Source organism: Chelonoidis abingdonii, chromosome 1 (assembly GCF_003597395.2).
Source record: "Chelonoidis abingdonii isolate Lonesome George chromosome 1, CheloAbing_2.0, whole genome shotgun sequence".
In the NCBI taxonomy this organism is placed as follows: domain Eukaryota; kingdom Metazoa; phylum Chordata; order Testudines; family Testudinidae; genus Chelonoidis; species Chelonoidis abingdonii.
In genome coordinates, this window is record NC_133769.1 from 367,428,932 (window position 1) to 367,497,289 (window position 68,358).

Here is a 68,358-nt window from a genome sequence, read left to right on the forward strand (position 1 = left end):
ATACAGCTCAGAGAGGCTTGCTGTGAGGAGTGTTTAGCATAGTGTGACTCGCACACTGTCACCTGCCAGAGCTGGGATGTGAACCCAGGACTTCTGCAGCCCAGGCCAGGCCAATCCCCTGTGCACTAGGCCATGCTGCAGCTCTCCAAGCAACTCTGTGGTAGGGTGACCAGCAAGTGTGAAAAAATCAGGATGGGGGGGGGGGGGCCTATATAAGAAAAAGACCCCAAATCAGGACTGTCCCTATAAAATTGGGTCACCCTACTCTGTGGACACCACTTTGAAACCCCTTGGATGCACTGTAGTCATATAATGGGAATATGTGAGGCATGGTGGGGTAGTGATTAGAGCCCCAGAATGACTGACAGGCAAGCTGGCCTGCTCACCTTTTAGCTCTGGGTGAGAAAAAACGCCATCAAAGCACAAGTGGTTCTGGTAATCTTCACTCCAGAGATGTTACTGCACAAGCAAAAGTACCTGATAAAGTGACAGGAGCAATTCACTTGGGTGAACTTCAGGTAATCTCTATGGGATCTGGATCACTGCGGCTGATTACAAAGACAAGGGATTTTCCAAAAGCCACGTGTCCATATATAGAGATAAATCAGAGGACAAGCTGCCCCCGGCTAAGCAGGTTATGTGGTCTCTAGGGAATGCAGCGAGTGCCAATTCAGGACAAATTGCTTAAAACAGGGCAGTTACAGCCCAAGGCTGGAGTTTTCCACCTCTAAGGCAAACCAAACCAGCCAGACTAAGAGGACTTTGGTCTCACTCCACTGGCTAACCACAAGTCACACAAGCAATTCCCTTAGACACTCCAGTTTCCCAGTATCACCACCAGTGCCACTCGTCCTGGGGACAAATTGTTATGAAAACCAATACCCAGTAAAAAGAAAAAAAGGTTCTTCTGATCCCAAAGAACCAAGCCCCAGACCCAGGTCAATATACAATCAGATCTTACCCACAAATCATGCTGTTGCCAATCCTTTAGAATCTAAAATCTAAAGGTTTATTCATAAAAGGAAAAAGATATAGATGAGAGCTAGAATTGGTTAAATGGAATCAATTACATACAGTAATGGCCAAGTTCTTGGTTCAGGCTTTGTAGCAGTGATTGAATAAACTGCAGGTTCAAATCAAGTCTCTGGAACATCCCCAGCTGGGATGGGTCATTCAGTCCTTTGTTCAGAGCTTCAGTTTGTAGACAAGTCCCTCCAGAGGTAAGAAGCAGGATTGAAGACAAGATGGAGATGAGGCATCAGCCTTTTATAGTCTCTTCCAGGTGTAACAACACCTCTTTGTCTTTACTGTGGAAAATTACAGCAAAATGGAGTCTGGAGTCACAAGGGCAAGTCCTGCATACTTTGCTGAGTTAGAAGACGTATCTGCCTTCTCTCAATGAGTCAATTGTGTAGCTGATGGTTCTTAATGGGCCATCAAGCAGGCTAGGCAAAGCTCACACCAGCTTGTCTGGGGTATCACAGAAGCACAGCATCATTTTGAAATACAGACAGTATAGAGCCACTATTCATAACTTCAACTACAAAGTTGATACGCACGTATAGACAGTGTAATCATAACCAGCAAACCAGAACTTTGTCTAAGACACCTCATTGGACCCCCTTTGTACAAGATTTGATGCTACTACAGGACCTTGGTTGCAACCATGTTCTTTACGGTCCCAGTTCAAATCCGTAAGGGGACCATCGTTCCTTTTTATTTTTCTTAATGTTCCCTAGCCGCTGGGCTTTGTGCTCCTGGCCAGCTAGCAGTATTGCTGATCTTCTCAAGGGCAGCTCCCCGGACGTCTGGCAAGGGCAGCTCATCAGACCCAGCAAGTGAGGTGCAGTCCACCCAAGAGTTCCCAAACTCCACAACATCCATTTTGCATGTTTGTTTTTATTGACTTGATAAATATCTACAGATTTAAGGGTAAATTGGGGGTGGAGTTAAATGTCACAGCTCACTCTCTGCAGTAGCCAAACGCCAACCCCCAAAATTCAAAGCATGCAGGGCTGCGTGAGGCTCAAATCTCGGTATAGCGGAGAGTGCCTCATGTAGTTGCCTTGTTACCATGGCAGTTCACCACGCCCAAGAGTCACTTTATCAGGGCATTGCTGTATTAACCACAGCTTGGTGAGGCCACAGCAGGATTGCAGCAGTTAAGCCTGGGCTGCATGGAGTCTGCAGCAGGCAGGGATGGGGCTTACAGCTCCTCAAAAGGCCCCATGCATGGGCACAAGGAGTCAATGCCAACAGCAGGGCCACCTCATGCTCTGCCACTCATGCCAACTTGGGTAGCAGTGGCAGCTCCTGCTTCCAGGTCTGCCTGCTGCTTCTTCCTTCTAAGTAGCTATTACATTATACACTGGGGAAGGCGGGTCAGTATTTTGTGATTTGTGCCTCACCTTTCAAAAAAGTCAGGCACCACCACAGCTGGCACAGCAAGGACTCACATGGGTGCTAGAAAAGAATGGAAGAGGCATAAGCCACCCCTCAGGGGCACAGCTGGTGATGATTTGGGGGCTCTGGCTGTGTCACTTCTGAACTGGGGGTGACTGTGAAATTGTGTCATGAAATGACTGGGTCGTGGGAAACCTCTATGCCCGGGCTGTAGTCAGTCATTGGCGATGTGTATGTGCGGTGTTTCAGTGTGCTGCCCCAGCTCTGCGCAGACAGCCGACATGGCACACCTCGACCAAACAGCCCAGTAAAACCACAGGTCCGTTTCAGTAGCAAAGGCACCCGGCCAGGTTTATTATCGATGACGCATGGTCCTAGAATCCCATTGATTCTACAGAACCCCTGAGCCATGTATGCCCATTAGAATAGACCAGCCCAGTGAATGGTGGGATTTTCCGTTCCCCCCAGGCCAAAGACACCCCCTCCGAGACCTCTTTATACCTCAATACAAACAAGTTATGTGTTGCCTCGCTGATGTGGTTAGTTACCACCCATCACCATGCACATGTTAGTTCAATAAAAACATTTCTATCCATCTCCCTGTCATCTTGACCTTATCTTTAAGAGGGGTCAGCATGTTCCTGTTATCTTTGGGGAGTGTGTTTGCACCATACTTGGTATCAGGGTGTTCTGGTACCACACTTCTGGAATGTGTTTGTGTAAGTGGTGTGACATTCCCCTGGTGTTATTGGGATGGGTGATCTGCTAGGTCACTCCAATCATCGACTCTGGGATCCAGCCTTACCCTGCTTTGCTGTGAGAATCCCACTCCCGGGCTGTTCACGCACAGCCTCTGCCATGTAAACTGCTCCCAGCTACATGAGTGAGCACTTTTGGCCAGCCGCTGCTTGGATTGTGCAGCCAAATGACACTAGCCAGTATCTCCGTCCCAGACACAAACCTAGGAACCTCCATCTTGCAGTGTCCAGTTATGCCCGCTGGACACTGCAAGCATATATGTTTGTCAATTTAACAAACAAATTGATATACCAGGCTTGTTATCCCAAGGGGAGTCCCTGACATGCTTCAAACCAAACACACTGCTTCAGGTAGAATAAACAAACAGATTTATTAACTACAAAAGATAGATTTTAAGGGATTATAAGTCAAAGCACAAGTCAGATTTGGTCAAATGAAATAAAAGCAAAACACATTCTAAGCTGATCTTAACACTTTCAGTGCCCTTACAAACACAGGCTGGCTGGTGCTCTTCAACCAGGCCTTCCCTTTGATCAGCCGTTCAGTGCTTGGTTGGTGTCTGTAGATGGAGGTGCAGAAGAGAGTGACTGGCAAACGTCTCTCCCTTTTATCATTTTCTTCTTCCCTCTTGGCTTTGCCCCTCTCTCCCCTTCCAGAGTCAGGTGAGCGATTACTTCATCGCAGTTCCAAACTGACCAAAGGAAGGGGGGTGACTCACTCGAGAGTCCAACAGATCCTTTGTTGGCTGCCTAGGCCAGTGTCATTTGTTCCTGAGAGGCTGGGCTGCATTTATCCCATACATGTGTAAGCAGAGTCAGGATGAGCTCTACCCTGACATCTGGTGGTGAATTATGGCGAGTGTGGAAAGAATTTCAGGCTGATCTTGTTTGCATGAGCACACCCACTCCACCCTAGCATAGCCCACGGCAGCCTTGAACGGTCACTTTGACAGCTGTGGATCCTCAATTTCTCGTTTATTTGGGCAAGAGGAATAAAGTGTTGTACCCTGATTATGTGAATGAGGGACTATGAACCTAGCTTTTAGGACAGAGGATCTCACATCAACAAAGTAGCACTCGCTAGACAAGGACATGAGTTCCATAAACCTAGTGAATTGAGAGAGGTTGGGATATGTATGTGTATTTGATGGCAATGGGCTTAGTACACAATTGTACCTCTTCTTCTCTCCACTGATGAATAGCTAGAGCTATTTTGATTCATTAGGATCTAGCTAGAGCTCCTTGCTGAATTCACATTGGGCTAATGGTGTACACAGGACTGGACTCCCTTACTACAAGCTGAAATCACTAAAAGAATTAAATTTACTGAGCTGAGTGCCGTGTTAACTAGTGGGGGACCTGAAGATCTATTGCTAAGCAGCTAGCAGAGTGGAGCAGTTTGTAGGATGGTTGGAGTGGCCCATGGAAAGTGAGTCAGTGGAGTGGAGCAAAGTTTGCAGTATAGTTGGAGTGACCCCTGGAACAGCAAGTGAGCAGAGTGGTTGTGGATGGCTGGAGTGGCTCACGGAACAGTGAGGAGCAGACCAGTTTGTGGGCTGGCTGTGGAGTGGAGCTGTTAGTGTGAGGCTGCAGCAGAATCCCACGGAGAGGCGGGGCAGTTGGTTTTGGACCATGTAAGGTGCCCCTTAATACCTTGTGTGCCCCCCCCATTTCCACCCAGGCTGGGGGGGTAAAACTCTGCAAATAAACTTTTAACTTGGTGGCACTGACCAGGACAGAGACTTTTGGGTTGTTGGACTTCGGGGGTGATTGGACTTAAGACTCTCAGGGGAAAAGGACACTGCCAAAATTACTTGATGGGTCTTTTGATCCACGGTTTATGTTATGAATCCTGTTTGTGGTGTTTCCCAGTATGAGCCACATTGCTTCTTCCTTTATAAAAGATTTTTCTACACTCAGACTCATGCTTGTGAGAGGGGAAGTATTGCCTCCTAGAGATGTCTGGGGGTGGTGGTGTTGTAATGTCCCAGGTCACTCGGGTGGGGGCTCAAGCCGTTTTGCATTGCCGTTATTGAAACGGAACCCTGGATAGGACCTGGCCCTTGTTGCTGCCAACTCAGAGGGGCAGAAGGGTTACACATGGCCTGATGAGGTGTGAACTGCCTCTCTGCTCCTGGAGAGTTTTGCCTGGGCTTGTTTTGAGCCATGAGGACACATTTTCAGCCTCATAACTACATACATGAAATTATAATTGGGGAGCAGGGATAGTTCAGTGGTTTGAGCTAAACCCAGGGTTGTGAGTTCAGCTCTTGAGAGGACCACTTAGGGATCTGGGGCAAAAATCAGTACTTGGTCCTGCTAGTGAAGGCAGGGGGCTGGACTCGATGATCCTTCGAGGTCCCTTCCAGTCCTAGGAGATAGGTATATCTCCTCCTATCATTATTACCACCTATAACTACAATGCTCAGTGCATCACGAGCCTTCCAAAGACACCTAACATGACAAACTGCATTGGATACCACACAATCATATCATAAGGCTGAACATGGGGGTGCTGGGTGTTCCCCTGAGGTACAGAGCATCACAAGTGGTCTGTGCCTGCCACTTCTCAGGAATGTTTGTGTTTCTGCAATAACAGCCTGTTCTTGCCGGGTTCTGTGAACTTGCAAGCAGGCATGTTTTATAACAGGGCCTGACTCCTGCTCACAGCCTGACCCTTACTACCTTTGCTTCTTAGCAGCGGGGCTTGACCACTACTTTAGTTCAAACCTCGGGCCTCATACCCGGTCTCTTACACCAGGCCTCACGTCTCAGGCTCTCTTTCTAACACACTGGAATCCCCCAGGAGTTAGCAGGGCTGTGTCAGACCAGAGACAGGAGCCATAACCACTACACCATCCTGCCTCATCCCAGGTGTCTACTGGGGGATGTTCAAGCCCCACAATCATCTCAGAGGAGTAAAGAGCATTCTGGACAAGACACCACCCCCTTAGGCATCGTGTCTTCCTAACCTTGCAAATCCAGAGGGGCTGCCCAAGTCTGAAACGACAGCAATGGGCCTGATTCTGTCCAAATGAGCCAAGGCATTTATTCATAACTAGCTCAGATTGTCAAAAGCACTTTATTAACTGACTGATCTCCACCGCCTGCCCAGGAGGGAGGGCATACAGCTCCTTGCCAACCTCACAAGACCATGCCTCCATGGGTGCACCTGGCTCACTTGCAGCTGAGCGCATCAAGTCTCAACACAGTTCATGCCTTCTGCAAACAAGACACCAGATTCCAGCCATGACAAATTTTTACAATGTCCCCTGATTGCTATGTTAGAACTCCCCAGGACTTTGATGGGATTTATTGCACAATGGCTTTGGCTGCGGGCCTGCGGCAGAATGTTCTGGCTTTTTTATGACAGCAGTAACATTTTGCTGGGGTTGGCTAAGGAACAAAAGGAAATTATCCAAAGTATTAAAATACAGTTAACTCTTTCACTGGCCAATTGCTGCTCTATCGCAGCCTCTGGAGAGATGATGAATACACCTTGAAAATACCCAGAGCTCCACTGAATTCTTTGTTGATGCAGCTAAGGCCTGCTCTACACTAAGCGTTTAAATCGATTTAAACAGCGTTAAATCGATTTAACGCTGTACCCGTCCACACTACAACTCTCTTTATATCGATATAAAGAGCACTTTATATTGATTTCTGTACGATCCCAGACGAGAGGAGTACGCTAAAATCGATATAACATATCGGATTAGGATTAGTGTGGACGGAAATTGACGTCATTGGCCTCCGGGGCAGTAATCCCACAGTGCACCACTGACTGCTCTGGACAGCAATCTGAACTCGGATGCAGCGGGCAGGTAAACAGGAAGCCCGCGAACTTTTGAATTACATTTCCTGTTAGCCAGCGTGGAGCTCTGATCAGCAGGGTGGCAATGCAGTCCCAAATCCAAAAGAGCTCCAGCATGGACCTACGGAGATCTGGGATCTGATCGCTTTATGGGGAGCAAAATCTGTGTTATCAGAGCTCCGTTACAGAAGACGAAATGCCGAAGTGTTGAAAAAATCTCCAGGCTACACAGCGCTGCATGACAAGTGTAACGGAAGCCAAAGAATCAAATGGACGCTCATTGGGGGAGGAGAGGTCTGAGGACTCCAGCTATCCCACAGTCCACGCATCTCTGAAAGTATTTGCATTCTTGACTGAGCTCCCAATGTCTGTAGGTTCAAACACAGTGTGTCTGGCGTGGTTCAGGAATAGCTCCCAGTTTCTCCCCCCTCCACCATGTTGAAAGAAAGGAAAGAAATCATTTCTTGACTTCTTTCATGTCACCCTATGTGCACTGAATGCTGCTGGTAGACATGATGCTGCAGCAGTGAGAGCAGTTCCGCTCCTCTCCCTCCCGTGGTAGATGGTACAATATGACTGATATCCATCATTGCCATCAGCTGAGTGCTCTGGCTGGCCTAGGTGAGGCTGGCTCGGGGCACCTGGGTAAAAATGGAATGCTCCCAGTTCTTCCAGTAGAATGGCTGGTAACCGTCTTCCTCATAGTAACTGGGGCTGAGCTTCAATCAGCCCCCTCCCTTTCCTGTGTAAAGAAAAGTCTGGACTGTCATAGCAGCAGCTGCTGGGCTCCTCTCCCCCGCACCGCTTATTTGTCCTGCCTGGACTGTCATAGCCCCGGGACGCTGCCTCCCCCTCATTTTATCTCACTAACAGTCTCTGTTTTTATCCTGCATTTCTTATAACTTCATGACAAATGGGCAGGAACACTGCCACGGTACGCAGGAAGGTTGGGGGAGAAGGGAAGCATGGGGGGGTTGTTGCAGGTTGCACCCCCTGTGAATACTGACACAGAACAGCTGTGCACTGAATAACACTGGTCCTCTAGTACACTTACCCTTATCTAGGCAAGACTGACTCTATTTTTAGAAACCATAAAGGAAGAATTGACTTGGTGAGTCATTCCCAGTTTGCTTTTGCACCCCCGGCGGATCTCAGCCAGGGGCACTCATGATAGCAGTGGACAGTACAGAGGGGAAGAGATAACCATCATCTCGTTGCCAGTTTACTCGGCAGTAGATGGTACAGAACAACTAGTAACCATCTCTGTTATCATGCAAAAGCAAATGAATGCTGCTGTGTAGCGCTGGAGTACCGCCTCTGTCCGCGGCATCCAGTACACATACGGTGCCGGGAAAAAAAAAAGGCTGAACGGCTCCATGGTTGCCGTGCTATGGCGTCTGCCAGGCAATCCAGGGAAAACGGCGCGAAAGATTGTCAGCTGTTGTTTTCCTGGAGGAAGGAATGACTGACATTTACCAGAACCACCCGCGACAAGACTCACCCAGAATTCCAAGGCGGGGAGACTGCGGGACTATGGATAGCTACGGAATAGCTACCACAATGCAACGCTTCAGAACGATGCAGCCTCGGACCATGGATGCACAACGCCGAATTACTGTGCTAGTGTGGCTGCGAAATCTAATTATAATTCAGTTTATTAAACCGATTTTAGCTAATTCGATATTATCGCGTAGTGTAGACGTGCCTAAGTACCAGATCATAGTATCATAGAAGACCAGGGTTGGGAGAGACTCAGGAGGTCATCTAGTCCAAGCGCCTGCTCAAAGCAGGACCAATCCCCAACTAATTATCCCAGCCAGGCTTTGTTCAAGCTGGGCCTTACAGATGGTTTTACATCAATATTAATAATATTTAAGTGGTGCTTTTACAACAATATAGACTCACACACCTGCTCTGAGGGCTACTAGAGATTATCATCACAGTGGCCTAGTGAATAGCAAGCAGAGCAAGCATCAGAAGAGAGGAGTTCAAATCTTTGGTGCTTGCTACTAACGCTGTCATTTCACCACCCCGTGCCTCAGTTCCCCATCTTATCAAATGGGATAATGACACCGATCCACTTCTGTAAAGCACGCGGAGCACTACTGAGGGATGAGTCTGGGGAGAGCCGGGGTTATCCTCAGGCAGTTGCCCTGGCAGGGAGTTCTCCTGCATGCTGTGCAGGTTATCAGGGTGGTGCACGCGCCTGCAGGGGGAACAACTGCAGAGTTATAATGTGTCCCACAGAGCAGGACGTGACCCCTCCCCCCATCCTCCCTTTAAGTCATCCCAATTAATGTTGTTTCATTGCGATCAGTTAGGGAACATACTAATTTAAGGTTGTGCAATGCTTCCCCTTACATCGTTGGCTGCCTGCTTTCTCACAGCTGGCAGCACCCTATGCCCCCCCCCGCCCCAGCACCTCCCTGCGCGGCGACCCCAGGATCAGCGCCCCCGTCCACTCCCCCCCCCGCAGCAATCAGCAGCTGCGAACGTCAGGGGGCCCCCCTCCCTCCCTCCCTCCCACAAGCCAGCTGATTGCCCTGGGCAGGAGGCGGATGCAGCTGTGGGAAGTGGGGGACCGGTTAAGGGAGGGGGCTTGTGGGGAGGAGGGAGTGGGCAGGCTCAGGTTTGAACCCCCCCCCCGCTTGCAGAGTAGGGGAAGCTGCGGCTGCTGCGCAAGGTGCTTCTCTGAGCCTACAGCCTGAGTGTCTGCAGGGCCAGCGGGCCGTGCCCGGGGGGGGTAAGGCGGGGACCCCCCCCCACTGCGCTGTGTGTTTCCACACTCGGGGCAGGGGCTCCCCTCCCCCCGCGTAGGGCTGAACGGCTTGTTTAAAACGTACATAACGGCTTTTGGCGGGGGGGCCTTGGAACCTACCCCTATTTACAGTCATTCTTATGGGGAAACTGGATTCGCCGCGCACCCGTTCGCGTAGGGCAGCACCGCGGGGAACAGAGCGAGCGAGGGGGCGGGCGCCCAAAGTTCCCGCCCGCGGCCGCGCGCTGCCACCCGTCACAGCGGGGGGAGGGGCACGTAGCCGGCGGCCTCACCAGCTGAGCAGCACCTGGGGGCGGGACCTATCGCCCCACTTCCGGCCGCCGGTGCTGCGCCCTGACAGGAGCTTCCGGCCCTCCCCATGCGGCTTCGCCCAGCCCCGCAGCAGGCTACAGCCGTGCCACAGGCACTGCCGGGGGGGCGGGGGGACGCTCTCGCAGACTGGAGGGGGGAGCGGGGGGGGGGACGTGATTTCTCGGTACAGACACGAGCCTCCCTGGCACTGGGCATGCGTGAGGGGAGGGGCTACGCGGGTCCCAAGTGTCACTTCCGGCGCGCAGGAGGGTATGCTTCCGGGTCAGGCCCATTTCCCTCCCCCCCGTAGGCAGGGCACGGCTTTGGTGTCCGGTGAGGCAACTCCACGTGACCCACGCGTGACTCTGCTCCCTGACCCGGGAACCCCGCCCCCGCATCCCCATCCCGGGTGCGACCCCCCCTCAAGCCACGTGCACCCCGAGCACTGCCCCCCCCGCCATGTCCACGCTCTTCCCCTCGCTCCTCCCGCGCGTCACCGAGTCCCTCTGGTTTAACCTGGACCGGCCCTGCGTGGACGAGAACGAGCTGCAGCAGCAGGAGCAGCAGCACCAGGCCTGGGTGAGCAGCGGGGGCCGCTGGCCGGGGCTCCGTCAGGCCTGGGAGCTGGGACTCCTAACGGGGCGTTTCCCCTCCAGTGGTCGCGTACAGCCAAGCCTAGACTGCAGATCTTCGGCCCTGCTCCCGCTCCCACAGAGCCGTCCTGAGGAGAGCAGGGAGCGGCGTTCCTCGTGCTGCCTTGGAGCAAAACGCCTTCTTCCTCGCGGGCAGAGCCGAGAGTCAGGGGTTCCCAGCTTCTAGCCCTGCCTCCTTCCACGGCTTCTCCTTGCTTCTGTCTCTGCCTCGCGGGGCTGGGAGAGCTCTACGGGACGCCTGGGCTTGTGCTGCAGCGATGGGCAGCAGTGACCCAGTGCGGAGCTGATGATTCTGGGCTGCAAGGAGACCCCACGTTCCGATGAGATGTGCAGTCAAGGTCTTGGGCACTTGTGGTCATTAGATTCCCCCTGGCTTTTTTCATAAGAGCTGTTTTGTGAGTCCCAGGGCCTGTGGGTAATCTGTGTAAATTCACAAAAAGAACAGCAGTACTTGGGGCACCTTAGAGACTGACACATTTATTTGAGCATAAGCTTCCGTGGGCTACGGCCCACTTCATCAAATGCATAGAATGGAACTACAGTGAGAAGATATCTGTACGTACAGAATATGAAAAGGTGGAAGTAGCCATACCAACAGTAAGAGGCTAATTAATTAAGATGAACTATTATCAGCAGGAGAAAAAAAACTTTTGTAGTGATAATCATGATGGCCCATTTCAGACAGTTGACAAGAGGGGTGAGGATACTTAACATGGGGAAATAGATTCAATCTAAGGTGCCACAAGTACTCCTGTTCTTTTTGCGGTTATAGACTAACATGGCTGCTACTCTGAAACCTGTGTAAATTCAGCCTGTGGTTTCAGTTGGATACAGTCTTCTCCACTTGCTGGCCTAAGCGCATAACACAAGGCAACTTTTTAAACAGAAGTGGCTGCATTTCAGTGGCAGTTTATCCTTGAATCTTTTGTGACCCAAGCGCTCCAGTTTACTTAGCAACTGGCATAATGGATCAGACAATTGCTCCATCGACTCTGGTGTCCTGCCTCTGCCAGTGGCCACTCCCAGATGTTTTAAAAGAAAGGGTATAAACTTATTGTGCAATACCTTCCTGGGGAAAACCAAGGCTGATTTTTATCCCCCTCAGACAGTTGATTTGCAGGGAACTATGCTGAGGCGTTGTCTAGCATCAGCTTTTTCAAACTGACTTTCCTCTGTCGGTTTTCCCCCCTAGCTGCAGAGTATTGCCGAAAAAGACAATAATTTGGTCCCTATAGGAAAACCTGCCTCCGAGGTAAGAATCCTGACGCCCTTTTCCTGTGCTGTAGGGTTCTGATTGTTAAGAAGGGAAGAGACAGATCTGGAGGCTGTGCGGTTAACAATCCAATGTGCTGGGTTTTTAACTGGCTCAACGGGCGCACATAACTTCCTGCTGAGGATTCTGGCTAGTGTAGTCCAGTAGAGCGCTTACCTGTGCTGAGTCATACTATAACTACAGCCCCGTGAAATTATTTTTATTGGGTTTTTTTGCGGGTAGCGGTAGGGAATTTAGTGTTGTTCCATTTTATCCATGTGGGAGGCAGAGGGAATTGGGTCTTGCCCCTGGAGGGAAGTGGGGGCATTGGGTCTTGCGTGGTGGGGAGAAACCCAGGGGATTGCAGGGCAAGCCCACCGCACAGCAGCGCCTCCTGTCCTGCGTGACTAGGCCCAGTTACCTGCTCAGAGCGTTGCAGCATGGTGCACAGGGTCAGCACTGCTGAGGTTTGGCCTGGCTGCCTCTCCGTTGTGATGACAATGGAATGGCCATGTCAAATTGAGTGAGTGGCGCTGCAGCCCTGTGTACCTGGGTGCAATGTCCAAAACAGGGAACCGGGCCAAGCCCCTTGGGAAAAGAACCGCCTCTGCAAGTGAGTTTGTTTTATTTTGTGTCAGTTCCTATTTGCAAAAAAACCATGGGGCCCTAACTATAACTAGAGCTGCCACTAGAGGGCGTTGGAACACTCTGTTCACTTGTGACCGCCAGGGGCTCCTTGGGGGTCAGCTCAGCTCCTTGGAAGCTCCCAGTGATCTGGAAAATGAGGAGACCCTCCTCCCCTCCCTCAGGCTGGAAGCACCAGGGAGCCCACACACTCAGCCCACAGGGGCTCACTCTATTCCCACTAGCCACCTCCGCTGGAAAGGAGGTCTACATGAAGACCTCCTGGCAGGAAGGAGGGAGAGATTCCATGCTAGGAAGCAGGGTGAATGGGGAGTGATCTTCTGTACTTGGCAACTTTCCTGTGTTCATTAGTGGTGCGGTTCCTCCATGGGTCTGATGCTGAGTGGGGAGGGAGTGTCTCCCACCCTCGCCTTACCAGCTCACCACCCTTAGTGCAGAACTGAACTACAGGCTATGGGAGATGGGTGGGCCCCAGCAAGTGGGTGGGTGAACCAGAAGGGCTGCTGAGAGGAGGGAGAGTGCTGAGGGCACTGAGTGTTCGTGCACAGGGTTCTGGGCCAGAGGACGGGTTGATTCCTAGGGTTGGGGGAGGGAAAGCCTGGTCGCGGGAGGCAAGAGCTGCAGAGCCGGGGGAATGGGGTGTGAGGGCCGGCCAAGGAGCGGTGCTACAGGGGGGCTGACAGCTGTGGGTTATCCTGGCATCTGCAGCATTATGATGAGGAGGAAGAGGAGGATGATGAGGACGATGAAGACAGTGAAGAGGATTCCGAGGATGACGAGGACATGCAGGACATGGACGAGATGAACGATTATAATGAGTCCCCAGATGATGGGGAGATCAATGAGGTACGTTGGGGTGGGGCCTGGTGAACCTCAGCAGCTGAGCCCCTCTCGCATCCACAGATCCCAGTGCATGAGGGGACATGCAGAGAGGTGGCTGGGGAGAGCCACATCACCCAGCTACGTCCGTACCGCAGCAGGGAAAGCAGCGATACCCAGGCAGGTGAGCAGGACAGGTCAATCTGGGAGTTTCTCTAGCACTCCTGAACCCCACATGGGAATGAGCCTGCCTGATCATCCAACTCTAGCTCCAGTTTCTGGTCCTGACACTGGGCTGATGAAACAACCTGCACAGATCCCTCCCCAGTGCCTCACAGGACCCCCCATCACAGGGGTCTCCAGGCAGCCTTTTCTCACGTTCTCAGGCCTGCTGGCAAATCCCTCCCCCTTGCTGCAGGAGTCTTGTCGGGAGCCGGAAGAGCTCCAGGGAATGGTATTATTTCCAGAGACCGGTAGCAGTGCTGAGCCATCTCAGTGACTTTTCCAGTCACCCCCCGGGAGCTGGGGAATATCACTGTCCCAGGGGTTGGCTGCACTTGCGAGTTAGAGCGCATTAAAGCAGCCCGGACGCCCTAGCTCTCTCCTTGTCCACGCTGGAATGGCACGTAAAGCGTTCTGACTCCAGAGCTACAGCGCTGCTGGTACTCCACCTCGGCGAGAAGATTAACACTTGTTGCGCATTGGCTGAAACGCCCGGGCGTCAGTGTGAACAAGGCATTGCATTACTGCGCTCTGATCGGCCTCCGGAAACGTCCCATAATCCCCTTAAGTCAAGTGGCCACTCTTGTCGTTGCTTTGGATATGCCCTTTGAAAGCTCTGTTTCTGAGAGCCGGCTGCTTATCTGCTCCGAGACAAAGCAAACATTACTGTGGAATGCTGTGTGTTTGTGAGAGAGAGAGAGGCGGCGGCGGGGAGGAAGAGAGGGCTGCTGCTCTCTGAACTTACAAGTCAGCATGCTGACATGCTCTCAGCCCCCCCAAAACCCACTCTTTCCCCCCAGATACACACAATACACTCCCTGTCACACTCCACCCACCCCACTCATTTGAAAAGCACGTTGTAGCACTTGCATGCTGGGATAGCTACCACAATGCACTGCTCTCTGTGGCCGTTGCAGGAGCTGCTAATGTGGCCATGCCAGTGCGCTGGCAGCTGTCAGTGTGGACAGACTGCAGCGCTTTCCCTACCGCGCTCTCCGAAGGCGGGTTTAACTCACAGCGCTCTACATCTGCAAGTGTAGCCATGCCCCCAGTCTGACAGACAGAGGCACAAAGATGCTTATTTGTCCCAGGTCACTTAGCAGTGGAGTTGAGAATAGAACCCTGGAGTCCTGCCTCCCATTTCCCGTCACTCCCTCCCACAACACGTCCCTTCCGAGGGCCACCCTTGCTGTGGGCTAGGAATTGGCTCGGGAAAGCTGAAAGACTCTCCTTCCTGTCATTTGCCCAAGGTGGACATGGAAGGAGCTGAGCAAGACCAAGACCAGTGGATGATCTGACCCGGCTGCGTCTTGACCAGGGTAAAGGCTGCTGGCGTCCGCTGGAGCTGAAGGAGGGTAGGAGAGGTCTCCCTTCTGGCTTGGCGTTGCCTTTGGACGTCAGATGGGACGGCTCGTCAGCACAGGGTCTGATGGACAGCGGCACTTGGAAGCCCTGGTTAGGGAAGTGTCCCCACTGCTGTCTGTCTTGTGATTATTTTGTGAATGGTGCATGGAACAGAATCTGGCTCAGCCTCAGGCCCCGCAACGGTGGAGAGAAGCTTTTGGTCTCAGCGCCTGCCCATGTTACCTGTGCCAGGGCAGCTGCTGTTAACATACAGCTCTGCATGGGATCACGGGATGGCCGGGGTGGGACAGAGCAGCCAGGGCTGGCTTCGTGCGTCTCTGGCTCTCACAGAAATATGGAGGTTTTCCAATAAATACCACTTCAAAACAATTCTTTGAGGTTTTTTGTTAGTAGTGTTACAGTAGCACCTAGAAGTTCACCCAGGAATAAGGCCCCAGTGTGCTAGACGCTGACCGTATATTTAGTAAGAGAGAGTTTTTGTCACTTTATAAAGGGGCGTTGCCATTTCATTCCCAGAGTGACACATCAGAGAGCGCTTTAGAAACCCCACTGTAATGTCAGTTCTATCGAGCTGGGCCCAGGAAGTCCCCGGCGGCCAGGCAGTTTAGCTCAGCAATAAGTGGCCTGCCAGTGGCTTTGTTACAGTCCAAACAACAGATGGAACCAACGTGTTTCTCGTGGGTTGGCTCACACGGCCACATCTGGTCAGCGGCCTTTGCAGTCAGGATCCCCTGAGGCAGGCCCCTGATTGCCGTGAGGCAGGAGCACAGTGCACGAGTCGTGTAGATATGGGTGTGATGTTACGCCCCATATTCTTCCTAGAAATATGGTTGATACGAATATGGTATAACTAAGAGATATTTCATGCAAGATGGGTCTTGTAAGATATCAGTGGAAAGGTTATGATTTATTGAATGTGTTTATCCGATTTGTATGCATGTATCATTGTATCTGAAGCTGGGAATATTGACAATGTCTCTGTATTTCAAATGGACTACGTTGGAGGAGGGCAAACAATGTTAGTGGCTTATTGAGGAAATTCACACAAGCACGAGGATTACCCCAGGAACTGTGTGCAATAGAAACCTCTCAGAGATAGCTCTACACAGTGGGAACCTGTTTGACCCAGGTCAGATGGCTCTACATACTGGGAACCTTTTTGTCCAGGGTCACAGCAAAAAAGCTTTCCAGTAAGTGAGGAGAAGATGTAAAAGAGGGACAGTGACAACGGGAGGCGTCCTCACTCTCCGTACAACAACACAGCTGAAAACAGCTGAGGAGCCAGGACTGATCTGGGAGAAGTGATGGTCCCAGGCTAAGATCTTTAGCCTGTGTAAGAAAACCTGGGAAAGCCGAGGCAACTTGTGCCTTAAGAATCTGCCAGCACGTTTATCACTGAGGTTGAGAATTTGTTCATTTGTATCATACCTGTCTAGTGGGTGAAGCTCAGTCTGGGGCTTTTGTTTATTCACTACGGTACTCTGCTTTGTTCTTTTGCTGTCCCTTTAACCACTTAAGATTCACCTTTCATGCCTGTCACAATGGGCCCCAGGAATAAAACTCACTTTGGGACCTGCTAGGCCCCAAAGGCAGGTGTTTGGCTCCATCCACTAGAGAGGGTGGGGCGCGACACCAGGTTTGGCTCCAGACCCAAAGTTGGGGGGTGGATGGATGTGGGGCTGGGTTGGTCCTATCTCGTAAGGCTCACTACAGTATGCAGAAAATACTTAGCACTTAGCCAAACACTTCAAAGGGCTTTCAAGGGCAGGGCAGTGGGTAAGGTACTTATCTGCCCCAAGTTAAGAACATACGAACGGCCATAGTGGGTCAGACCAAAGATCCATCTAGCCCAGTATCCTGCCTTCCGACAGTGGCCAATGCCAGCTGCCCCAGAGGGAATGAACAGAACAGGGAATCATCAAAGTGATCCATCCCCTGTTGCCCATTCCCAGCTTCTGGTAAACAGAGGCTAGGGACACCATCCCTGCCCATCCCGACTAATAGCCATTGATGGACCTGTCCTCCATGAACTTCTCTACTTCTTTTTTTTAACCCTGTTATAGTCTTGGCCTTCACAACATCCTCTGGCAAAGAGTTCCACTGGATCACTGTGTTGTGTGAAGAAATACTTCCTTTGGTGTGTTTTAAACCTGCTGTCTTTATTTCATTTGATGGCCCCTGGTTCTTGTGTTGTGAGGAGTAAATAACACTTCCTGATTTACTTAAGTCCCAGTCTTATTAATCTCTCCTCATAAAGCAGCCATTCTCATCCTAATAATTTGTGTTGCCCTTTTCTGAACCTTTTCCAAGTCCAATATTTCTTTTATGAGATGAGGCGGCTATATCTGCACGCAGTATTCAAGATGTGGGCGTACCATGGATTTATATAGAGGCAACATAATAAGACAGAAAATATCATCTGTAAGATCCAATAGCCACAATGGATTTATCCTCACACACCCTAGGCACAGCAGTGCAGTTATCCCCATTGTACAGAAGGGGAACTGAGGCATGGGGAAGTGGGACCTAGCCCAAGCAAGTCTGTGGTAGAGCAGGAAATTGAATTCAGCTCTAAGTCCCAAGTTAGCACCCTAACCCCTGGACCATCCTTCCTTACTGTAGGAGCTTAGCACCTTCCATCTACGATAGATCAGTCCATATTTCACTCTAAACTCTGCCTTGTATCACCATCTCCTAGGGTCAGAGTTAAGGTTACAGGGTGCTATTATGGGGATTTATTTAAATCTTGTGTCTGGAGGGTGAAGTGACTTTTGAAGCCTGAGAGAGGAGATGTGACCCTCTGGCTTCACTCTCTGGTTTTTGTAAATGGGGTTCAGGAACCTTTTAGCACAGAGAAGTAAAAAGACTCGGCCAGGGAGACAGGAACAGAGCCCCAGCATCCTGCCACCCTCTCTGCTGGTCCGAGTCGCTCCGGCCTGCTTGGCTCAGGGAAGTCAGCTGATTACACTCAGGAGAACCAGCCAGTCACTAGTCCGTGCTCTTAGCTCAGACCCATCTCCCGATCCCAGCTGAGCCATAGAGTTCAAGTGGGCCTGGGTAACAACGGCTGTCCCCCTTGTAGTAACCGGCACGGGGGGCAGAGCAGGAAAGCTTGGCGTCATTGGGGGAAAGGGGTTGCTTCCTAGGGTGGACGCCCCCTGCAGGTTGCTTTGCTGTGCACTGAGGGTGAGCCCAGCACTGCACAGGAACACTGGAAAGACAAAGGCCCTGCGCCAGGACACAACAGGCGGCCCAGAGAAAGGGCCGGAATGATGGGGCTGCTTTCTTCTCATCCTTTAAATCTCAAGAAAGAGAACATTTGTGGGAGGGGTCTAATGCCTGTGTGGGAGGGGCTAGGCCGGGGGTCCTAGGTGTAGGAGAAGGCATGAAGACGGGAGCAATGGGAGCAGGATGAAAGGAGGGAGGCAAACAAAATCTCTTTGTGTGGTGGCTGCAGCCTGGGGTTGTGCACGCGTGCGCCGCTCATTCACACAGTGCACCAGACCCATGAGGGAGACTCACACTCCTTCACAAACAGTGCAGCTTGCGTGGACCTGATTCTCATCTCACAGCCGCTGGTGTAAACGCAGAGTACTTTGGAGTCGCTCTGGATTCACACCAGTGGAAATGAGAACAGCCTCTGGCCCCTATCTTTCCCTATACCAGGCCTGCACAACTCGTAAAGCGGCGAGGGCCACATCACTCCAAAGAAAACAGCTGAGGGCTGAAACCTCCCGGCCCTGCAGAAACACCCTGCCCCAGGGCCGCCCAGCCCTGCGGAAACAAACCCCGCTTCCCCAGCGCCGCCCCACCAAAACAGCTGTGGGCCAAAAAGGAAGGTTGGGGGTGGGGAGGTGATACTTTATTTTAAATCAACCAGGGGCTCCCAGCTGAAGAGGTGGCTGGGAGCCCTCAGAGTCAAATTAAAGGGCCCGGGGCTCCGGCGGCTGGGGGAACCCAGCAGGGCCGGCTCTAGGTTTTTTGCTGCCCCAAGCAAAAAAAAAATTTGGCTTGCCCCCCGTCCCAGCCCTGGGCTCCTGTTATGCCCCCTGCTGCCCAGCCCCTGGGCTTCTCCACTCACCCACCCACACACACCCCCAGCCGCGCCCAGTGCTGGACTTCCCCTTTCCTCCTCACCAGTGCCCTCCCCACCCGCTGCTGCCCAGCCCTGGCTTCCCCTCACCCGTGCCCCCACCACCCCTCTGCGCCCAGCCCTGGGTCCTGGTACGCGCTCCCAGGCGGGTCATTCAGCAGGGAATTTGATAGTTGCACAGAACGAGCAGGATTGCTTCCCATTGGTTACAAGTGCAGTAAAGTGAACAATTTTCAGCCTTGTTGTGATTGGAGGATATCTGGCTGCGTATTATAAGACTGTCTCCATATGAGGAAAGATTGAGTGCCTTTATATTGTGTTCCACGCTTTGTTTCTATGGGGAATTTGCCAGTGGAATATCACTGTCTTCCTTTCAAACAAACAAAAAAGGCATGGCTGTTGAACAATAGCAATTCCAGTCCTAATAAGCATTTCTTGCTCACTTTTATCCTACTTTTTCCTACAGCAAGTACGTGGGTCAGTGTATTATTTGATCTGGGAGAAATGAAGTAACAGCTGCCAAACTTGAGCTTGAGACTCCGTGAATTTGAGGTATTCAAATCTGAAGGCAGGGCTGGGGAGGGGGCTGTGGGTCCGTGGGGGAGCTGCAGCATGTGTCTGGAGCTGCACGGAGGCCAGACACGCTGGTCTGAGTGGTGGGGGTTGGAGAAGGTCGGGAGTTCTGGGGGGCCCTCAAGGGACAGGGAGCAGAGGGGGTTGGATGGGGAGATCCGGGAGCAGTCAGGGAACAGGCAGCAGTTGGATAGCATGGCAGTCCCAGGGGTTTAGCGGGGGACGGGGGGGGGGTGGGGTCGTGGGAGGAATTTGGGGGGGGTCTCAGGAGGGGGGCAGTTGGGGACAAGGAGAAGGGAGGCTTAGATAGGGGCTGGGGTCCCAAGGGGCAGTTAGGGGCAGGGGTCTCGGGAGGGGGCAATTGGGGGACAAGGAGCAGCGGCATTTAGATAGGGGGTGGGGTCCTGAGAGAGGGATATCAGGGGACAAGGACCAGCAGTGCTTAGATAGGGGGTGAGGGTCCTGGGGGGCAGTTGGGGCAGGGGTCCGGGGAGGGGGCAATCAGCGGCCACAGGCCGGGATTCAAAGTACTCTGGTCTGCCTGCAGCCGTGGGCAGCCTGGAGCCCTTTAAATCCCAGCCACAGCTGGGAATCTCTGCGGGCAGCCCAGAGCCCTCTGACTCCCGGCCACGGCTGAGATTTAAAGGGCTCTGAGCTCCCCGTGGCTGCCGGGAGCCCAGAGCCTTTGACTCCTGGCCGCGGCTGAGATTTAAAGGGCTCTGGGCTTCCCGTGGCTGTGGGCAACCCAGAGCCCTTTGATTGCCTGCCAGGGCTGAGATTTAAAGGGCTCTGGGCTCCCCGCCGCTGCGGGCAGCGCAGAGCCCTTTGATTCCCCGGTGGGGATTCAAAGGGCTCTGGGCTGCCCACAGAGCGCCCTGTGCGGGGGATTTAGAATCCCCCTGCGGGCCGCACAGTGAGGCTCCACAGGCTGCATGCCGCCCACTGGCCGTATGTTGTGCAGGCCTGCCCTATGGACACGGAGCAGAGACAGGCTCACGTGCAGATCTGGGGCAGCGTGGCAAGGCTGTACGCACGTGGGCACACACCCACCCACCCACCAGCCACAACCTTTGTACATCTCTACATGGCCCCCAAGCCCAGACACCCCTTAGCTCTGGTGCAGCACCAGCTGGATCCCAGGCAGGGCAGGACGAGGCCCAGCCTGGCAGCCCCACCTTGGGCGTGAGAGCTCAGTCTAGGCCAGTGTAGATGAGTTCAGCCATGCCGTCGGGGATGTCCCGGCAGTACTCCAAGCTGGTCCTGTGCATCTTGCACTGGTACTTGCCACAGGTCTTCACGTACTGCAAGAAGTGGGGCGCACCGGGGAAGACCACATTGTCGGCCACGATGGTGGCTCCCTCGAGCAGCAGGCCATGGGCCTCCAGCAGCTGCAGGTCCCGCAGGTAGCAGCGCTTCCAGTGGTCCATGAAGACAAAGTCGGCCTTGAGCAGGCCGTGCTTCTCCTTCAGCTGTGGGATCACCTCCTCCGAGGCGCCCACAATCAGCTCCACCTGTGCTGGAGAGAGGTGGGGAGGTCAGCGGGGGGTCTCTCCAATGAACAGCATAGCCCTCCTGCGGGATCTCATGGGCATGGTGCAAACCGAGGGACCAACCAGCCTGGGACTGGCCCTTTAAAATGCAGCTGTCTCTGGGGCAGAATTCGGCAGCTTGTGCAACAGCCAACAGGAACACTGCTCGGCTGTTTGAGACAGGAAGTGGAGAGGAGTAGTTCAGCCAGTTGAAACCACGGGGGGACCGGAGGCAATTAGCACTCAGATCGCACAATCTGGGGAAGTGAGGCTATGAGATTGAGCATTAACCACTGTCTGGGCCAAATTCCAAGCCAAGGAATTCTGTTCACTCATCTGCGATTCCCCGGGCTGGGGCCTATGCTGGTTGCTGCCCCGCGGTGCTGGAGCAGAAAAGCTGCCGGGTTCTGTCCCCAGAGCCGCTCTCCTGGCAGCCTTTTTTCACTGAGGCTCGCTCAGAATAAGCTGGGAGCCAGCCGTGGAAGGCACCGGGGGAGGGAGCTACTCACAGTGTCCTGGTCGAAGCCCGCCAGGCGGATGACCTTCTCGGCCACTGCGGCATTGCGTGGGTCCATCTCCACAGTGTAGAGCCGGGCACCCATGGGCAGACCCTGGGCCATGAGGATGGTGGCGTAACCACAGTATGTGCCGAGCTCTAGCACAGTGAGTGGCGTGTTCTCATAGATCAGGCGGTCCAGGATCTTACCTAGAGGGCAGAAGCAGCCTCGCCAGGTCAGCTCACCTGGAGATGCGCGCCCCCTCCAGCCCCACACCCCAGGTAACCCACCCAGAAGGTGGAAAAGCCTGATGGGGCCATCTGGGCTCTCCAACCTCAGCCAGGGCAGGATTGTCCTCTGAGGTCTGTTCCCCAGGGCTCTGTCCTCTCCAGTTCTGAACACCCCAGGTAACACAGCTCCTAGCAGGGGGAACTGATGTAAATCAAAAAGAGTTAAATCACCAATTTGAATAGAACTTCAAATTCAATTAAAAGTGCAAAACAAAAATTAAACTAAAACTACCTTACATATGTTGCGTACATAAGAAAAAAAAGTTTATCAAAACTTATTTTTATGTAAAACTAACTGATTTGTTAAACGAAGGAAGTAAGATGTGGAGTTAGTGAACTGAACTGATTGTTTCTGGTCACCATGTCCTTCGAGATTTTAGAACTAGTCGATCTCACCCTCTCACATACCTAGTTTTTTATTCAGAGGTTGGAAAAGGAATACAAGCTTTCCTGCTTTTTCAATTCCCACCTGGTTTAGGACATTGAATGAACTCATCATTGAACTGAACTGGCCAAATAAACTGAAATGAAGAAAATATTCTCTTTGCAGCTGTAGAAGAGGCTAGTGGTGTCAAAAGCTGGTTTAGCCCTTCAACAAACCCAGGGTACAAGGTCCGCTGACTTCCACCAGTTCGATAATTTCACTTTTTTTAAAACTTGGCAGCAAACATGCACTACTTAGTATTTTGCATATTTAATTAGATTCTAATACAGTATAATAAGTTTAGGCCTTAACATAGGTTGCCAGTTTCAAATTTAATTTTAAATGGGTTTATTTAAATAAAAATAAACCTTGTAATTAATTTAAATGTTAAAAAATCCAATTTAAATAAAATGGAATCTGTTTTTTTTTAAAATAATTATCTTTTTTTATCCATTCTGGCTCTCAACCCCACCATCTGAGTGACTCTTCCCAGAGATCCTGTTCTTGGGACAATGTCTTTGAGAGGATAGCTAAAAGTCTCACTTCACCCCATTTCTCCCAGCTGTTGCTAAGGAGGCAGAATAGCCTTATGGTCAGAAGGGAGGGTTTGGCATTGGAGCTCCTAGGCTCTGCTCCCAAGTGCTGCCATAGTGATCTCAGGCAAGTTACTGTCCTGCTTGGTGCTTCAGGGAGGTGCAAGGAAGGTAGCAGTTAGAGGCTAGTGTTTGTACAGGGCCTTTAGGTGCTAGGGCAGTGTCAGTGCTGAATAATAATAAACATTTGATGCTCCTTGAAGGACAGGTGCTAGAATAGGGCAAACTCTTGAGTTTTCTTCACCACCTTAAATCATTCCCCCCAGTCCTTGACTTTTTACACCCTGGGCTGTGTCTGGAACTCAGTTTGCAAGTGGCTTTGCTTAATTCCTTGAGTAGATCAGACTCTGTCCAGCAGAAGGCGATGATGACATATACCTAGTGGCTCTTATAAATTGTCCCCATCCCTGCCACCCATATCCCGTTCCTCCCAGGAAAGCTATAATGGGGGGTGATGCTGCAGGAGAGATTCTCTTCCCTGGCTGCCCACCAGCTAACAGAGAATGCAGCCCCCACTGCTGATGTCCTGTGTTGTTCAAGGGAAGGCGCTGGGTTAAGCACAGCCGTGCTCCTCCACACACGCCACCCCAGCTGTGGGTGGGACTATGTGATGTGCTGGCCCTATAGACAGCAGGTAATTTCTCCCCCTACCCTCAAACTCACTCACGTGCCTCCCGACGACGTAGCCCTGTTCTCAGAGCGCATCTGGCAGGCGGGTCCATAATCATGGAGCACTTTACTCTGTGCTGTGGGCTCGTGGCAGTGAAAGGCCAAAGGGTTTTGCAATGCAGGGACCGCTGCCCTAACACGCCAGCCATCAGCCTGAGCAAAAAATGGGGCCGCTGGCTGCGGCAGTCTCAGAAGGCAGGGAGTGTGCACTGCACGAAGGGGGACATTTACCTCTGGCACCACATACAGTCTCAAAATGGGGTTTAAGTCGGACTCCTGGAGTACCGGCTGTGACACGCCGCACCCCATACTCACCATAGGAATATGATTATGATATAATTATGATGCATCTTGTACAGATGTGTCATTGCAGCCGAAGACTGAACGGCCAGGGAGGCTAATTCACCCATCCCCTAGATCAGGGTTCCTGCAGGTCCAGGGCAGGGAGTGGGGATACTTCACTGAGGCTGCTGGACACAGAGACCCTGTGGTTGTCGCTGGCCCCCAGGGCTCAGTGGCTGACGCAGCCTGGGCTGTTTAGTTTCCTGGCAGGGCTCCTCCCTGAAGCCTGGCCTGGCAGCTGTGGATGTGACCCCCCGGGACGTGGGCTGTCCCGATAGAGGCGAGCGCCGCTGCTGTCCGGTCCCCTGAGGAAAGCCGGGGTCTAGACTGGCCATAGTGAATCAGCCAGAGCAGGTGTATTTGTTTCCTGGAACGTTTCCAGCATCAGCACCTCTCACCCAGAGCGGCTGCTCTGTCCCCCCAGGCTCAGCAGGCTGGAAACTTAACCCTCTGCCTGCAGCTCCTGGTATAAACCAGGGGACCCTCCCACAGTGAGCGCAGCTGAGCGGTGGGCAGGCTTGGCCAGGATGGCTTCACCACACTGCTCCCTCTGTAGGAGCCAGGCACTGCCAGGACCAGAGACCCTGCCCAAGCTGGCTACTTCAGGCACCCGCAGCCCTGGGCTGGCTCATTTTGGGGGGGCTGGGGGCTGTAGCAGGAAGGCTCCTTGGAAGTCAGACTCAGCCGCCTCACCAGGAACTCTCCCTGCTGGCCTGCTCACTGTAACATCCTGGCTCGCTGGGGCTGGGGCTGGGGCTGGGGCTGGGCTCGCCTGCCCAGGCCTACTGAGAGGACAAAGGGAGGGCCTAGAGGGGCTCCCCCGTAGCTCCAGGGTGGCTGCCCAGAGCTTGGGAGCCAAAGGAGCATGGTTCTAATCCCAGCTTCCTGCATGGGAGCTTTCATTTGTGCTTGTGTCTATATAAGACACTTTCATCCTGTCCCACTGAGAGGCGAGGAGTCTGTTCTTCCCCCAGCCTGGGGGATTCTGCTGCAAAACTCTTCCCCGTGGAGCCTTCTAGTGAGGATTCAAACCCCTAATCTGGCTTAGCTACAGCAGCTGCCTTGACCACTAGGCAGCATACTCCTGGCTAACAGAGTGTGCTCTCTAGAAGCCTTGGAGCAGAAAGGTTGGTCAGCTCCCACAGTAACAATTCTAGAGCCCAATCTATTTAGAGGGAAGAATCCCTGCGCTGGCCTGGCACGCTTGACCGACATCCACTGATAGCTCAGAGTTCCCTGTAGAACATGCATTAATTCTGGTTCTTCCAGTGTGGGGTCTCATGTGGAATTTGATTGGGATAAAGAGAATGACAGCATCTGGGTGCTAAATGTTAATCTCCTGCACAGGTCTGTCATGCCCACCCGGTTCAAAGGGAGAACAGCAGCACAAAACACCGTGATGAGCTGGCTAATGGCTGTGTACACCACTGCCCTGTTCTAGCTGGGTTCAGGTCTGCCCTCCTGTGTGTCACAAGCCCTATACTGCACAGCTGTTAATGGGGATTCTCACTTGGCAGAGGTTGGAACAGAAGGAACTGCGTTCTGTGCCCAGTGTTGAAGTTCTGAGCAATGGTGCTGTGCAGCGCAGAAGTGTAGTAAAAGGGCCAGGCTGGTGCTGGGGCAGAAGCCCTGCTGTTGTCACCACAATATTTGATTTAGCAGGGAGCATGCTGGGGCAGCATTGAATTAAGGCCCCAGTGTGGTGGTGAGGGGCTGCATAGAGTGGGAGGGGACATAAAACGAGTTACTTGTGACCACTAAAGCTCACCAGGTATTTCTCACACGAGTTGTGGGGTTAATGCACTCAGATACCAGGGATGGGCATGGTATAAAAACTTAATAGAATGGGACTGAACTCCTGTGTCCTGGCCAAATTCCATCTGGGGTACTTACAGTACTTTTTACACCTCCCTATATTGCCAGTGGATTTGCTATTTCCCCCTCTTCCTGTCTCAAATGGTCATGTGATGTTGCTGTGTGCTATTGAACCATTGCTGGGTTCCGCCCCAGAGGCGGCTGCATTTCAGAGCCCTGCCCCCTCCGGGCTGGGTAAGTCCTTACCTTTGTGAGGCCCCACGTTGCTGAGGTACTCACAGTGGTAGCACCACTGATCGAAGGTCTCAAGGATGTGGTGGGGGTCGCCGGGGATGGCATGCGTGAGGACGTACTGGAAGGCCCGCTCCTCCCGAGAGATGCCCGTCAGGCAGTCCTGCAGCCGGCGCACCAGCACCGCCCGGTAGAAGAGCAGGAAGTAGTGCCGGTAGCGGATGATCAGAGTGAACAGGAAGGGGATGAAGGCCAGAGCAATGGCTGGGGAGACCATCTCAGCAGCGGTGCAGAGCAAAGAGTGGGTTGGAGCCCCACAGACCTAGAGACCAAAGGGCGGAGCATGGATCTGTCTGGGTGAGTGTGTAACCTGCTGGGCCAGGGATGTTACGTATCCTCCTTGAGCGGCTGGCCCTCATCAGAGGATAACAGCCTACTACTACTACCAGCGATTTCATACCCTTCACTTGCTGCTTGTGAGCTCACCGGAGTGGGAATTGTATCTTCCTAAAGCGTTGGAAAAGCTTGTGAGATCTACCAGAATACAGCTGAGGCATAACCTAGCTAACGGGGGTGTGTGGGGATTTTTACGTCCCATTCCCCCCTGCCACTGTCTCCTGCGGCAGACGCAGAGCCCAGCTGCTTCCTGTCAGTGTCTGAGCAGAGCTGTCAACATGTGGAGACGTTTCACAAGGGACTATCTGCCAGAATAAATTGTGGGGGCGGTTAGGTTCCCAGCCCAGGAAGAGTCTGGTTTGGCCTCATTTGGCATTTTACACATGTTACAGTAACTACTTAGTTGCTGTATTTCTCTCTTGTAGGTGCAACCGCCCCCCCTATGTTGCAGATGGGGAAACTGAGGCACAGGGCCATTACAACCATTAGTCTCCAAACTTGTGCATCTGAAGTGAGGCACAAAAGCCCTGAGGTTTCTTAGGGGCTGGTCAGTCCATAGTTCCCACCAAAGCCGAAAGAAGCTGGAGGCGCTTGGCCCCCACAGGATTTCAAAGCCTCTCTTTGGGCACCTGTTTGAAAGCCCCAGCTCAGAGGCTCACGTTGCATCGTCTCCCTTACAGCGGGGTCGGGAGCCACTGACGCCAGCAGTTACTGTTACCAGCTTCAGTGCTGGGCTCAGGCCCTTGCTCCACCCTCTAGCCGTGCTGCCCCTGGCGCTGGCGAGCGGCCTCTCAGGGAGGCCAGGTCAGGCTGGCTGCTCAGCAGAGGAGCTGGCTCGCAGGTGGTGGGAAGCTCCCTGCAGCCCTACACCCAGGTAACACTGGCCCTATAGCTACAGGAGCTTCCCCAAAACTCGGGGCCTGGATTTCCCAGGTGTGAGGGAACGGGGAGCAGATTTCAGCCGATGTGACCCATCTGCAGAGGTTGCCTGGCTCTCTGCAGGAAAGGGCGAGATGACGGCTCAACCTGGGGTCTGCTCTTGGCTACAGCAGTGAGTGGCCGGAGAGCCTCCCCGGCCCACAGTACGTCTGAGAGCAGGAGCTCGCTGGGAGCTGTTTATGCTGAGATTCTCCTTCACACAGATAAGACTCAGGCCCCTGCTCCCCCCAGGCCACGAATCTGGCTTTCCATCAGGAAATCCAATTCCCAGGCTCCTCAGGAGTTCCTTCAGCGTCGGAGGCCCCCCACGGTGGTGCTGAGCTGCCCCGGCTGTCCCTGCGCCAAGCCCCACTGCAGCCCACGGTGCAGGTGTCACGCCAACAGACCCCAGTTGTCAGCAGGAGGGATCAAATCTGGGACCTCCGGAGCTTAGTGCATGAGGCTCTACCCATGAGCTAAAAGCCGCAGCCCTTCCCCCAACACCCCCGTCTCACGCCCCTCTCCTGCCCCACTCACACCAGGGCATGAAGTGTAGCCAGAGGAAAATGCCGCCTCTTGGATTCCCCTCAGCCAGCCTCGGGCTGCCTGCCCCAGAGCTGGTCTGAGGGCCTTGTCCCAGTATCTGCTGCTGCCAGGGCTGCTGAGAGTGGGTTCGGGCCCCCCAGCAAGGGCGGACTGGCTAAACAGGGCCGACGAAGCCAGGCCCCGGGCCCCCTTCCAGACTGCCAGGCCCCGGTAATTTGTACCGGCTTCCCCACCTCTCGTCGGCCCTGGCTGCCGCTGTATCTTCCTGCTGGGGCTGCTCCTGTCCCCCATGAGATGAGACAAGCACCTACCTGTCTGTTCCTTGCCAGTCTGCAGCCAAGGCTGGTCTGCGGAGCCTTTCGGCGCTCGCCCGGGTACCGCTGGCAGCGAAAGACCAGCAGCCTCCCCTCAGCCGCGCTACCCACTCAATTATTGATCGCGTTACCTAAGACACTGCAGGAGCCTGGCTCGGGTTACTGGCCCCATCTGTGCAGGCCACGGCACCGCCCCTTTGCCGGAGAGGGCCAGGGGCGGCGACGCTGGGCTGAGCCCCCCGGCGCTTTGCTGCGGGCACCCTGAAAAGGTTCCTCTTCTCTAGGGGCACCTTGGCCATTTCCAGGCAACCCAGGATTAGGGTGACTGGATGTTTCACTCCATATTCTTTATGAAAATATGCTTACTATATGAATATGACAGAACTGAGACATACTTTATGCCAGATGGCTCATGTGAGAGATCGTTGGGAAGGTTCTGATTTACTGAATGGGATTATCCATGTGTGTGCCTGTTTCATTTCTGTATCTGAAGTTAGGAATATCGATCTGTATTTCAACTATGCTACTTTGGGAGACGCCCACTGCTCACATTTCAGGTTCAACAATGGAAAAGCCAGATGGGGCAGATGGCCCATCACCGAGGGCAATGGACTGTGAAAAGACTTGGCCTTCCTGAGGGCTCCCTACTCCCGTTGACTCATGGACGCTGTGATCCTGCAGAGTCAGGAGGTCTTGTCAGCTGATACTACACATTACCTGGCACTTCTTGTAACTTTCCACTGGAAGGGAGGGGGGAGTTTGGGAAACAAGGGATTCCCGCCTTGTGCAAATCCTATTTAAGCACGGGGAGCAAGGCAAACGGGAGTCCTCTTCTCCATGGCCTGTCTGCCCAAGAAAAAAGACTGCAAAAGCCACCTGAAGGGAAGACAGGGGGAGTCCAGACTGAGACAGGGGTCTGAAGAGGAATAGAACTGGTACGCCGAACCACAGAAACTTTGCAGCCCACCTAAAATAACATTGAGGGTGAGAATTTTAATTTTGTAAGCTGGTTCTTAAGTGTATCAAGCTTAGTTTACATGGTTTGCTTTATTTGGTCATTAATCTGCTTTGTTCTGCCTGTTCTCTGTTATATTCACTTAAAAGTCACCTTTTGCCGTTAATAAACGTATTTCTTTATCATATAACCCAGTTTATGTCATTTCTAACGGGGGGCGGGGGGGGAGTTGTGCCTATCTCCCTCCACAGTGAGGGAGGGGGCGAATTTCATAAAAGCTTTGGGTTTGTCCCCCTTAAAGGGAGTGGACAGTGTTGGGGCAAGCCCCGCAGGCTGAATCTTTCCAGAGTGGGTTCTGTCTCTCTCTGTGCAGCTGGGTGTGGCCCTGCCTGTGCGTTTGGCTGGAAGAGGTTGGTGAGCCTAATCCAGCAAGGCCAGGTAAAGGGGACCCAGGCTGGCAGAATAGGCTGACTCAGTGGCACCCCAGCACATCAGGTGACACCCCAAAGGGGCCAAACCTGTCACACCCGGTATTAGGGGTATTGTCTTATATAGGCAACCATGCCCCCTCCCCCCAGAAAAAAGTGTCCCCGTTTTTCACATTTGTGTTCTGGTCATCTTACGTGGGAGCAGTCCATGTCTGAGCCCCCACACTGGGCCACCCCTGCTCCCGCTGCTAGGGGTGAGGGGAGATTAGAGAGTGTCACGCATAGGGATGCATAAAACTCCCTCCCCCCATGAAAAATGAACTGGGGCTCCCCATGCAGCCTCTTCCCCCCCAAATATGGGAAATTATTGCCCTGCTGGTCTCCCTGCGATCCCTGCAGCTTTCCCACTTTAGCCCAAATTTCACACCCTCCTGGAGGAAAACCAAACCTGGCAGCCCTGCTACCGCTGCACACGCTGGCTCATTCAGGTGCTCTCTGTCATGCACATGCCCCTGCTCATTGGCTCTGACACAGGCTCTTCCAACGGAGCGGGGGATACTTTATTTATTGTTTCAAACGCTTATTTTTCAAACAAGACACCTCAGCCCCCAGCCACTCAGGGTGTCATTCTCAGCCCTTTAAACTATGACTTCCCACAAGCAAATGCAGCACCCAGAGTCACAGACGAGAGGATTTGTGTTCACGGAAAAGTAACTTTCACCCACTATTTAATCCCTAGACAATACCCTACTACCATTAGGCAAGGAGACGGGGGTATTCCACAGGGAAGTTTGGATGGGATGGGTGAGAACAAAATGAATTTCACACCCCAGCGCTGCCTATTCCAAGCATTAGTGAAATTGAGTTGGGGGGATTTCCAGATGGGGTTTCCACTTTCTGACACTTCTGCGAGACCAGGAGGAGAGGGACAGTTGTGTGGAGCTGAGAGGTGTCTCCTTCAGGGCAGCGAAGCAAATGGTGTTTGCCCAAGTGCTGGAGTCATAAGCAGTCTTTGGTGGATGGTCTCGAGGCAGGCAGGCAGTAAGAGTGGGGTGGAGGGAATGGGGTCATGGGGACGGATCATATTCCAGTAGGATGACGGGACGGGAGGGTGAAGCCTTCACAAACTGGGTTGCTTGTTCTTATCACGGATGCTGGACGGGTGGCGCATTCTCTCATTACTGTGCTGTGCGAACCCTACAGAGAGAGTGGTTAGAGCGTGGAAAAGCCGGGCTGCATGAGCCTACCCGCTGGGGAGCTGTTCCCTGCCAACGGACCGGCTCTGACGCCGTCCAGCGTCACGGGGTCGCTGAGCAGTTTGTAGCAGATCACGAAGTAGGGGTAACACTGGGAGTTGTCGAAGATCACGTAGACAGCAGGCTCTCGGGCATCATCGCTGCAGGAGTCGTAGCGCCGCCTGCCAGGCTCCCTCTCCGGCGGCTGGGTGTACCCAGGTCTCCCTAACACCCACTTGCCCACCAGGACCTTGGCCAGGAACATGTGGCGGCGGCCGGCGTGGTTGGCCAGAGCAAAGTTGTGGGAGCAGTTGGCGTAGAAGGAGAAGTAGCTGCCGTGGCCGTAATGGGTGCCGTGCTTCCCGGAGAGATGGGGATTAAAGTTCAGCCGGCAGATGGGCTCCACATTGTCGGCTGAGGTCCCATGGAAGAGGTGCCTCTCCAGGAGCCGCTTCTCCTGGGCCGAGAGTCCTTGGGACATTCGCTCCTTCTGGCTGAGGTGGGTGCAAAGGAGAAACAAGGGAGTTTAAAGTCACTGCTCCCCAATCTTGGTGCACCCCCAGTATCTGCTCCCCTGGCCACTGAGCACCTCAGCGGGGGATCCAGACATGAGCCCAATTCCCCCTACGACATGTATATTCTCTCTTCCTGCCGTCCCGCGTCTTCCTCACTAAACAGCTCAACATCTCCGGCCCAGTCAGGTCCTGCACCTCCAGCCTCAGGGACCCAGTCCCTCAGGCGATTCCCTCAGCCCCACTCCTCTCTCTGCTCAGGATTCTCCCAGCACCCTCTCCTCTCCTGGTCCATCCCACCCCACTTCCTCTCCTCCACCCCAGGCTCTGGCTGGGACGTCTCTTCTTCTCTCAACCTCCAACCCCGTCACTCACTTGTCTCCCTCACCCCCTCGCTCATCATCGTCAGCCTTTCTATCCTCTGCCTCCTTTCCCTCGGCCTTCAGCCCTCCCCAATTCACCACAAAACGTTCCTTCGTCCTGACCTGCTCTCCAGCCCTGTTCCCCTTTGCCTCCAAACTCCTCAGTGCCTCTTCCTCTCATCCCACCCTCAGTCCCCTCAATCTTCCCCCGAGACTGGTCCCAGGTGGCTCCTTCAGGCCCAGGCGAGGGGCCCCTCCTTGATGCATCTCTCCCTCCCCTGGGGTCTCTCTCCCCTGGGCATCCCATGATGCTGTGCTGTCCCGACTCCCAGCCCCTCGGCTTTCATGTCCCTCCTCACAGCACGCCTGTTTCCTGAAGCCCTCTGAAGTCTTTCTGTCGAGCCAGATATGGTCCGAAAGGACACACCCCAGGTCAGCAGCAAGACAACAGGGTTGGCGTGGCTGAGGAAAATTCTGAGGCCAGATGATTGTATCCCTGGAATGGGTCTCCTGAACCAACCCTTAGATACACTTCCCTTAGACCCACCCAGAAAAGATAACCCATCTAGTCATGCCCACAGCACCGGCGTCAATGGCTTAATGGCGGGGCTAAAGCCGGGGGCGTGGTCTGACCCCTGCCCCATCTCTCGCAGCAGCCATTCCTCTTCCTACCTGCTGTATTTTTTCCAGAGTGCATCATTCCGGATTCTGTAAATCCTCAGCACCAGCACCTTGTCCTCGGGTAGAGACGCGTGGAAGAGCTCACAGATCTCGCGGTACACCGCTTCCGACGGGGCCACCTCTGCATGAAGGAAGGCCTGGCCACGGGGTGGCTGGGGAACCCAGGCAGCTGGGTATGGGCCACAGTACCCGTCTGTGGGTCTCTCCCCGGGGATGATGGATGTGGAAGGATGGAAGAGGCCCTGGGAGCCCCTAGGGACTGTCCTAAGGAGATAAGGAGACGGGAGATGCTGGCCAGTCAGAACGTAGCTCAGATCCCTCCAGCCATGGAACTACCCAGGGAGTCACTTACCGCAGGTACCGTGCCATGCAGCTCAGGGAGCGGAAGGCAGGTCGGCGCTGAATCTGGATGGGTTGGACAGATCCCCACTCTTCAGTGCTCTGCTGAGGGGGCCTCAGATCCAGGGTGCAGAGCTGGCCCTGGAACCGAAAGGTGGGTTCCTGGGAGCCCCTCTCAAAGGTTGCGAGGAGGTCGCGGGGGACAGGCTGAGCAGAGAGAGGAAGGGGAGTCGAACCCTTAGCATGACTGAAAGAGGAAGACCCATACACGCATTGTTCCTTGCAACAGGACCCAGATCTTCCCTGGAGGAACCGTCCCATCCTGGGAAATCAGTCTCCATCTTCATCCAACCCTGGGCTGGCCATGCCATCTCCCGGGATGCGCCAGCCCTACTTTGGAGAGCTCCCCCCCTACCCTTGGCATCCACCCTCCTCCCCTCACCTCCTCGTAACGCTGCCACGTGTCTCTGTGCTTCCAGTACACCTGCCACCTGGTGTGGAAGCGGGGATTCTGCTTCCAGTCCGAGGTGCTGCCCAGCCGCCTCACTCTGTTAACCACGTCCAAATAGCCCAGCTCCATGGTGTCCAGGTCCAGGATCCCAAACAAGTGGTTCCTAAGAGGGGAAAATAATCTCACCTGTCGCCTTTTCTGGGAGGTGTTGGGACCTGGGTAGCTGTTCCCCAAAACACCTCCAGTGAGGGAAATCTGAGGTGCTCCAAGTGCGTGCCTGGGGCGGCAAGCTGCGGGGGGCGCCCTGCCAGTTCCTGCGAGGGCGGCAGTCAGGCAGCCTTCAGCTGCTTGCCTGCAGGAGGTCCGCTGGTCCCACGATTTTGGCGGCAACTCAGCGGCAGGTAGCCGAAGCCGCAGGACGGGGGACCTCCCGCAGGTGTGCCACCGAAGGCTGCCTGACTGTCGTGCTTGGGGCGGCAAAAAAGCTAGAGCCACCCCTGCTCCTGCCCTGGCCAGAATGGGAGCAGCTGGGAGATCGGCGGACAGACAGGGTGGGAGCATTCCCATCCTGTACCTGTCCAAGAACCGCACAAGGCCGTTTTTAGCATCGCTGTAGAGTTTCTCCAAGTGACGCTGAGATGAGTCGCTCAGACTCTGCCACGCCACCCTTCTGCTCCCCATGATCTGCCAGTGGAAGGGGTAGCGGGTGTGGTGGAGCGGGCAGTTCTCCTTCTGGGGGCAGAGCCCGAGCAGGAAGCCGTCACAGATCCAGATGCCGTCTTCTTGGTGGACATGGAAGGGGACCCCGTCCTCGCTGACCCATCGCTCCGTGGAGGGTGGGAAGCTGCACCAGCGTTTGGCAGGCAGGGGGGACGGACTCTGGGGGGCTGCATCTGCCCTGGATGATGTAGGGGAGCCAGAGCTCACAGTGTCGGAAGAACTCAGACCCTGGATAGTTTGGGGAGAGGGAGAGATGGAGACACTTTAAGGCAGGGGGCGGGCAAACTTTTTGGCCTGAGGGCCATGTTGAGTTTCGGATATTGTATGGAGGGCCAGTTAGGGGAGGCTGTGCCTCCCAAATAGCCAGGTGTGGCCTGGCTCCCACCCCCTATCCGAACCCCCTCTGCTTCTCGCCCCCTGACAGCCTCCCCCTGGGATTCCTGCCCCATCCAACCCCCCTGTTCCCTGTCCCCTGAGAGCCCCCAGAACCCTTGCCCCTGACCGTCCCCCACTGCCGCATCCAACCCCCCCACTCCTTGCTGACTGCCCCCTTGGGACCTCTGCCCTGATTCAACCTCCCTGTTCCTCACCCTCTGACCACCCCGACCCCTATCCACACCTCCGCCCCGACTCCCCGCCCGAACTCCCCTGCCCTCTGTCCAACCCCCCCTGCTCCCTGCCCCCTTACCACGCTTGCTGTCACCACGGCCCTGCAGCTGGGCTGCCCCAGGAGCTCACAGCCCTGCTGCCCAGAGCATTGAGCCGGTGGCGGGGTGAGCTGAGGCTGTGGGGGAGGGGGAACAGCGAGGGAGGGGCCAGAGGCGAGCCTCCCAGGCCAGGAGTTCAGGGGCCAGGCAGGAGGGTCCTGCAGGCCGGATGTGGCCCACGGGCCATAGTTTGCCCACCTCTGGTTTAAGGAGTTGCGAAGCTGCTCTGGGACTCAGGTGCTGGGGCTCAGGCCACAGCTACCCCCTTATCCACTGCACCCTCCCCATCAGCACCCCCCTCCACGAATACAGACCCGCACGCCTCCTCCCGTCAGAACCAGCTCTCCTGGGCTCCAACCCATCCCCCAGCCTTGCCCTGGAGGGACCTGTTCTCCTAGGCCCTGAGAGGGGAATTCCTGCTATTTCTGTCGCTCACGAGGACTGTTTACCTGCTGGGGCCGGCGGTGGATTGCACGGGTCCCCTTAGCAATGGGCTCCTGCTCAGGATCAGCCGGGGGGATTTTCCTTTGGGGGCTACCCCCGAATTGGCTGAGGATCCCTAAGGAGATCCTCTGGCCCATCCCCTCCCACGCCTGCCGTCTGTTTCTTTTTGAACAGGAGGGTTCTTAGAACGTCGGGTGTCCCACGACGCCGATTGGTGGGTCTGTCCTGCAGCACAAAGCCGCCACCGGCCGAGCACCACCAGTCACCCCACAAGCGCCCCAGGCGGCCAGGCACTGCTGGAGCTGCTTCTTGCCACTGGCGTCAAGCACCCTTTTTTTTTTAACATCTCTTTCCATGCATAAACTATTTGTTTCAGAAACAATGTGGCAAATGTCACCGCTCCCCCCGCAGCTGCTGGCGCTCAGATGTCAGGGTGATGTGGGCCCTAGAAATGCCACAGATTGTTCTGACCCATGTTTGCAATGGGACATTGGGCAAGTCATCCCATCTCTCTGTGCTCGGTTCCCCCATCTGTACAACGGGGAGACACATGCAAATCCAGCTTTGTAAAGGGCTGTGCGCTCCAGAGATGACCCCAGGCAAATGTCACACCTTTGGAACTGCGTAATTAACCAAATTTGGGATAGCGCGGGCAGGAGGAGAAATCAAGGATAGGATCAGAAACACCTGCCTCTACCTTGTTTATTTACAAAGATGATACAGAAAGTTCTGTTTCCCTGAACACAGTGGGAATTGAACAGCAGAAGACGCTGGTTCCTTTGGTCATTGTTCCACGCCTGCCCTTCCTGCCTGCACTGTGCCCAAAAAGCTCGCTCTCTCTTTGCTTTCTCTCAGGACCGTGTTACTGGCAATTCTGGCTATTTGGCTTTCTTACTGCTTGCCACTCACTGTCCTGCTTTTGACTCCCCCACCCCCACCCCACCCAAACGATGCCCAGCCTTGCCTGCCGCTTTGTTTTGGCCAGAGATATGGGCCTGCTTAACTGTTTCAGCCCCTGGATACTGTGGGCGTCTTTACTTGGAGCCTGACTGTAAAGCTGCAGCCAGACTCGACCTGGAACAAGACTTAACCCATTGCATCCCACTCCTATTATTAACCTACCTGACAGCTGGAAAACCGGAGACACCAGAAATTGCCTGGCTCGGTGCGCATTGCAAAACCATGTCTCAAGTTGTATCTGAGAACGGGTGTGAGATTACATGAGTGTTCCTGCTAGGGAGGTTTGCTAGCCTGCAGGCTGGGGGAATGGGTTGTGAGAAAATCAGGACGTTGAACTTATTTAAAACTGGCTGCGCTGGCCAGAGCTGCAGAGAATACCTTCCAGGAGGGGGCAATCCTGCACTGGAAGAGATGGAATAGGCCAGAGGTGGGCAAACTTTTTGGCCCGAAGGCCACATTGGGGAATAGAAATTGTATGGCGGGCCAGGAATGCTCACAAAATTGGGGTTAGAGTGTGGGAGGGGGTGATGGCTCTGGTTGGGGGTGCGGGGCTCTGGGGTGGGGCTGTGGATGAGGAGTTTGGGGTGCAGGAGGGTGCTCTGGGCTGGGACCAAGGGGTTTGGCAGGCAGAAGGGGAATCAGGGCTGGGGCAAGGGTACACGAAGGCGTACAGGTTCTGGTTGGGGGTGTGGGCTCTGGGGTGGGGCTGGGGATGAGAGGTTTGGGGTGCAGGAGGGTGAGATTGAGGGATTTAGAGAGCGGGAGGGGGTGAGGGCTGGGGTAGGGGGTTGGAGTGTGGGAAGAGGCTCAGGGGTGCAGGCTCCAAGTGGCCCTTACCTCAAGTGGCTCCTGGAAGCAGTGGCATATCTCTTCTCTGGCTCCTACACAGAAGCGTGGCCAGGAGGCTCTGCACACTGCCCCATCTGCAGGCACCACCCCTGTAGCTTCCATTGGAGTGCATAGGAGCTGGAGGGGGCCATGCCATGGCTTCTGGGAGCTGCGTGTTCTGGCCCCCGACCCAGTGCCCCAGAGGGAGCTCGGAGGCCAGCTTAAAGTAGCTTGTGGGCTGGATCTGGCCCACTGGCCGTACTTTGCCCACCCCTGGACTAGGCACTGATTCGGGTCTTTTCCATTTACACTGTTTGCTTGACAGTTCACTGGGGAGTCCTTTGTTGGGCTCATGTGGCCAAAGATCAACAAGCGGCTGATTAATGAGCAGAATATTTTTATTAAAGCAAATTCCGAAGCTGAGCCCAAACTGGCAGTATACTTGCCATCAACGCATGCAGGTGTTTGCACAGGCAGTTGTTAGTGTTGCACACACAGCCGCAGTAACTGTGCATGCTGGTAACTAACTGGACGTGTAATTGGTCAGTTGGCACAGAGTTACAGACCTTATCTACACACATTGGAACACTTGGAGGTATAAAAACCTGGCCTCAGATTTGCAGGAGGGACAAGGAGATGGAGGTAGAGACAGAGCATTTGGAGTCTCTTGGGAGGTCGGTTTAGGCTCCCATTCCCCCACGTGACTGCTGCTGTTTTCAGTCCCTGGCTGGCACCCCTCACCCCCTTTCTCCCAGGTCCCCCCACAAGCTCGCCCTTCTCTGACACAGTGATGAAGTTTATTGGGATCTCACCTCTCTCCTGGCCACCAGCATCTTCTCCCTAGACCAGGGATGGCCAACCTGTGGCTCCGGAGCCACATGCGGCTCCTCAGAAGTTAATATGCGGCTCCTTGTACAGGCACCGACTCCAGGGCTGGAGCTACAGGTGCCAACTTTCCAATGTGCCGGGGGGGCGCTCACTGCTCAACCCCTGGCTCTGCCACAGGCCCTGCCCGCCTCCATCCCTTCCCGGCCCCTCCACTGGGCCTGCCCTACCCTCGCTCCTCCCCTCCCCCTCAGATCCTCCTGCACCATGAAACAGCTGATCGGGAGGTGTGAGGAGGAAGCGGGAGGGGCTGATCGGTGGGGCTGCCAGTAAGTGGGAGGTGCTGGGAGCGGAGGAGGGGGGAGCTGATGGGGGGCTACTGAGTATTACTGTGGTTCTTTGGCAATGTCCATTGGTAAATTCTGGCTCCTTCTCAGGCTCAGGCTGGCCACCCCTGCCCTACAGCTAACTGCATGGGCCTGAGGTAGGGGGGTCTGGCTTGTCTGTGCCTCTGGTCTCCTTGGTCTGCACACACCCTGCGGAGGACGCTTCCTGGTTGAGTTTGTGGATCCCCTCTGAACGCCGCCATATGGGTCTGTCAGTGACTGGGAGAAGGGCGGGGCTGTTTTCACGGTAAGAGCCTGGCTAAATCTAATACGTTTTCCAACTGGAGTGGGAAGAATTCACAGCACGTGCGGGAGGGAGACGACCTCAGCGCAAAGCCGCGTGCCTCCCCTTTAGCACTGGATCTTCCGCACAGCCCGGGTGAATTTCTTCAGCTCCCTCTCCCCTCGCTGCCACCTCCTCACCCAGGAGATGACCAAGCGGCCGGCCGCCTTGTGGCCCATGGCCAGGACCACGGTGCCCTGCCCGCGGAGTTCTTCGCAGGCGCAGGTCTCGCCGTGTGTCAGCCACAGGACTGGCTTCTTCAGCTCTTCTTCTGACCCGCTTCCCTGCTTGTAGAGGGTCCGGCTCTTGAGCTCCGGGGTCACTTTCAAATCTCCGTCCACACTGGACAGCGCCTTGACGCTCATTTTCAGGGCTGCGGGAGAGAGGGAGTCAGTGGGCATTGAACAGAATGCAGGGAAATAAAGGGGGCGCTCGGCAAAATGGAAGCGCACAAAGGAATGACAAAAGCTCATCTGTGGAACTCGCCGCTGCAGGAAAGTACAGCGGCGGCCAGCACAGTGAGACATTACTAAGAGGAGTGTCTGACTCTGCAGTGACATGAGCTTAGGATGTAACTATAAAGGTGACTGTCTTCGGCCCATTTAATGAAGCAGGACTCAGTGTGTGCTCAGCTGGGCTAATGAAGAGGGCAGGGCTGCACCTGGGGGCTATATGAGGCCTCAGAGAGAGCTGCTAGAGACAGAAGGTGGGTCCTGGGAGAGGGTTGAGGCAGGAGAGCAGCAGAGGGAGATGCCTGCTGGCTGTAAGCCGGAAAGCTGGAACCAAGGGCCAGAGAAGGCTGGAAGTAGGGGAGCAGCAGAGGGGCTTACCTGCTGGGTCTCCTTGCTGGGGGCTGAGTGCCAGGGAACCCTGAGAGGCTCCCAGTGGAGAAGCTGTGAGGGTTTCCGCTGGGAAGAGCAGGGCTGTACCCCAGAAGGAAGGACTGGAATGGCTGTCCCAGCAGAGGAGGACTGTTAAGAGTCCAGATCTGGTGGGAGACACCAGGATGGAGAAGGAAGATAGATTTTAAAGCCCACGTGCACGGGGGTGACATGGACGATGCTGGCTGTGGACTTAGGCAGTGCCTTTTGCTAATAACCCGTGATGGACTGGAGGGGAGGCTTGTACTGAAGTTACTGGAGTCCAAGGGGGAAATTGAGGCGAGGGGCCACTTGCAAAGCTGCCCGAGGCCATGAGGTGCCTGGGAGGAGGCCACTCATTTACAGCGACCATCCCACGTGCCTCTGGGCGTAACGTGACCATGGGCAGGGATCAGGAAGGAGCTCTTCCCCACCCCTGGGAAAGACGCAGAATCAGGCACATTGCAGGGACTCCTGCCTTACGATGGCCAGTCTGGGGACCAGCTGCTGCTCTAGGCAGACCCTGGTCTGTTCTAGGAGGGAACAAGTTGTTTTTCGCCCCTCGCCCCCAGCAGCCCCCTTTCCTCTCGGCTGACGAGTCTGATTTTCCAGCTGACAGCTGCGGGGGAGCCCTGACGTTTTCAACTCACCAAAATCTTGGTTGCAGAAGTTTTCCAGGAACTCCTTTTCGCTGTGCCCTCGGCTGATACAGGCTGCGCACACTGCGTCTGGCAGGGGAAGAAAGAGCTGCATTGAGAACTGCGAGCAAGGAACCGTCTGTGACAGCACAACCCAGATCAAGGCTGAAGAACGTTTCTCTGGTTTTACATTGAGCAGAAATCACATCTGCCTCTCCTGGAAGACTCTGTGGGTGACTGGAGAGCTGGGCTCTGTGCAATTCAACCTGATTAACGGAGATGCAGAAGGACTTTAACTCAGAATTTTGTAAATCTTTTTCTTTTATTTTGGTTTTCGCCAACAACCAGGGCTGGATGAACCTTTTGTTGGCCCTGTCAGCCCGGTCTGTGGCCATGCCCCGTGCTCTGCCCCAAGGCCCCACCCCTGCTCGGTCTCTTCCCCTGAGGCCCCGCTCACTGCTCACATAGGGGGGAGAAGTCAGGGAGGAGCAGGCAGCGGTTGGTGGGAGGGGGTAGAGAGGAGCAATTGCTGGGCAAGGCAGGGGAGGAGAAAGGGGAGGCGGGGCCTCAGGGGGAAAAGGCTGGGGGCGGGGCCTCAGGGAGGAGCAGTGGGCGTGGCCACAGTCCGGGCACCGGGGCCCCTTCTGAGCATGGGCCAGGTGCCACTGGTGCCATTGTAAACCCGCTTCTGCTAACACCTAATTGTGGGGTTACCAGATCGCAACTGTGAAAAAACGGGACAAGGGGTAGGGGGTAATAGGCTCCTATATAAGAAAAAGTCCCAAAAAATGGGACTGGCCCTTTAAAACCAGGACATCTGGTCACCCTATCTAAGAGTACGTCCAGACTACCCACCGTATCGGCGGGTAGCTATTGATTTATCGGGGATCGATATATCGCGTCTCATCTAGATGTGATATATCATCCCCAAACGCACTCCTCGTTGACTCCGGAACTCCACCGGAGCGAGTGGCGGTAGCGGAGTCAACGGGGGGCCGCGGCCATCGATCCCACGCCGTGAGGATGGGAGATAAGTCTGGATAAGATAGCTGAAGTTGCGTATCTTACATTGACACCCCCCCAGTGTAGACCAGGCCTAAGTGTCTCAACTGCCTGAAAACACTTGGAGGAAACCTCTCTTTGTTAAGGATCCAGCACCTCAGGGCTTTCAGACACAGCTTGAGAAAGCTCACAAGCCACATTCCCGAGCCCTTCAGTGTGTGCGGTTCCCCCTAAAGTTCAGAGTGGGGGAGGACACCTTGAGAACGTTCCTGATATTTTAAGGTAAAACGCAAAGAGAGAAATCAATTCTTTTTAAAAGCCACCTTTCAGGCCTTCTTTATACATCCCAGAGAAACAAAAACTGGCATCAAGAAACCAGGTTTTCCCTTTTGTCGGTCACCCATCACTGAATTAAGCCTGGGAACACTGGAGTTCAGAGTCGGGAGGAAAGCTCCAAGCACGAGTCATGCGCTGAAAAACACCTCTCCCAGCGCAGTCTGTTCAGCTTCTTCGTGAGGAGCTTGATATGTGGAACAGCTGTGAATCTCAGTCGCAGACCCACTGGTGACATCTCTCAGCAAGGCCTAGGGTATTTCAAATAAGGCTTGCCAGGAGATGCAGATTTTTAACAGTGAGGGTCATTAACCACTGGAACTGTTTTTCATGGGACAGGGTCCATTCTTGGAGCTGTGACATTGAACCTACAAGTTAAGCTCTCATTCAGCCGCAAGGCATTTAGTCCTATGCAGGAATCGCTGGATGAAATTCCATAGCCAGCAGGAGCTAAGACTGGATCCCGGCTAACCTTAAAATCTATAATCTACTCTGGCGACAAGGGCTATATAAATATCTAGACCGAGAGACCAGGGCATTTCGTACAGACGCACTAGCTTCCAGGCCACTGCGCTCTGTCTGGCCCCTGGCATTTGGAGACAGACTTAATCAAATGCTTGAACTTTTGGGGGGTTGTGGGGTGGAAGGGAAGTAACATGATACACAAGCATGCAAACAGCTGCAGGCCGCACACTTAAACAGGAACAGGCATCCAGTGACCCTGAACCGGAGCCAAAGCTTGATTGTGATGACCTGACGTTGAACCTTTGGTCCCTTTGCCAGGATCTCCGGACTAAACACCGAGTGCCACCTGGCTGCTGGCCTCACCTTCCTTCGCGAGCTGGAGTAGGTCATCCGGGCCGGCCGGCGGGACGCACAGTTCATTCCCCCGAGGGAACCTGCTGCAGTTGAACATCTCTGGCCAGGGGAAGCCAAAGGCAGCCATGACAGGAGTGCAGCCGTCTCTCACCGCCTCACAGAGGGACCTGCAAGGGTAGACGGGATCCTCCAGGTCGCTGATGCACACAGGGGCGAAGAGCGAGCACAGAAATTTCTTAGTGTCCCCGTGGCACTGCTTGGTGAGCAGCGGCACCCAGGAGGCGGCTTGCTGCAGAGCTTCCTTCATGCTCTCGTGGCCCAGCAGGTTGGGCAGCCGCATCTCATTGTACCCCACCCCGTGGCAGAGGGTCATGCTGCTGGGGATGGGCTTGCAGCTGCTCCGCTGGGAGCTGAGCCGGGCCAGCTGGTAGGTAAAAGGAGCAGCCAGAGAAGGGGAGTGCCATGTGCATGCCAGGAGGACGAGCAGCAGCAGGACGTCCATCGGGAGCCGGGACGGGGACTCTGCAGAAGCAAGAGGAGGCCTCGTCACTGAGGACAATTGCAGTTCACTGGAGCTGCTAAATCTGGGTGGCAAGTGAGATGGGACCATCCTCCCTAGAGCACCAGCCCCAGCTGGGGTCACTAGTGGCCCAAAGTCACCACCGTCATGGGAAATGTGTCGGGAGGCTTCAGTCCAGCCTGGTGCCCATCCCCACAACCGGCTCCCTCCAGCCCCTCCACTGCTGGCAATCTCAGCCGAGCAGGCAAGGCTAGAATAGTGACTCCGCCCTCCCCCCCCCAAGAGGTCAGAGATGAGACATGTACAGCGCCTAGCACAGGGAGGTCCTGGCCTGGGGTTCCAGGCATGATTGCAATACAGATAATAACAACAATAGATGGGACAACCCTAGGGGAAGCTTCTCCTAGATACTAAGGGTGAAATCCTGGCCCTACTGAAGTCTATGGGGGTTTTACCATTGACTTCAATGGAGCCAGGATTTCACCCCTGCTGCTGTCATGCCTGGGGAGTATGTGAATCAAACGCCACCTCTGGTAACTCATGGCATTATGGAAGCTCCCACGGCCTCCTGCACTGGCACAGAGGTGCTGGCGTGGCAGGTGAGTGGCAAAGCAATTTGTTTCATCGACACTTTTAACTTTGCTCCTCACTGAAATCCAGTCACCTCTGGGGCGGAACGCGCCAGCCGTTTATCAGCAAAGACTGACACTATGTCGACGTTCAGGAACGGGAGGGAAGAGTAGTCCTGGATCCATATGAACCAGCCAGGAGCACCTGGAGGCTAAATCCAATCACCCAAATTGCAATCTGGCCAGGACCCCTGGGTTTAACCACCCTGACTCTTGCAAAAAATGTTCTGGGACTTTTCATCATCATTAGTGGTGGCCAGGAGCTCAGTTTTACTGCCCATCTAGCGCTTTCAGTATCACAGCTCCTCCTAACCCCCCCATCCGCACCCCGCTTCAGTCCTGACTCAGAGGGCCATCTCCTGACCCACCAGACTGACTGGTTGCTGCACGTTGGTGGTTCTCGCCATTGCTTGTGAAGCAAATCTCCCTTCACAAAGGCCTTCTCTGTGCTAGGAAAATGAACGCACGTCCTCAGCTAGGGGCAGCCGCACTGGTGCTCTCCATGGCTCAAGTGCCAGCAGAGCCTGGCCTCACGCCCTGCGTGACAGGGTGGGAAGGACACCTGAGCCCAGCTGCACCAGGGCTGGGACAGGGACACTTGCCTCCTAGGCGAGGCCGAAGGGAACCGGTTCCCCAGCAAACCTGGGCTGTGCAGCAACATGCTCTGACAAGGACCTCGCTCCCTCTTCACCTCCCTCCCTCGTACCTGCAGAATGGCCCCTCTCTCTTTGTTTGTCTCCTTTCAACCAGGAACAATGTGGGCGTGAGAGAAGGAGAGCGTCAAGACATGGACTCCCAGGTCTGATCCCAGCTCTGCCACCGACTCCCTGTGAGACCATGGCCATGGCCTGGCCCCTCCCTGTGCCTCGGTTTCCCCCTTTATAACAAGAGGGAGATTATAGTTACCCCCCCACCTCCCTCCCTGGGGATCTGCCAGGAATAACTAGCTTATGTTTGTAAAGAGCTTTGAGATTCTCAGATCAAGTGGCTGGAGAAAGGCCACTTATTATTGTTCTGAGCAGGACAGAAATCCCGACTCCCCGGCTTTTCGCTTCTCCCAGCCCTGTTCTATTCTCAGCTCCCACAGTTGATTCCTGAGGGGGATTGTATCCCTGTGGAGAGCAATGCACCTCGCCTGGCTTCCTGATCTCCACTCTGCTCTCCCACCCAGCATCAACGGAGGGGACTCCTGACCTCGACCCCGCAGCCCTGTTCCCTTCTGGAGGTTTCACGCATGCAGCAGAAAGAGACTAACCCAAGGCAAAGCCATTTCCAGCCCTGACGGTACCTTCTCTGCTGGGATCCAGGCAAGATAATCTGGAAGCGGATCAGCACCGTTAGCCTCTTGCTTTAGATCCTTCCCCTCCTGGGCTTGCAGGGCTGGACGTTCTATGTGTCTCCTGCAGGAATTCCGACCCTCTTATAAGACCCACAAACCTTTACCTGGGAGCTCTGGCTGGCTTTGTGAGCCTGAAACCAGGATGTTTATCCTCCAGAAATTATAGGTTTCGGTAACAGGAGCGTAGACCACAGGGATGTGTTTGGTCATGACCACACAAGTGCATGAATTTAACTGCAGGAAATCCAAGGCCTAGGAAGGGGCTGTAAAATCCTACCATGTAATTATACCTCTTTTCTCCAGCACAATAAAAGCCGTGCTGCAGGCACTGCTTTCTCCAAGCTGCTCGCCTGCCTCATTGCTCCAACTGCCCTGGCGAAGAGCCACCGCAATGTTCAATGGTTCCGACGTTGGAATCAAACTCTTATCTTCTCAGGCATCAGCGGGGGGTGGGGAGGGTTACCACCATTTAGAGCTGCAAAGAGAGGCCAGAGAACAACCAAACACCCAACAGCATTGGTCCGAAGGCTCCTCGCCAGCAAAGGAAATCAGCAAAGAAAGGGACGGAGACAAATTGTTTGTAAGGGGGCGGGGGGATTTTTGTATAATAGTTTGTAAGCAAGTAGCCACAAGGAAATTCAGAACCAACTGTTGATGGTGACCCCCGAGGCTGCTGAAGTATCTAGAACATATTTTGCATTTCTAAAGGGTCCTTCAGCCAAGTGATCTCCAAGCACTTTAAAAATAAAAAAGGAGTCGGAATCACCCCTGGGAGGAGGTCACACCACTGAGGTCAGTGGATGGCCACCAGGGGATGAATTTGGCCCATTAAGTGACATAGGCAAGGAAGAGAGGATGGGCTTGTCGCGAAGTCACTGGATTGGGGGGAAAGTCTGGGCTCTGTTCCTGGCTCTGCCACAGGCTCCCTGGGTGACCTTGAGCTAGTCACTTTGTTGCTCCGTGCCTCAGTCTCCCCATCTGCAAAATGGGGCTACTCCCCTTCCTCACAGGGAGGTTGAGCAGGTAAATCTATACACAGTGGGGAGGTGATCAGAATGTCAGCCAATGGGGATCTTTTTTGCAGATTTGCTGGAATGTGATTCATTTAAGGGCTCGGAATCAGGCAGCAGAATTCAGTCGTTTCTAATATTTATTTCACTGATTTCTATACTCAATAGTGTAGACAATCTACAGTTCTACAACTCTAGTGATAAACTGTCCAGAGATGCGCTGGAGTAAAAACTGCAGGGTCAGCTAGGAACTTTACTGTTGTCACCAGGCTGGAACCACCTGAAACTCGGATCCTACTGATCCAACAGCCCAGGCCCCTCCCACTCGTTCTAAAGGAGATTCTCCATCAGCTGCTTGCAGTATACAGTCTATGGCACACAGTTGAGCAGTTCCAATTCTATTTGGTAGAGGGCAGTGTTGATGTAGACACTCTAGGCAGTTCATTACAAGAGTAATGTCCCCAGTGAGCAGAAAGGGCCCTTGAAAGAGCCCAGCAATGCTAGGTCAACCAAGAGACTCCAATGAGTAAAGCTCCATTTGTTTCTCCCTTTGCCTGCAACAAACAGCCTCATTCTCTTCCAGCCACTGACTCCCCTCTTCCCCCAACCTCAGCAGCTTCTCATTTAATCCTGATTCTGGTTTAAAAGGGAACAGAAAAGGAACTCGTCAGAATGGAATTGCTCGGGCTCAAAGGACTACAAGACTGACGGGTGGGTTGGAAAACCAGCTGTGGAGGGAGATAAAGGTGATTAATCTAATTGGTTTATCGATGGGAAGGTTATGAGATCATTTAATCCTGCTCTGGAAGTACCTCTGTGGGAAGGAGCTATCTGATGCCAGAGGGCTCCTTACTTTAGCTGATAGAGGCATATCAGATCTACTAGCTGGAGGCTGAAGTCAGCCTGCTGCAGACTGGAAATCAGGAGCTTATTTTGAATGGGGAGGGTAATTAACCACAGGAGCAGATTGCCACAGGATGCGGTCAGATCTCCATCTCTTGAGTCTTTAATCCGGACTGCCTGGCTCTTTCTCCAAGAGCCACTCTAGTTCAGCTACAAGTTACTGGGTGGGAGGCAGGAGTCACCAGCTGACACTGTCTGATCTGGGCTGTGCAGTGGGTCAGGCTAGATCTGGCCGTAACATCTAGGCACCAATGAATTCCTCGGCTTGTGAGCAGCTGCCTCCTTTCCCGTCTCCCTCACAGGTGTATCACCTGGTTAGATTGTTTAAGCTCCTCAGGGCAGGGAGCACATCTCCAGTGCATGAAGCCCATAGTACCAGGAGATCTGCCTGTGCCTGCTCTCCACCCACTAGGACCAGTAGAATGTGCACAGGGCTCCGAAAAGGCCTCTCTCTCCTAACCTGCAGGCTCCCCTGCTGTTCCTGTCCTGCCTGCCCATCTCCGGCACCCCCTGCTACTCCAGGCTCTGACTCTCCACTCCCAGTTCTGCCACGGCACCTCGATCCTGACTCAACCCCTAGCTGGGAGCCTGTCCTGAGCTGAGCCTCCTCATTACACAGTCATTTAGGGACAGACGGGGACCAGCGTCCCTGCAGGAAAGTGCAATTGCCCAGAGATGTCATTTACTGGGAATTTATTCAGGACGAGAGAGCCTGGCTGTGCAGAGCCGACCAGACCAGTGCACTGAACCCAGCCGCCACCAGAGAGAAGGGGAAGTTTAGCAAGATTGTGCCCCTGCCCCGTGACCTGGAACACCCAGGGGTCAGAGTAAGTGGCTCGGGGACAGAAAGGGAAGTTGACGGAAAGGGCTGCTGGAGGAGTAGGTCTGAACAAGCCAGCTATAGAATTCGTCATGAACTTGAGCCAAGCCATCAGTTACACTCCCCTCCTCTTAGGCATGGTGAAACTGAAATTCCAGGCAGGGGTTAGCTTTCCCTCGTCCAAATCTCTCACTCCCCGAGACTCACTTGGGAAACAGGGAGAGCCTTTGGGTAGCTGCTTCGGACAATCACAGACCTTAGAGACAGAGCGGGACTAGCAGGTCACCCAGGGTTAGTCTCTAAGGTGCTACACGTACTCGTGTTCTTTTTGTGGATACAGACTAACACAGCTGCTACTCTTGAGACAAGGAGGCAAGGAATGGCTCTCTGCGGTGGGTTTAACAAGGGATGGGGGTTGCACTGCTGGGTAAAAAATCCATCTGCCTCTTTAGGGTGTGAGCTTCTAGAAGTATCCATGGCCCTGTGGGTGAGCCACCGCATCAGGAGATCTGCGTATGGTGCCAGGCTCTGACACTGACGCACCATGTCGCCTCGGGCCAGTCATCTGAGGCCATATTTTCAGAAGCAGCCATTGATTTGGGGAGCCCAGCATGAGACGCTTTGGGCCTGGTGTTCAGCAGTACCCACCATTCTAATGAGCTCGAAGAGGAAGTTCAGTCTCCACGGCCTCGTCAGACATTGGCTTCAGCACAAGGCTGCCAGCTACAGAGCCTGGCCTGCACCCCGGTTACACACACAAACGGGAGGGATGCCCCTGTAAACAATGAACCCCTTTATCTGCTCAGGCACAGGACCTGCGTGCGGGGAAATCACACCACTACCTTTTCAAACAGCCTGCACTTTGGTTCCAGTTCTGCTTCTGCTGACATCAACAACCCCTCTGTGGCTCTTTCTGTCGTTTACTTCATCCTCAGGAAGTAAAGACCCTTCTGCTGGAACTTAGTTGACAATCTTGTTGGCAGGGCAGGAGCCAGACTAGATTCCAGTTCCCACTCCCATAGCTCTCCCGGGGCAGTAGGACTCAAAGCTTGTTAGCGGTAACATCAGCTCTGCAGGTGTGACTTGAAGACACACGAGAAGACGCCATTTTCGGACCACCACTGCCCAGCCTCGGGCAGCTGTGACAGCAAGTTACTGCCTGGAACTGCCTCTGAGTATCATAACAACACACAACTAGTGAGGTAACTGCAGTATGAGGTGGTCAGCTGACTGCATTCACATTGCGTTGGGGAACAGAACTTGCAACCTTCGGCTGTGAGACTGTCCGGTTCGTTGCAGTATCCCGTCGCTTCGATGGATGAGCGTTCTACCGGCCTTGACTTGAGTTCTGGATTTATTTGTGTTTGTGGCTTCTCACGCGAGTCCGATCCTGGATTTGCAAATGCAGCTGTGCGTCTTGCACGTGTAGCCATTGCGAGGTGGAAGGTCTGAAGAAGCAGCTTCTCGACTGCAGCCAGTAGAGGGGATGGGCATGCCCAGAGGTCTGTTGGGTGCCATCCAGGAGAGGGCAGTAGTGTGCCCATTTAGCGTATGCACCTGCCCACCCATGTACCTCCGACACTCGAGTGGGGTGACCAGATGTCCCGATTTTATAGGGACAGTTCCGATTTTTGGGTCTTTTTCTTGTATAGGCTCCTATTACCCGCCACCCCCATCTCAATTTTTCACACTTGCTGTCTGGTCACTCTGCACTACAGTCCTGATCCAAACAACCTCACTGCAAAACTAATGCTCAAAAATGTAGATTAGCTCTCAATGAGCAGGGTGCAGCTTCCTGGGAAAGACAGATGAACATTAAGTAGCTAAAACAACAAGGAGTCCTTGTGGCACCTTAAAGACTAACAAATTTATTTGGGCATAAGCTTTCGTGGGCTAGAACCCACTTCATCAGATGCATGGAGTGAAAAATATAAGAGCAGGTATAAATACATGAAAATATGTGAGTTTGACTTACCAAGTGCAAGGTCAGTCTAACTAAACTATTCAATTAACAGCAGGATACCAAGGGAGGAAAGATAACTTTTGAAGTGGTAATGAGAATGGCCCTTGTCAGACAGTTGACAAGAAGGTGTGAGTAACAGTTGGGGAAATTAGTATTGAGGAAATCAGGTTTAGGGTTTTGTAATGACCCAATCACTCCCAGTCTTTATTCGGACCTAACCTGACGGTGTCCAGTTTGCAAATTAATTCCAGTTTACAGTTTCATGTTGGAGTCTGTTTTTGAAGTTTTTGTTGTTGAAGAATTGCCACTTTTAGGTCTGTTATTGAGTGACCAGGGAGAGTGAAGTGTTCTCTGACTGGTTTTTGAATGTTATGATTCCTGATGTCAGATTTGGGTCCATTTATTCTTCTGCATAGAGACTGTCCATTTTGGCCAATGTGCCTGGCAGAGGGGCATTGCTGACACATGATGGCGTATGTCACATTGGTAGATGTGCAGGTGAACAAGCCTCTGATGGTGTGGCTGATGTGATTAGGTCCTATGATGGTGTCCCTGGAATAGATAAGTGGACAGAGTTGGCACCAGGGTTTGTTGCAGGGTTTGGTTCCTGGGTTGGTGGTTTTGTTGTGTGGTGTGTGGTTGCTGGTGAGTATTTGCTTCAGGTTGCGGGGCTGTCTGTAAGCGAGGACTGGCCTGTTCCCCAAGGTCTGTGAGAGTTGAGGGAGCTAAGAATAAGTAGCTAAAGTGCTGCAGATCCCCACACAGTAACATAACTCTAGGAGATTATTCTGTGACAGTGAAATATTCAAAGCACCAGCAGGACTTCACCAATTACAAGCTGGAAATAGAAATCAAGAGACTCAGCCCAAAGAGGAACAGCTCTGTAGCTCATGTGATAGAAGAAAAATTAAAACTGAAACACATTATCTACTTGACTGTTCAAAATATGAAGCAAGAGGGGAAAGCAGCTTCCTCAAATCCTCTCAGAAAACACTAAAAAGCCAGGAAGAAAAATGGAGCTGAGTTTGGTTAGGAGAAGTGAAAGAGACAGAAAAATAGCTTCGCAATATGCAACAACCTACTATGAGATTGGAAATGAACGGAAATGAATGGACGTGAGATACAGAATCTCAGTGTCACTCTGATGCTGAATCCTAGGCTGGCACTTCACTGCACTTCATTTCACTTTGGCAATTTCATCCCCAACTGTAGGAGTAAATACACCAGAGGGATAAATACCAGGGAAGTGCCAACGTAGACACGAGCAAACAGATATAAACTGGCCACCGACAAGTTTAGGCTTGAAATGAGATGAAAGTTTCTAACCATCAGAGGAGTGAAGTTCTGGAACAGCCTCTCAAGGGGAACAGTGGGGCCAAAAAGCCTAACTGGCATCAAGACTGAGTTTGATAAGTTTATGGAGGGGATGGTGTGACTGGACTGCCAACAATGGGATGTGGCCCATCGGTGACTGCTAGGAGCAAATACCCCCAATAGCTGGTGATGGGACACTAGACGGGTTACTACAGAGAATTCTTTCCCAGGTGTCTGGCTGGTGGGTCTTGCCCACATGCTCAGGGTCTAACTGATCGCCACATTTGGGGTCAGGAAGGAATTGCCCCCCATGTCAGATGGGCAGAGACCCTGAGTGTTTTTCTTGCCTTCATCTGCAGGATGGGGCATGTGTCACTTGAAGGTTTAAACTAGTGTAAATGTGGATTCTCGGTAACTTGACGTCTTTAACTGTGATTTGAGGACGTCAGTAGCTTAGCCAGAGTTTCGGGGTCTATTATAGGAGTGAGTGGGTGAGGTTCTGTGGCCTGCGATGTGGAAGAGGTCAGACTAGATGAGGGGTCGGCAAACTTTCAGAAGTGATGTGCCGAGTCTTCATTTATTCACTCTAATTTAAGGTTAACTATTGTTGTATGTAAAGTAAATAAGGTTTTTAAAACGTTTTAGAAGTTTCATTTAAAATTAAATTAAAATGCAGAGCCCCCTGGACTGGTGGGCAGGACCCGGGTAGTGTGAGTGCCACTGAAAATCAGCTCACGTGCCGCCTTTGGCACGTGTGCCATAGGTTGCCTACCCCTGGACTAGATGATGATGGTCCCTTCTGGTCTTAGTCTATGAGTCTGTGCTGGAGCTGGACAAATGAGGTGTGTTGAGTAAGTTTCCCAACCTGCTCTTATAACACAAGGCACCAAACGAAGTTCAAACTTTCCCCAGTTGTGGGATTTCGTTTATTAACAACGAAATTAACAATAAAACAAATATAAAGCTCAGCTCAAACTTTTCCCTTGCCTGGCATGCTCTTAGGGTTCCTCCTGCTGCATTGCTCAGCCCACACCTTTGGTCCTCTCTCTCTAGACCTCTCTCTCACTCACTTCTTGCATGTCCTGATGAAGTAACCAGTCACCAGAACCTAGCTGATCTAGTTGATCAGAACCTAGTTGGGAAGTAACCTTTGCTGACAGGATGGAGCGGGCCAGGCAAATGGCCTTTGTGCCTACACACAAAAGTGCTGCGATCAGTTATCAACTGGGAAACTTGCGCAAATAGAGCCTCCACCATCCATCAGTGCAAATGCAGTCCACTGAGTGGGAAACAGTCCTCCCGGTGGAAGGGGTGGCAGGTTTGTAGAAATTTTGGTGGTGGCCTGAACCCATCCCCCAAAACTCCACCCCCCCCCACCTGTCTAAGGCTCTGGGAGGGAGTTTAGGTGGGGGGAGGTCGTCTGGGGTGCAGGCCCTGGGCTGGGGACTAAGGTGCAGGAGGGGTGCAGATTGCAGGCTCTGGGAGGGAGTTTGGGTGCTGGGTGCACTCTCCAGGCCGGGGCAGGGGGTGGGGGTGCAGGAGGGGAAGAGGGGTGCAGGCTCTGGGAGTGAGTTTGGTGCAGGCTCCGGGCTGAGGCAGGGATGCAGGAGGGGGTGAGGGGTGCAGGTTCTGGGAGGGAGTTTGGGGGGAAGGAGGGGTGTAGGGGTGAGGGCTTTGGGGCTGAGGATGAGGGGTTTGGGGTGTGGGAAGAGGCTCAGGACTAGTTGGGTGTGGGGTGGGGCTGAAAGGTTCATGATGCAGGAGGGGGCTCAGGACTGGGACAGAGGATTAGAGGGCAGGAGGATGAGGGCTCTGGCTGGGGATGAGGGATTTGGGGCATTGGAGAGGCTCAGGACTAGGGTAGGAGGGTAGGGTAAGGGCAGCCTGCCCTGCCATTATTGGGTGGGGGCACTAGGACCCTACAGTGGCAGTTGATACTGGGAGCCAGCAAAGCAGTCAGCTGAGCTCCAGGCTCCAGGGAAGGTGCTCGGGGCCAGCAAGTGGGGGCCGGGGGGGACACTAGAGGGGAAGCCCATGGGGGCAGCAGCCAGGGCCAGGGGAGAGACCCTGCCCCAAACATTGGTGGAGCCGGGCTCCTGGGCCCTGAATATTGCTGGAGCCTGGGCACCACAAGCGTATATAACTCGTTGCCTCTGCCCACTGGTGTCCCACGGCACACCGCACAAATGGCCTGTCTGGCCATCTTTCCGCACATCGCTGCCCAAGCGTCAACGCAGCTGAAAGCCCTGGACAGGCAGTGCTGCACAGAGCATGGGGCTCTGATACAAACCGTTTTCAGAGCAGGCCGTTTCCCCAGCCACGCCAGTGAGTATTCCCCATAACCCATCTCGCTCAAGGGCTCAGTGACCCTTCCCAGGGCCGCCCAGAGGATTCAGGGGGCCTGGGGTCTTCGGCGGTGGGGGGCCCCTGCTTCAGCGGTAATTTGGTGGCGGGGGGTCCTTCTGCTCCAGGACCCGCCGCCAAAGTGCCCCGAAGACTCGCAGGGGCCCCCTGCCACTGAAGACCCGGCACTTTGGCGGCGGGTCCTGGAGAGGAAGGACCCTCCGCCACCGAATTACTGCTGAAGTGGGACCCGCCGCCGAAGTGCCCCGAAGACTCGTGGGGGCCCCCTGCCACTGAAGACCTGACACTTCGGCGGTGGGTCCCGCTTCGGCGGTAATTTGGTGGTGGTGGGTCCTTCCTTCCTGGAGCGGAAGGGACCCCCTGCCACTGAAGACCCGGAGCGGAAGAAGCTCCAGGGGCCCCAGCCCCACAAGAGTTTTCCGGGGCCCCCGGAGCAAGTGAAGGACCCTGCTCCAGGGGCCCCAAAAAACTCTCATGGGGGCCCCTGCGGGGCCTGGGGCAAATTGCCCCACTTGCCCCCCCCGAGTGGCCCTGACCCTTCCATGAATGCACTAACACAAGGACAGTTGTTTTAATTATTCACCCAGCTCAGCTCATCTCGTGTACATTCCAGCTCGTAGCTGACAGTCATGTGAACACAAACCATTGCACTGTTTAAGTTATGAAGAAAAAACTCAGGCTCTGCGCAGTGGCTCGGCAACAGGCAACAGCGCGAGGCACTAGCAGTGACTCCACAGTTACTGTTGCACTGAGATTTGCCCTTAAAACAGGACCGCGGTCCCTCTGTCCCAACACACGTTCCTGAGTGGGCTTAAATCTCTGCATTTCCCACCCTGACTCTCCAGGGGACATGTGCATTTTCTGTCTTGTTGTACAAGTTAAATTTTGACTCTTTAGCAGAGGAAACGTTTTAAAATCATCCAAAATGTGGCTCTATTTGGCTCCCTCTAGCACAGCATCCGTAGAAGGCCAAATCCATTGGCAGGACAGTGACCCCAGCATAGACCGCTGAGCAGCTGGCCCCTCATAGATATAGGAATGGCTCCGTGTTTTTACTGAAGCACCAAAACTGCAGTTTTCCTTGTGCAGCTGTTTTTATCTCCAGGAAAAGCACCTGGAACTGCTGAGATCCCTCAGCTGCTTCCCTTAGCGATGGTGGCCTCCCGAACTCTCCTCCCTAGCTCCTGGCTAGGGACCTCACAGCAGCTCACCCTAGCTACCTCCGGACTCCCCGCTTCCCTCCAGCTCCCGCGGCCTTGGCAGCTGAGTCCTTGGCGGGCCTTTTCGTCAGGCCGGGATCCACCTTCTGGCAAAGGACAGGAGTTTCCTCAGGGCAAAGCAGTGGGGCTCTGCCAACTTGAGCTGTGACCCTTCCCATCTCTAGGACTGCAGGAATTAACACCCCCGGCCCCCCGCAGCTATCACAGCCACCGAGTCCACTGTGCATTCTAGCCCTTTGGTGTGGCTCTAGAGCAGGGGCAAGGGGCCTGAGGGCCAAATCGGGTTTCAGAAATTGTATGGAGGGTGGGTTAGGGGAGGCTGTGCCTCCCCAAATAGCCAGGAATGGCGAGGGGATGGGGGATCCGGGCCCAATGTCTGGGGTGGGGGGTCGGAATGGCAGGGGGATGGGGGCTCCGGGCCCCATGTGTGGGGTGGGAGGTCGGACTGTGCGGGGATGGGAGGTCTGGGCCCTATATCTGCGGTGGGGGGTCAGACAGCGGGGATTGGGGTCCAGTCCCCATGTCTGGGGTGGCGGGGGGGGTCCAGGCCCCATGTCTGGGGTTGGGAGGAAGGGGGGTCGTAATTGGGGTGGTTGCTGGAGGTCCGGGCCCCATGTCTGGGGTGGGGTCGGAAGTGGGGATTGGGGAGTCCATTGTCCCCATGTCTGTGTGGGGGAGGTTTTGGACAGCGAATGGGGCGTCTGGCAATTGGTGCGGCGAACGCATGTGCTGGTGGCGCACTAGGGAGATGCGGACGCTCGGGAGCGGGGGTCTGGGCCCAATGTCTGGAATGAGGAGGGGGGGGTCCAGGGCCAGACTGCGGGGGGGGATAGGGACGGCAGGATGGGGATCTGGACCCCATGTCTGGCGTGGGGGCTTTCATGTACAGACGGTGAGGATGGGGGTCGGGGCCGGGGGGGGCCCCATGTCTGGGGGTGTGTGGTCGGCCAGGTGGGGTGGTAGGCGTCCAGTCCCATGTCTGGAGGGAAGGCAAAAAACGAGTCGCAGCCGGCGGCGCGGGTCCGGGGCCACCGGTCTGGGGGGATCGCGAGCGGCGGGGGGGGGTCCGGCCCCCATGTCTGTGGGGTGTCCGTCACGGGGGGGCGTCACGGTGTGGTAGCAGAGGCCACGTGAGCTTGTGGAGGGAGGTGCCGGCGGGTGGGGGTCCGGGCCCCACGTGGCGGGGTCCGCGGGGGTCGCATCCGGGTGGTCCGGGGGAGGGGGTCCGGAGCACCCACGTCTGGGGGGTCGCACGGGGCGGGAGGGGCGGGCCCCACTCTTGGGGGGTCGCACGCGCGGGGGGGTCCGGGGCCCTGTCTGGGGTGCGGGGGGTAGGACGCGGGACTGGCGGTCCCGTGGACGGGCGCGGGGTCGGACAAGCGGGGATAGGGGGTCGGGCAGCCCCATCTGGGGGGTCGCACGGCGGGGGGGGTCGGCGCGCCCATGTCTGGGGGTGCGGCTGGACGGCAGGAATGGGATCCGTGTGATGGGGGTGTCCGCACGCGCGGGGATGGGGAGGGGTCCGGCCCACGCGGGTCCTGGCGGCACGTCGGCGCCGGGGCGGGTGGGGGGGTCGGCCCACGTTCTGGGGGGTCGGCACGGCGGGGATCGGGGGCGTCCGGCCCCGGTCGCACGGGGCGGCACGTTGGGGGGTCGCACGGCGGGGATGGGGGGTCGGCCCCACGTCTGGGGGTCGCACGGCGGGGGGGTCCGCCCGCTGGGGGGTCGTCAACGGCGGGGGGAGTCGGCCGTACTATGGGGGGTCGCACGGCGGGGGGGTCCGGCCCCATCTGTGCTGGGGAGGTCGCACGGCGGGACGGCGGCCGGCCGCTGGCGTTGGGTCGCAACCGGCGGGGGGGGTCGGCCCCATGTCTGGGTGTGCGGGGTAGGACGGCGGATGGGGGTCCGGTGACGGGAGGGTCGGACAGCTCGGGAATGGGGTCCGGGCCCCACGTCCTGGGGGGTTCGCACGGGGGGGGGTCCGGGCCCCATGTCTGGGGTGCGGGGTTAGGGACGGCAGGGATGGGGATTCCGTTGTATTGGGGGGTCCACGGCGGGGATGGGGGGGTCCGCCCACGTCTGGGGGGTCGCACGGCGGGGGGTCCGGCCCCACGTCTGGGGGTCGCAGGCGGGGGGATGGGGGGTCCGGCCCCACGTCTGGGGGCGTCGCACGCGGGACGGGGCGGATGTGCCCGGGGACCGAGATGTGTCAGAGCAGGGCGGCGCGGGCGGGTCTCTGACTCCAGGAACAGGCACGTTGGGGCCGGGGCGGGTGCGATCTGACTCTGCACGGAGCCCCCCCGCCCTGAGGAGCTGTGCGAAGGCCTTCAAGCCAGACTGCCACTAGTTACTTCTGGTTGTTGATGTGCTTGTCTGAATTCCCCCATCCGCCTGATGGCTATTCTTTGCTCAACGATGACCTTCAGGGGGCCGCTCCCCCCGGGCTCCAGCCCTCTCGTGCGGCCCTCATCCCTCCGTGAGTGTCACTCGGCGCTCGATTGGCTCAGGCCTCCTCACGTGGAGGCGGTGGCCCGGGCTCCCGCGCTCGCCTATTGGGCGCCCCGGGTTCACGTTGTCCGGAGCGGGGAAAGGAAGGCGAGTGAGTGGCTGCCCCCTCCCTCCCCGCAGGGTTGTTTTGTTTGTTTGGAGGGCGGGCGCCGCTGCTCATGTGATCGGGCGGCAGGGCCCGAGCCGGACACCGTACGCGGTCCCTCCCCTCCCCTCCCCCAGAGACGGCCCGCCAGCGCCGGCCATGGGGTGGCTGCTATAGCAGCGAGAACGAGGCCACCGACCAGAGTGAGTGGCGGGGGGGCAGAGGACGAGCCGTAGGGCGGGAGGAGTCCTGGCTGGTCAGTGAGAGGGGGTTACTGTGGAGCGGCTGGGTGGGGGGGCCCTGGAGGCAGGTAGGGGCTGGGTTGGGGTGTTCCAGGGGAGGGTTTACTGCTGGGGAGGGCTTGGGGGGTGTTGGGGGGGGGGTCTCTGGGAGGCAGGGGCTGGGGTTGGGTTGGGGTGTCCAGGGGAGGGGATTACTGTGGGGAGGGGCTAGGTGGGGATGTTGGGGTCTCTGGGAGGCGGGAGGGGCTGGGTTGGGTTGGGGTGTCCAGGGGAGGGGATTACTGTAGGGAGGGGCTTGGTGGGGGTGTTGGGGTCCCTGTGATGCAGGAGGGACTGGGTTGGGGTGTCCAGGAGAGGGAGTTACTGTGGGGAGGGGCTTGGTGGGGATGTTGGGGTCTCTGGGAGGCGGGAGGGGCTGGGTTGGGGTGTTCAGGAGAGGGGGGTCTCTGAGGAGTCTTTGGGCAGGGTCAGGGTGTCAGGAGAAGCTGTGCTGTTGGGAGAGGGAGGGGAGAGACCAAGAGGCTGGAGAAGAATGACTGGGGGCCACAGTCGCTGGGGAAGCAAAGGGTCAGAGAAGACCTGAGGGTAGGGACGGAGCCTGCTGTGGAAGAAGAGGCCCTCAGGGGAAAGTGAGTGGGGGTTGGGGAGAGGGTGTCCCCTTGGCAGGCTGTGACTCTCCAGAGATGGGGTCACTCTCCCCACTCACCAGGAGTCCAAGCGGCATTGTGTGTGTTGGCTGGCCTGACCTCTTCCTGGGGGAGGAACCAGGCTGGGGAAGAAGGTCCCAGCATGTAACTGGGAGTAGGGGACCCGGGAGCATGGGGATTTCATGGGAGGGAGGAAGAGAGGGGGCTTTCTGTCTGTTCTTTCTCCTGGTGGGGTGGGCCTGGGAGTCAGGATGTTTGTGGCGAGAGGGGGCCATTGGAAAGGGTCTGTTACAAACCAGCCGAAGAATTCTGTTCCTGATGAGGATCTGGGACCATCTCTTTGGAACGTTTCTGGGATTGGTTCCCCAGCAGCTGAATTCAAATGGTCCCTCTGGGGGAAGGCAGAGGGCAAAGGCAGGGCACTAACTGCTCTATCTGGTTCCTGGAAAACTTTCCCTTGTTTGGTTTGGAGGCTCCTGGGTGGGGGAGGGAATCTGCCTCTGTCTTATGATTTGGCTTAGCTAATGAGTTATCAGTTCCAGAAAATGGGAAACCAACTCTTTCCAGGGGAAATTCCTGCCCTTGGGGCCATTTGTCACCCTGTTTGGACTGGGTTTAATGGCTGTCTGCAGCCAGCGGCCGTGGGTCTCCAGTAGGATGCAGTCACGTACTGGTGATGGGTTAGGAGTGAGATATGGAGACTTTCTCCTCTAAAACCATTAGTGCAAATTAGCACCGTCCATCAGGTCTCATCTGGTGGTGGTCGGTTCATGAGCTGTGCAGAAGGTTTAGCAACCTCATGCAAATGCCCATTAGACTGCAGTTGACCTCAAAAAACCTACCAGTATAATTGACACTGTAACTGTTCCCTTTGCTGCCAGTCTCAGCAGAAAGGCCATAGATAGAATGATGCATGGAGACTGAATTTCCATCTCATGCTCCCAGCTGGTTTTTCCAGAGAGGAGCTGAGCCAGCGGGCAGGGTGTGGGGCTGTGTCCCAGGCTGCCTCCATTAGGTGGCTAAAGGGCTATTCAGCTGCCACTTTTCACCATCTGGAAGTGCACTCCCATGCAAGTGAGAGACTTCGGAGGACCACAAACAGCCACATCTTGGTTCACTCCGGGGGGTTTGTGGCTTGTCTCATTCTTTGGCCTGTTTCCAAACCATAATGGACAAAATACAGAGATGGAGTCATCAGTGACTCTAGCTTCAATGTAACTGGGTACCAGGGTATCCCTTGGGAGTTTCTGTGTTGTTAAAATGTACATCAGTGTGTTTTAGTATGGGGCTGTGGCTAGACACGCTTTGGAAAGAAGCCAGGAAAGATCTCTGAAAATGCTGGGTTTGCAAAGAGTGTCTCTTGCCAGAAAGATGATAAAGGTGGGGCCTGGAGGGTGGGGTGAGGAGTGGAAGAGATCCCCTCTGTCCCAGCAGGGAGGGGGCTGATTTTATTGCCTGCAAAGCCAAGGGCCTCTATCATATCCTAAGGAAATAGGGCCCTCCGGACTTGCAGTGAGCTCCCCACAAGGGGATGACTGGAGGGAGAATTTGGCCAGGGATGATGGCAAACTGTTGGGACTAGTAAGGGTGTTTGTCAAAAGACATGCATGGAGCTTGGCCTCATCCTCTGGGATTTGAAGGACATGGCTGGGTTATTAGGAGTTAGGATTTAGCAGTGTGGGCTCAGAATGTGTTAGCTAACCAACATATTCGAGAACTTGCATGTCAGCCCAGCAGCTCAGGCTTTAACACGTGCTACAGTGATTAAACTGAAGTCTAGGCACTCCTCTAGGCTTCTGCTCAACCAGCTTAACGTATGCTAAGAACAGCTTGCCTATGGTAGCGTTCTTGAGCGTGCTCGCTGAGGCTTTCCACCAACAGCCCTTTAAACCCTAGTCTAGACAGAGGCTGCGAATGTAGGGCAAAGAGATTCAGGCCTTGTTCCCACTCAGGTGGTCAGTAATGACGTAGCTACGTAAAAGCTCGGTTGTGGGTGTGTTGTACTAGTGTATGCCCAGAGCAGCAAGTGGGTGAGGCTGTCCCAGTGTGGGAATGAGAACCAGTCATTCTGCCTTTGGAAACTTTCGCAACAGTGGACAGGCAGGAGTGACTTGAATTCCACAGTCCTCTTTTTTTTTTTTTGTAGCTGTCTAGCTCTGTGCCATTCCAAATTGCCATTCATCGGTTCTCAGCCCAGGCGCCACTGTACGTAGCCATCTAGTGGAAGCCAAAAGGTTATGGAGCTGCTGGTGGGACAGCTATAAATAGCTGAACTTTAATGAAAGAGGCTCATCCTTGGCCAGAGAGTGAGCAGCTGCTCCTCAGGCTTTGTTTACTTCCCCAGCTGATGCTCTCTGCCCCTGGGTCTTGGGGGAATCTTCTGTTTTCAAGTGTGTGTTAAAACTGTTTTCTTTTCCTGGGGTACACAGCAGTCACCTGCTGAGAATGCAGCAGAATCACCACATTCAGCCATATAGAACTGGCTTTTTTTCAGTACGTGGAAAACTGGATCTGAAATCAGGTACAGAAGCCTAGAAATAAGAGCAGAGGCTTGTGGGACACTTCCCACCCCACCTGCTGTGGTCAGTGTCGGATTATTCTCTGCAGTGTAGTCGCTACTGTCTTGCCCAGTCTATGGGCTTGTCTTGAGTAGGATGTAGCTAGCATGTGTTGGCCGAAACTGATATTTTCCCTTAATCAAATGAAACCTCAATTGTCTCAACAATGGAGTTGTTACAGCTTCCCCTAGGACACTAGTGTCCAGCTGACCAGATCCCATCCTGAGGAAGGCTCTCCCTGAGATTCAGCCTAAATCTTCTTTCATGTCGTTATTTTTAGCCCTGTGCAATCACTACAGAAACATATCCGGCCAGGCACTCACTCTTTGCCGTGATTAAAAGCCAAGGCAGCTTAGTGGATTGGCTGAGTCAGATGTGCCAGACAAATGGATAAGTGGAACTTCCCATGGTAGCTTTAGTCTGGGTTGGAACCCCAAGTGCCTCTGCATTCCTGTTCCTCCTGGGGTTTGCACCGTCCAAATAGTTGTTTTGCATTTATCATGTGGAACCACTGCAGACGTCCCCCCCGCGCCCCGTCATTTAGCCAAGCTGTGTGCACTTAGGTCTGGCTCTTTCTCCCATTGAAGTAAATGGCAAAGCTTTCATGGATGTGGCCTTTCATCTTTAATCTCTCCGCATAAACTAGCCTCTCCCTTAATCACCTTGTTCTCCTCTCTGTCAGTCTTTCCGGCCTTGTCCAGGCTTGATTGCAGTCTCACTGGGATTGTTCAGATTGGGATGCTGGGGACTAAGTTTAAGGTGCATTGATCCCATGAGTACGCACCACCCATGAACTATGGGTGTAAACAGGTGCAGAGGACTAGACTAGCCAGACAGGTGTCGAGAGACTTCTCTATTGCTCTTCAAACTCTCAGCCTTCACCTCTAAAACAAACAAATCTCTGGCTAGGCTGGCTGGGCAGAACCTCTCCAGACTGTGAGGTGAGTGTTACAGACGTCTTCCTGAGTTTGCAGAAGGCCTGAAACAGGAGCTCTGAGGTGTGAGCTGCCCCAGGTGTGTGTAGTGCCGCTGGGACTTTACGGTAAGCTGTTTCACAGCTCCGCTGAGCATGGGAGGAAGGATGGGGGGAGCGTGCTATGAAGAGCTACCCCAGTGTTTCACAAGTGAGGAAGAGGAAAGACTAGTTATGGAGGCACAAAGGAGGTCTGAGATAAGATGGGTCGGTCTAGTGGGGGGTATGATTGCATCAAACCCTGTTCTTAGAGGTGGGCTTAGCTTTGGAAGTTTGGCTTTGGGGGCTAGCTGGCTTCTCTGATGCTGCAGGCCTCCAGTCACTCCCTGGCTGCTCCAGACCAGGGATTTCTAACACACCCATTGCTGTGCTAAGGTGATGCTGTTCTCTCCTCCCGCTGGGATGCTGCCTGTGCACTGTGCTGTGAGCCTGCCTAGCCAAGGGTAGCTCAGCCCTGCTCTCCCATGCAGCACAGCAAAGCGTAGGATCCACCGCCAGCCTGAAGATGGGGGAGGTGATGGCGAAGGGTTGCTGATGTGTTTGTCCTAGTAGCTGTGGTAACCCTTGACAGGTGATGCTCTGCAGGAGCCTGCGCTCGGCTGCCTGATGGCTCAGAATCTTCCTTCTCTGTCATGTTGGGTTCTTGGAAATAACTTGAATCGAATCCAGAAGTCAGGCCAACCTCCAGGCTGGAGGAAACTGACTCATGGGAAGTAGAGCAGAAAAAGATCTAACTGTTCATCTGGTCCAACTCCCTGCAAGTGCAGGAGAGCATGAATTCCCCCTCCAACCTCAGCCCTCGTGACCCTCATTCCACTAACCTCCCTGCTTCTTGGTGTCTATACCTCTTAGCTACCTGCCTCTGTCTCCCTTAGCCATTGCTCAGCCAAGCTTAGCTAGCTTCACCTTCCTTCCTGTGGTCCCTCCTGCTCTCTGATCACATAGGCTCTCTTCTGCAATTTGTCAGTGTTTTCCTGGTAATGAGGTGCCCTGTGATAGTTGCCTGCCTTTCCTGAACGAACGCCAATGCAGTGGTGCTGCTGGAGATGGGGAGATACTACTGCTAGTAGCTAGCAAGAAGCTGGAAGGGAAAGGAAAAATACAAAGTTTGAAGCAAGGCTAGTCGACGCTGTACTGAGCTATCACAGACCTGAAAATGGATGATGTTCTTACAGCTTGACTGGGGGATTTGATATCCCAGTTTACACTATGAATCCGTCTGCAGCAATATCCCCTGATGCTTTAGAGAGGTGGAGGGTGTGGGAATGTAATACAATACCATGCTACCAGGTGGAGAAGGGAGAGGGGAATGGTCTCCCCTGGCCATCAGAGCAGCAGCTGAAGCATGACATTGTTTATTCTGCCCATGTTATATAGAAGACGTTAAATTCGCCAGCTGCAGTATCGGGCTCTGCATCTTGTGGCAGGGGGTTCCACAGGCAAAGGAGTTAGAGACACATCTGCTTTTCTGTCCCTGGTTCAGAGGAGAGTCATGGAGTTCAGTAGCTCACCGACTAATGTGAACGGATTTTATTTTTCAGCTGAGATTCAGTTAAAAAACTGATGTTCCAATACGTCTGTTAGTCTATAAGGTGCCGCAGGACTCTTTGCTGCAGTTAAAAAACTGAGATCCAAATTCTAGGACAGTAGTTCTCAACCAGGGGTCTGGGGCCTCAAGCAGGTTTATGGGGGGCCTCCAAGCAGGGCCAGCATTAGACTCACTGGGGCCCAGGGCAGAGAGCTGAAGCCCCACTGCATGGGGCTGAAACGCAGGTTCCTGAGCCCCACCACCCAGGAAGCCTGAGCAATGTTGAGGGGGCTCAGAAAGAACAAGATTGAGAACTCCTGTTCTAGGTCAGTATTTTTCAAACACTGTTTTTCAAACCGTGGGTTGCAACCCACTACTGGGGTCGCGGCAGGTAAGGCGTTGGCTCGCCTGGCTGTGGTCAGCACCACGGACTGAGACATTAAAAGTCCCGTCGGCAGTGCTGCCTGGCTAAGGCAGGCTAGTGCCTACCTGCTCCAACACCGTGCTGCACCCCAGAAGCAGCCAGCAGGGGGTCCGGCTTATAAGCAGGGGGACCACGGGGCTCCGCGCCCTGCCCCAAGCACCAGCTCCACACTACCATTGGCCAGCAACTGGCTAATGAAAACTGGGGGCTGGTGCCTGTGAGTGAGACTTGCACGGTGCCACTTGCGTGCCTCCACCTAGGAGCCAGACCCGCTGCTTCACCGCTGACCAGGAGCTGCTGGAGGTAAGTCCACACCTCAACCTGCACCCCAATCCCCAGCCCTGAGCCCCCCAAACCTGGACCCCCTTCCTGCACCCCAAGCCCCTCATCCCCAGTTCAGAGCCCTGCCCCGCTCCCACACCTCAACCCCCTGCCCCAGCCCTCAACCCAGAACCTCTTCTTGAATCCCAAACCTCTCATCCCTGGCCTCACCTCGAGCCTGCATCCGCAGCTCAGGGCTATGACCCCCTCCTGCACCATGACCCAGAGCCCAGAACCCTCCCACACCCTGAACCCCTCATTCCCAGCCCCACACCATAGCTCTCACCCCCACACCGTAACCCTCTGCCCCAGCCCTGAGCTCTTTCCACATCCTAAACCCCTCATCCCCAGCAACCTTGGGTCGTGGGCATCAACAATTTTCTTCAACTGGGTCCCCAGAAGAAAAGTTTGAAAACCATCGTTCTAGGACACCTACAATCAAGGAAGCTGTGCTGCATTTTTAGAGAAGTGCAAGCTCCCCCTTGTGGCCCGCCTAGGAAATACTTCACCTGGGAAGTCAGCAGGACTCGCATGTTAGTCAGCTGCTCGGGAGAAGGCTGCTGGAATTTCTAGGAGGGCGCTTTCCCTGGGCTCCATCTCCTGTCTGCCCCTGGCTAGTCATTGTCTGATGCGTCTGAATTTCTGCACCCCTCTAGTCACTGGAGGAGCTTTCTGCCTTGTCCCCAATGAGAGGGGGTCTCCTATTGGCAATTGGCTTTTCCAAGCCCTGAGCCGGAGATCACCTGTATGTATAATTTAGGGCACAGTGAATGGGACTCATCCATGTCAGTGGTGTGAAACATGCTGCGTAATGAGTCCCCTCGGCAATGGCCTCCCAGGGACCCTTCCCAGCAAAAGCCACAGGGCTGGATCTGAGTCGTCTAGTGACTGCAGAAAAGGTCCTTTCCGAAGGCAGAGCTCCCTGGGGAAGGAGGCTGGGATAGTGCCAGCGTGAGCCCTCGAGGTGCCCCCGGCTATCTTACGCTAACAAGATTGAAACTGCGGGGAGAGGAATCCTGAACACCCCTCTGGAGCAGAGACTGACGAGCAGAAAATCAGCTCCTCAGAGCGACTAAGACCTTGGCTGCACCAGTTGGTTTAGAGACTGATCGAGTTTGTGTAGCTGGGATCTGAGGAAGCCAGGCGAGATGGTGGTGGTCAGAGGAGTCTTACAGGAGAGCAGGGAAGGAAAAGCAGACGGGTGGGCTTGTCCAGCTTCCCCTCCCACAGAACACAACGGGCCCAGCCTGTCGCTGAGGATCACCGGGTGTCCCTTCTGGGTGGAGGGGCTGCCTCACTGACATCCCGATTGTTCCCTTGGCAGGTGCCCGCTCTGCCTCTGAGCTCCTGGGGACAGGGTGCTGCTGCGCCTGGCTCCCCTTGCTGCTGCCACTGCGTGGCCAGTCTCCTTTTGACTCTTCTGCTTCCCCAGCCCCAGCTATGCTGTCTGGCAGCCGCAGGCTCAGTTACTGGGCTCCCAGGGCTTTCCGCTTTGCTCCCTGATTTAGCCCCTAGCTATGTTTGATTCCTGCCCATTGCTTAATCCCTCCCTCACTTACCTCCCTTTCCTCACCCAGCCCCAAGCAACACAGGCCTGATCCCAGTGAGGCCTGAGATCTGGGAGTGAAGGGTGGTGTGTGTGAGCACTGATCTCCAAGTCAGTGGAGGAAGAAACGAGGGATGTGGTTACTACATTGTTGGTCTCTCAATCTCTCAGGGGAGGGGGAATCTCCCAGATCTGAACACAGTGAGGAAGGATTTGCTGTATCATGTTTGATGAGCCAGAGGCCGTTGAACAAATCAGACCCCAGTCAGCACTGGCAAAAGGGCTTGGATTGCTTTCCACAGGAGCAGCTTGGGGTCAGCACCTCTTCTGAGTGCTGAGTGGCCTTTTTCTGAAGCCCACGATCTGCTTGCTAGCGGGTGTGCGGCGCTCTGGCCCAGCGGCTCTTGAGGCAGAGGAGTGAGCCGTCCATTTCCAGTTAGAACGGCAGCATGTAGTCTGACCCCTCTGGTTTGATTTCTGTCCCTAGAGACTTGGGGAGCTTGGCGTGAGGCCTGAGGTAATGAAAATCCCGATGAGCAGGTGCCCCTCCTTTTGGTGGTCTTGGCTCATCCGTCATGCGCAGCTGTGCCTGGGTGGAATGTACTGTGTCATCACAGCTCCCCTTCTCCCCTTGCTAGCGGTGGGACATCTGGGGATCGGTCCTGCTTTGAGCAGGGGGTGGGACTACATGACCTCCTGAGGTCCCTTCCAACCCTGATATTCTATGATCTGCCCAAAGGCCCAGTCGCTGCTGATTAACCTGGCTGGCCTCAGCAAGATCATGAGAGCCTGGCTGTGGGGCAGTCCCGTCCAAGGCTGCCTAACTCCCACTGGTAGAAGGACCTAGGGGGCCATTAGCTCAATTGTTGGTGTCGCTGGATATGAACTATTAAGTTAGAAATGGAAAAAGCCCATTGGGGCATCTCCCAACGAGTGCCGGCTTGTTCCATACAGTCTGCTCTCCAGTGTCTTGTTCCGCAGTCTCGCAGCTCAGTCTGGCACATGCTTTAAATTTCCCTTTCTTCAGTTTTTTCTCTACTCCTAATGATAGTGTCTCACCCCAAATTTTCGTCCGCTCTTCAGAGTTTACCAATACTTCTAGCTGGCTGTCTCCTGCCTCCTTGTTGTTTTTGCCAGGTGAGATACATGTCTAATCCCTCCCGCCCCCTGAGTGGAATTGCTCTGTGATTGTGCTCTGGTCTCTGTTTAATCTGATTAATCTGACACCAGCAGTATAATTGCCTGTTCTGCCCCCTGCTGACTGCAGAAATGGCCCTGCTGGATACTTACAAGGGCTTTATCCAGCCTTCTTTCAGCTGTCTCCATGCCTTGCCTTAGACCAGGGGTAGGCAATCTTCACACGTGAGCTGATTTTCAGTGGCACTCACACTGCCTGGGTCCTGGCCACCAGTCCGGTGGGCTGTACATTTTAATTTAATTTTAAATGAACTTCTTAAACATTTTAAAAACCTTATTTACTTTACATACAACAGTAGTTTAGTTATAGACTTAAAGAGAGAGACCTTCTAAAAACATTACAAGGTATTACCGGCACGCGAAACCTTAAATTAGTGAATACATGAAGACCTGGCACACCACTTCTGAAAGGTTGCTGATCCCTGCCTTAGAACGAGGTGCTCTTGGCCATCTAAACTCTCTGCAGTGTAATGTCAGAAGCCCTGTCTGGGCTAAGGAAATCAGTCCTGTTTAAAACAGAGAATTGTAGGACTGGAAGGGACCTCAAGAGATTTTCTAGGCCAGTCCCCTGCACTCAAGGCAGGAGAGTTATCTAGACCATCCACCATATTAACTAGTCCTTTTAAAACACTACTTTACAACTGGTGTAAGTAGTAGAACACCCTGAAATGTGTTATCTGGTCATGGCTGACCCTAGGACAGCCTTTCTCTCCAGTCTAGACAGGACTAGTTATTGCCAGTAACTGCCCTGGTCCGATTCAGATTCCCACCATGCATTCCCCTGCTTATATGTAGGCTTCTCTCAGATATGTGGGTGCGTTTGCTTAACCGTGTGATCTGCTTTTGTACCTAAGAATTATGGGGTCCCAAGACAGCCTGTTAACTCCAGGAGTGGCTACTCCGACTAGCTGCGTTCCTCGCTGCGATAGGCCTTGGATCAGCCAACAGGCGAGGCCCCCTCTCCCTGGGGGATACTTCCGCATTTGAATCAGTGGAGGACCTCTGGGGAGGGGCACCCACCTACTCGCTGTGGGATGCACTTGCCACAGGCTGCAAGGCTGATCTAGCAGGGGTGGCTGCAGGGATAGCAGGAAAAGGAGGCTCTCCGGTCATTGCTTGTTGGGCTGGTGCTGTGGGTGGGTGGGTTGGGCCGTCTTTATGTTCTAACAAGTCGGTTCTAATTGAGAGCGCTGAGCGTGCAATGGGCTGGTCCAAAACAAAGTAGTGGAGAGCAGGCATGCCGCTCTCAACTGCACAGTCACCCCAGAGCAGCCGGCAGAACGCTCATCATTTCTTTAAATAGCTGCTAGCCCATTTGAGGAAGCAGCTGATGTAACCGGGAATCGTAGCAAACATGGCTGCTATGAAACCTTTGCAGGTTAGCCGAGTCTTCAACAGTTATGTCCCTAAAGGCCTCACTTTGGGGAACGGCCTATGTAGCATCTGGACGTATTTGGGGAGCTGGTCCCTAGTTGTGCCCATTGGTGGGGCACGTTGTTCTGTATCTAAGCTAGAATAGGCCTTAGAAATGGGCTGGATTCATATAAATCAGCAAGCAGGAAACTTTAAATCGTCATAAGAACATAAGAGTGGCCAGACTGGGTCAGATCAAAGGTCCATTCAGCCCAGTATCCTGGCTACTGACAGTGGCCAGTGCCAGGTGTCCCAGAGGGAGTGAACCTGACAGGTAATGATCAAGTGATCTCTCTCTCCTGCCATCCACCACCACCCTCTGACAAGCAGAGGCTAGGGACACCATTCCTTAGCCATTCTGGCTAATAGCTATTAATGGACTTAACCTCTATGAATTTATCTAGTTCTCTTTTAAACACTGTGATAGTCCTTGCCTATAGGCCTTGCTTTGCATTTGTATTTTTGAGTTCTTTGCCAAAAGAGGCTGATTCTTGTTGACAGGTAAAACTTAGTACTTTTTGCTATATTCTCTCGACACACTTATTTAAGCAGTTCTATAGCTTAACATCAGTTTATTCAGTGTCCTAGTTTTTACTCTGTTATACTAGAAGCTAGTGAATAATGCTATTTCATTTTTTATCTGTGTTGAGCTGCATTTGGATGGAAATTGGAATTCAGTTAATTCCATAAACAGTATTTTCAAATTGTTTGTATTCAGCAAAACTACTTTGAATGTCCTGGATACATAAGAGGAAAAATAAGTGTCAAAACAGCTTTTGCACTTAAAGATCCTTTTAATGAAAGGAAATATGGTATTAGCTGTAGCTACTGAAAA

General features: G+C 54.2%; 4 protein-coding genes across 4 annotated transcripts; 1 reads left to right on the forward strand and 3 right to left on the reverse strand.

Annotated features, from left to right (window-relative positions):
* The first annotated feature begins 10,493 nt into the window (after positions 1-10,493).
* ANAPC15 (anaphase promoting complex subunit 15) lies at positions 10,494-15,370 on the forward strand. The gene is made up of 4 exons (XM_032792647.2): positions 10,494-10,624; positions 11,891-11,950; positions 13,304-13,441; positions 14,887-15,370. The coding sequence occupies exons 1-4, from the start codon at positions 10,505-10,507 to the stop codon at positions 14,932-14,934; spliced, it is 366 nt and encodes a 121-aa protein (XP_032648538.1). The 5' UTR covers positions 10,494-10,504; the 3' UTR covers positions 14,935-15,370.
* Positions 15,371-20,522: 5,152 nt separating this feature from the next.
* On the reverse strand, positions 20,523-26,391 carry LOC116832131 (transmembrane O-methyltransferase homolog). The gene is made up of 3 exons (XM_032792658.2): positions 26,073-26,391; positions 21,706-21,902; positions 20,523-21,178 (listed from the first exon to the last, which is right to left on the reverse strand). Exons 1-3 carry the CDS (start codon positions 26,332-26,334, stop codon positions 20,858-20,860), a joined length of 780 nt encoding a protein of 259 aa, XP_032648549.1. The 5' UTR covers positions 26,335-26,391; the 3' UTR covers positions 20,523-20,857.
* A 4,435-nt stretch (positions 26,392-30,826) lies between these two features.
* On the reverse strand, positions 30,827-35,202 carry LOC116832437 (protein mono-ADP-ribosyltransferase TIPARP-like). The gene is made up of 6 exons (XM_075066972.1): positions 35,071-35,202; positions 33,769-34,142; positions 33,186-33,357; positions 32,757-32,950; positions 32,396-32,668; positions 30,827-31,343 (listed from the first exon to the last, which is right to left on the reverse strand). The coding sequence occupies exons 1-6, from the start codon at positions 35,200-35,202 to the stop codon at positions 30,827-30,829; spliced, it is 1,662 nt and encodes a 553-aa protein (XP_074923073.1).
* Positions 35,203-38,074: 2,872 nt separating this feature from the next.
* LOC116832469 (secreted frizzled-related protein 2-like) lies at positions 38,075-44,847 on the reverse strand. The gene is made up of 4 exons (XM_032793212.2): positions 44,592-44,847; positions 42,009-42,521; positions 39,858-39,935; positions 38,075-38,720 (listed from the first exon to the last, which is right to left on the reverse strand). Exons 1-4 carry the CDS (start codon positions 44,695-44,697, stop codon positions 38,416-38,418), a joined length of 1,002 nt encoding a protein of 333 aa, XP_032649103.1. The 5' UTR covers positions 44,698-44,847; the 3' UTR covers positions 38,075-38,415.
* Between the last annotated feature and the right edge of the window lie 23,511 nt (positions 44,848-68,358).

What these genes read in the sequence shown, in the direction of transcription:
- ANAPC15 (XM_032792647.2), top strand. Translation starts at nt 10,505, where the DNA reads ATGTCCACGCTCTTCCCCTCGCTCCTCCCGCGCGTCACCGAGTCCCTC. An exon ending in TAGGAAAACCTGCCTCCGAG is followed by an intron (nt 11,951 to 13,303) that starts GTAAGAATCCTG and finishes TGGCATCTGCAG; the next exon opens with CATTATGATGAGGAGGAAGA. An exon ending in ATGATGGGGAGATCAATGAG is followed by an intron (nt 13,442 to 14,886) that starts GTACGTTGGGGT and finishes CATTTGCCCAAG; the next exon opens with GTGGACATGGAAGGAGCTGA.
- LOC116832437 (XM_075066972.1), bottom strand. Translation starts at nt 35,202, where the DNA reads ATGGGCCAGAGGATCTCCTTAGGGATCCTCAGCCAATTCGGGGGTAGC. An exon ending in TCCACCGCCGGCCCCAGCAG is followed by an intron (nt 34,143 to 35,070) that starts GTAAACAGTCCT and finishes CAAACTATCCAG; the next exon opens with GGTCTGAGTTCTTCCGACAC. An exon ending in TGCATGGCACGGTACCTGCG is followed by an intron (nt 32,669 to 32,756) that starts GTAAGTGACTCC and finishes TTATCTCCTTAG; the next exon opens with GACAGTCCCTAGGGGCTCCC.
- LOC116832469 (XM_032793212.2), bottom strand. Translation starts at nt 44,697, where the DNA reads ATGACCAAACACATCCCTGTGGTCTACGCTCCTGTTACCGAAACCTAT. An exon ending in AAGCCAGCCAGAGCTCCCAG is followed by an intron (nt 42,522 to 44,591) that starts GTAAAGGTTTGT and finishes TTGCTTCTGCAG; the next exon opens with AGTCCCCGTCCCGGCTCCCG. An exon ending in ACTCCAGCTCGCGAAGGAAG is followed by an intron (nt 39,936 to 42,008) that starts GTGAGGCCAGCA and finishes TTCCCCTGCCAG; the next exon opens with ACGCAGTGTGCGCAGCCTGT.
- LOC116832131 (XM_032792658.2), bottom strand. Translation starts at nt 26,334, where the DNA reads ATGGTCTCCCCAGCCATTGCTCTGGCCTTCATCCCCTTCCTGTTCACT. An exon ending in CAACGTGGGGCCTCACAAAG is followed by an intron (nt 21,903 to 26,072) that starts GTAAGGACTTAC and finishes TCTGCCCTCTAG; the next exon opens with GTAAGATCCTGGACCGCCTG. An exon ending in CGGGCTTCGACCAGGACACT is followed by an intron (nt 21,179 to 21,705) that starts GTGAGTAGCTCC and finishes TCTCCAGCACAG; the next exon opens with GTGGAGCTGATTGTGGGCGC.